At 44.7% G+C, this 51,717-nt stretch overlaps 3 protein-coding genes across 3 annotated transcripts; 2 read left to right on the forward strand and 1 right to left on the reverse strand.

Annotated features, from left to right (window-relative positions):
• Positions 1-697: 697 nt before the first annotated feature.
• On the forward strand, positions 698-16,038 carry LOC117205090 (growth/differentiation factor 8). The gene is made up of 3 exons (XM_033443172.1): positions 698-1,372; positions 12,193-12,808; positions 13,169-16,038. The coding sequence occupies exons 1-3, from the start codon at positions 1,000-1,002 to the stop codon at positions 13,386-13,388; spliced, it is 1,209 nt and encodes a 402-aa protein (XP_033299063.1). The 5' UTR covers positions 698-999; the 3' UTR covers positions 13,389-16,038.
• Positions 16,039-26,004: 9,966 nt separating this feature from the next.
• Positions 26,005-48,635, forward strand: LOC117205079 (inhibin beta chain). The gene is made up of 5 exons (XM_033443160.1): positions 26,005-28,489; positions 44,412-44,632; positions 45,196-45,430; positions 45,856-46,033; positions 47,003-48,635. The coding sequence occupies exons 1-5, from the start codon at positions 27,622-27,624 to the stop codon at positions 47,241-47,243; spliced, it is 1,743 nt and encodes a 580-aa protein (XP_033299051.1). The 5' UTR covers positions 26,005-27,621; the 3' UTR covers positions 47,244-48,635.
• A 2,240-nt stretch (positions 48,636-50,875) lies between these two features.
• Positions 50,876-51,458, reverse strand: LOC117206826 (uncharacterized protein DDB_G0271670-like). The gene is made up of 2 exons (XM_033446515.1): positions 51,157-51,458; positions 50,876-51,065 (listed from the first exon to the last, which is right to left on the reverse strand). The coding sequence occupies exons 1-2, from the start codon at positions 51,456-51,458 to the stop codon at positions 50,876-50,878; spliced, it is 492 nt and encodes a 163-aa protein (XP_033302406.1).
• Between the last annotated feature and the right edge of the window lie 259 nt (positions 51,459-51,717).

The following is a 51,717-nucleotide window of genomic DNA, read 5'->3' on the forward strand; positions in this document are numbered from 1 at the left end:
ACGAAAGAAAGTGGTATCAGGTTCCGGTGAAACTTGACTCGATTCGCACTCGCAAGTACAGAGAGAAGAAAGACGAGAGAAAGAATCGGAACCGGATAGCGTGTCTAACGATCACGATCACGATCACGATCGCGATCGCGATCGATTCCCTTCGCTTCTGCACTGTGGATGATGCATCGATCGATGAACGCGATAAAGAGCTGCGCGTTGTTTACGGAAGGAAGCTTTTGGTAAGAGTATATCTGGGATTTTACAAAATCAAAAGGATAGCATCGCCGAATAAACAACGGAAGAAGTTCTTTTCACGGAAGCGAATAGCGGAGAAGGAGGAGGAGCTGGAGCAAGAGAAAGAAGAGAAAGGGGAGGAGGAGGGGGAGGAGGAAGAGGAGGAGGAGGAGGAGGAGGAAGAAAAGGAGGGGGAGGGGAAGCGGAGAAAGAAGGCGACAGCGGAGGTGGTGGTTGTGGTAGTGGTGGTGGTGGTGGTGGTATTGGCGGTAGCGGTGGAGGAAGAGGAAGAGGAGGAAGAGGAGGAGGAGGAGAAGCAGGAGAAGCAGGAGGAGGAGGAAGAGGAGGAGGAAGAAGCAGAGAAGAAGGAGAAAGGGGAGGAGGACGACAACAACGACGACGAGAAGAAGGAGGAAGTGGAGGAGGTGGAGGTGGGGGTGGAGGAGGCGGAGGGGGAGGGGGAGGCGGGGGAGGAAGCGGCGATTGCGGCGGTGGAGGAGGAGGAAGAAGAAGAAGAGGAAGAAGAAGAAAAGAAGGTGGAAGCGGAAGAGGAAGAGGAAGAGGAAGAGGGAAAAGCAGACGAACCGTACGAATTCCTGATCCGCGCGAGATAAAAAAATCGGAACACAGGTGCAAAGGGCGCGATACCTTTGCGGAGAGAGAGGGATCGGCGATAAAATCGGTAAAGCGTAGCGATGAAGTCAAATATCTGATCGCTCGCTTTGCGGGGGAAACCGATCGTAACCGATCCGACTAAGAACGACCTTGAGCAAGATGGTCAGGGGGGCGCTGTTACTACTCTTGCTAGTCCTCTTTGGTGCCTTCGACGTTCCTGGCATCGACAGAGTTCGTATCAAATATCTAGCGAAGGCTGGTAACACCTGTAACGCTTGTAGGATGCACGAAGAGATCAGAGCCCTCAGCCTCGAAGCTATCAAGGAACAAATTTTGAACAAGCTTGGCTTGAAACAAGCTCCGAACATGACGGGCAGAGCTCTGCCAAGAATTCCGCCGATTTCGAAGTTGATGGATATGTACGGAATGCAGGCCGATCAACCTCAACCTCTCGAGCCCGGTACTCCTCATTACGAGGAGATCGACGAATATGCTGCCAAAACAGAGAGCGTCTTCGCCCTGGCACAACCTCGTAAGTTCCAAATCTTCTTTCCATCCTTTCCGATTCTCCATTCGACGTTGAAAAAAGATCATTCTGTTACACGAGAAAAGTACTGCTATTCTACTCGACAAAATTATTTTACAGCGTACAATTGCAACGATCGCGCGTCGTACGTTGCAACTGCCGTATTTTTCCTTGGCGACGTTAACCGAATTAACCTTTTCGAGCCTCAACGAGCCATTTGTTTCGTTTTTCCGCGATCCTATACGCCGCAATTTGTTACATTGTAGTTTAAATTGAAATGTACTTCGCTGTAAACGATCGCTCGATTAAACTACAACATAAATGGGTGTAACTTGCCCGTGACTTTACCCATTAACGGTAGTTGAAGAGCAAAACTGGCAACGAGATTAGCTTTCTTCGTCGGGGATAAAGTGTCACAGTCGCCTAACGAATTACACGATTCGCGTCGCGTATTTTAAATTCAGTCGATAACTTGCTCGGCTAAAGAAATATTTCAGGTTTCTTCGCTCGTTTCGCTTCTGCCGTCAGATGAAACCAGCAGCACCGGCCATCGATTTGAAATTCGATCTTGTCTTTCGGCTTCGAGGGTTGGTCGCTTCTTCCAGCAGTTTCTGAATTAGGTACGATTGCTTTACGCGTCAAACAGTCCCTGGCAGGAAAGTTTAAACACGGCTTAGATACCGCGCTTAATCACCTTCTACGATTAGTCATTCTGCCGTTTCGTAGAATTTCTTCTTGCAATTTTTTAGAGCAATAAAAGGATAAAAGGTACAGGTCGCAGTGACCCGCGAAAGTATTTCAACGCTTGAAACGAACATTTTTTGAGATTGAAAAGTTTGAAACTTTGTTAGCGCTGTAACGAGACACGACTATCGCGATCTTTTTGAGCGACGAGGACAACTTCTGCTCGTCCTAATTATTTCGGTCACCGTGTATATTCGACAACAGAGTTGCAAGAACGTGCATAAATGTGCATAGAAAAGATGGGTTAAATCCTCGAGGCAAAGATATCTCCGCTGTTTTCAACCTATACTACATAATAATTACGTTAAACCGGTGACCTGTGTTTAGGATTGCTTTATCTCTTACAGATACACGCGTCCCCTCTCTTTTTCTTTCTCGTATCTGGAAGAAATCAGGGGCTTTCTCCTTGAAACAGCAAAAGTCCGATCGAGAGCCGTGCGAAGCCGATCATTTACGAGCGATTTTACATTTAATAGCCGATTTATCTACGATCGTCGGTTGACAGGACTCGCACGAAATACGACACGCTATCTTCCGGCACGTTCTTGGGTGTCCCGTATCTTGTGATTACAGGTGCTTGCGAGAACTTTTTAGAAGCGAGTAATCGTTACATTATCGCGTAATTATAGGGCCATTGTCGGTAGACGATCGAGAGAAACGACCCGTTAGCGATACTACGTCGGCGAGATCGGCTGCTATTACACGATCAAACTCTCGTCCGAATAATAGTCAAAATAAGCAAGACACGCTTGTTAACCGCATCCTTCGACCTACCGTGACATAACGTACATATTTTTCGAGTATCGATCGGAATACATAGGTGGTTTTTTTCAAACGCGTCCGCGACCCTTACCACCTTGCCACGTAACTGTTAGTTTGCTCCGTTTGAATTTACACTTAAACATGGTAATAACACGGTTGGTGAAAGGCGTATGGCGAACGGTTATGGATAAATAGCGCTATGGCAGATTATAATATCGTGCGTGAAGATCTTGAGAGTGTAAGTTTAGTCGCGTTTGACGATTCCCTTAGTTTCGTGTAACCAGAGATGTTCGTGCAAAATTTTACACTTTTACGGACGTAAATAAAAATAGTGGTGCTAAAAATAGAGATTTGTTTCGTCCACTAAATAATAGAATGTTGCGAAATATAGCAGAGGACCGACTTACAGAGTTGCATCACTATGATTCTCGCTGATCTTGCCGATTCGAATCTATTCTTCGATTCCTCGGCTCGGTTGCGACTAAAAACGTCTCCGTTTCGAAAGTCACTACGTTATCGGAAAGATTAGCCGCTGAAACGATGTCAATAAGAATACACAACGAGTGATTGATAGATCTTTTATATCGTGGAAGACAAGTATCCGAAACACGTGGTAAATGTGTTTCGAGGCGTGTGTGACTCGGCTCGTAAAGATGGTTCTGTTCTCCAGGAGCGCGCAAAAACTAGAAAAGAAGCTAGCGACGAGAAACGTGGATAGATGGGACAAGAGAGATGGTATCGTGCCGGGATGGTGCCGATGTCGATGTCGATGTCGATGCCGATGCCGATGTCGATGCCGATGCCGATGCGATGTCGAACCAGTATCATATTCGTAGAGGGTTATCGCCTTAGGCCACCTATATCGCTCTGTTCGCGAACCGAGCGAAATTCGTCGATCGCGCCGGAGGTGGTCGCGCGATCTCCGCTATTCGTTTGTGCGAATTTTTTTTCATTCTCCCCTCGTTCCATCCTCCTCGGCTCTTCGTACCCATTCTCTCAACTTTTTCCATATTCGTGCGTGCCTCTAACATTGCCCCGGCCCCTTTCTTCCCTCTCAACCTTCTCCCTCTTTTCTCTCTCTCTCTCTCTCTCTCTCTCTCTGTCTCCTCTCTTTCTTTTCCCCTTTCGTAGACGCACACGGGCATGCGCATCCGCACCCACGTAGAATATCCCTTATTGTTTTTCGCTCTTTTTTCTTCATTTTTTCTTTTCTTTTTCGATGTGACTTTTCGTCCATGTCGGCATTCTTCTCCTATTCACCTACATCTTTGTTTTTTTCTCTCCTCGTACGATCGTCGCGACTCGTGATCTTTCCTACGCGTTCATTCTTCGTTTTCGCTTCGTCCCTTCTCCTTCGTTTTCTTCGCCGTTCTTTTTCTCTTGCTCGACAAACGGCCCTCTCTTTTCTCAAATTCTTTTCGCTCTTTTTCCGCGTCTTTGCCTTCTTTCTCGACCCACTACCTACCCATCCCGATCTCCTTTGCTGAAACGAGCGTCGATTTTTTGTTCGCCGACCTCGACTGATCGATCGATCTTTGTCACTCGATGGTCGGTCGGTCGATCGCCTCGCCTGATCGCCTCGCTCGATCGCCTCGCTCCATCGCGCACGATTCTTTACTTTTGATCCCATCCGTAAACGTTTCAAACGATTCGAATGAAATTGCAGTCAAAGCGTTGCGTTATCGCGACCGATGGTCGATCGGAATTGTATTCACGCGTAAACCACGAAACTAGATCGTGTTTGTTCGCGGTAATAATTACGTTGCGTACGGTGAATCGAGGATAACTAGACGAACAGAAATTATTCTACGAAACATATAAATTCATACGAATTTATACCATAATTAAGATACAAATTTCCAGAGTACTATCTATCTAATTTGTGTTTTTTCCTATATTTCGTAATGACGATAAAATATGAATATAAATTATATAATTAAAATACGAGCTTCGAGCAGATTAGTGTCTATCTAATTTTTTGCTTTTTTTTTGTATTTTGCGATAACGATGGAGCATACATTTATTTCAACTTATACTTTATAATTTGGAAGATAAGTTTTTACGGGAATTTATATTCCATAGGTAGAATATAAATTTCGACCGGATCAATATCCGACCCAATAACCCATCCAATTTTTCTTTTTCCCCAGTACTTTATATTTACGGCATCTCTTAATAAGAGAGAGCGTCATATGGTAACGCGTGTATCATTTGCGTCAAATAACGGACACGTAAACTTAACTAAGAGGTCGTGTAAGATAAATCGCAAGCGGAAATTCGTAGCTAAATCTACAACGTTGTTGTGTTCGCATTTGCATTCGAAAGCATTCTATTCTTGGCAGGAATCCGTTAAGCTTCGCTATCACGTTTGCTGACGAAGCTACCAAACTTGCGATTATCGTCACATTTCCACAGTTTTGGTGTATTGGTTACCGATATTCGTGCGTCATTCCCGAAAGCTTACGTTTCGTTTCGTTATACCCGCTACGAGTTACAAATTTTATCGATGTAATCGTGACAGTGTCCGATCTCGGTTACACAGCTAATGAAATTTCAAAATATTTCGCCCGACGCGCATCGCGCGTCCGCTAAAAGGTGTCCGCCGGTTATTCGAATATTCTCGATATGGGATCGATATCCCATCGATCGGACCCGGTATAATACAAAATTGGAGAACGTTTAGCGTAGAACGGGACAAGATGGTCCAGCGATCGATACGATGCACGAAACGTTCACAGCGCGAATTCCAAGTACACACGAACGACGAACCGGCCTCGATCCGCTACGAAGGTCACGGTCGCTGCACAGCCTAGGTCAGGCCCATCGCTTATTGTTGCGTTAAGGCTGTCTCTGGAGGTGACAAGCCGTTGTTAGAACTTTCGTATTTTCGGCTGTGACTTGGAACATCCATCGCCGCAACACTGCTCCCTCTGCTATTACGTACGTTCGTTAATAACCCGACGATATCGGCTTCGCGGTATACTCGTTAGACCGCGGATGTTTATACATTCGAAGACAGGAAAAAGAGCACGATAAGAGCGTTTTTGTTGATTTTTTAACTTCAATGTCACCGCGTGACTAAAACGAAATATTTCAGTGTAAAACTCTGCGATGTTTGGTACAAGTCGTAAGACAAATGGTCTTTCTATATCTTCGATGTATCAATGACGCGCACATTTTTATCTATTTTTCAACTTTAATAACCATCGGTTCTTAATATAACCATGCGCTTTTGAACTTTGGCTAACGATATTATTTTCGTACGCCGCGAATAATCTACGATAAAGATTCTATGAATATCGTTCGACTAGTAGCAAGGATCTTGATCTTGTCCGCGATACTCGAACGTTTTACGGTCTCGGTTTTGATTTAATTTCGATCGAAGAAAGGACTGTTGATCGTTTAAAATTGCCAGTAAGTCAGTCGCTCTTTCTCCTTTTCTCTCCATCACTTTTTCTACTTTATTTCTGATGCACGAACGTAATACAACGAACGATCGATCGATCTCTCCTTCGTCGAGTTTCATCGTATTTTCGATACGCTGTTAGGCGCGTTAGTCCTGGTGAAATTAATAAATCTGAAATGGATATATTAAACCGTTGGATAATGACAGTGTAGATAGTAACACTGCGGTCAGCATACTCGCAGACAGGCGCCATTCCATCAGTGATTCTCAATTCGTTACGGTCTCTTTCGTTTGATGACTGAAACGTCTCGAAACGCGGCCACAAAGTATACGCGAAAGCGATTGTTCGGCCGGTATCGATACGATTCGATCGGTTTTCTTCGTTTGTCTCTTTTCTTCTTTGATTTATCGTCGTATGGATAGCGAGAAAGACGATATAAAGTGGAGAATCTCGTAAAATACGATAGCCGAAACGAAAGTTTACGAAAGAGTCGACGAACACGCGATCGTCGAACGTTTCGCAGATGATTTAATTTGATCGTTCTATCGATAGATCCGTTCGCAGTGGTTGATTGATCGGTCGTCAGCTATAGTATCGATCTAGAAAACCAGTTTGTCGTGTTCCTCGCTCTCGCGAAGATATTAACAGCACGAATATCGGTGCTATGTTGCAACGCGAATGCATTTAAGAACTATTACAGTTACATAACAATTCGATGGGTATTATCGTCGACCGTACCTACAATATCGTAATATTAGATCAACTGCGATCGTATCGGGTTACCTACCGCGCTACCTTACGCAAATTCTCATTTCATCTTGCAACGGAGCTATGATATTTTCAAACGTTCCACGCACTGTCAGCTTTTTCGCTTTAGCTTTTCTCGATGGCTCGCGGAAACGTACAAACGCTTGGAGAAACCGTTTACGTAGGAGCGCGACGCGGAAGCTTCCCGACAAAATTCGTCCACATATTTTTATTTACGACTCGCGAGGAGAAAGTTAACCGTACGATCCGGTGGATAATTCCGGCGTTTTCCCATCTGCGCCAGTGCGCGAGAGGAAATTCGTTCGATGGAACGATTCGCGTTATCGCTGATAACTATCCGCGTGTACCCGTTTGCTTTTGCATATTCGTTGATCGAAACACGGTCGGTTGCGAGAAGAAGCGCCTTTTTCTATATGCTTTTATTTGCTTGCCTTCCTATCTTTCTCCCCTTCTTCTTCGCTCTTCTAACGTGTTTTAAAAGGGACACGTTGGGTCTCGAATGCACGCGATACACGGTGAAGCAGGTTCGTAGCTGAAGGCCCTTTCTCGCGAGAGAGAGAGAGAGAGAGAGAGAGAGAGAGAGAGAGAGAGAAAGCAAAAGAATGGGAATAAGGGTGAAAGAAAGAATAACGAAGGGTGAATTGGGGGGAAGAAAGGGAGAAAGAGGGTGGAACGCGTGACCCAAATGTGAATTTTATCGAGTTACGCCGTGTTATAGTGTCGAAGTGCAGTTGCAATTGCAGGGCGGTTTCGTCACGCGATGCAAATTACTCGAGGGCGGCAGTTTTTACGTCCGGTTTCGCGGCGAACGAGAACCCCTCCGGATCTCCGTTCCCTTTTGACGACTCGAACTTTCCACGCGGAAAGCACTCCTTCTTCGAACGAGTACCGGAAACACGATAACTGCTTCTAGATACACCGCCTTTCAGAGGTATTTCTCTGTACGCGATAAACGAGACTTATCGTTCGATCGTGCGTCCGATTCGCGATTAATTTCAGATTCTGACGTGTACGTGTTTTGGTAGATCGCACGACAAGTAATTTTAATTTGAGTCGCGTGAACGAACGTTCTCGGAATCGCGTAATATCCCCTGCTACTGTCGCTTTCTACGAATTTTGATGGGTGACGAATCGAGGGGATGAAACAACTGCTAGGGAAAAAGCCACGGCAACGAAATGGAACGAAATGGAACGAAATGGAACGAAATGGAACGAAACCAATTGAAATGGATGCGTTACCACGTTAATTTTGGGGTTCGACGACCTGTCGCGCGTAGGTGTGTAGATACATCTCTGGACTCGCGTCAAGTTTTACCCTGTTCGCGAAGTTGCAAGCGCTCGAACGAACGAATTCGATCGAGTCTCTTGGTTCGTTGTCGAATCCTTTCGTATTCACGATGTTGCTCCTCTGTGAAGGACGCAAAATGCGACGTAAAATCTTCCGTAATCTTCGATTCTTTGCAATTGCTCGCGATTGCGACGAAACATGAAAACACAACGAAATATGCATCGTACGAGGCAACGGTGCAACCGACGTTGAAACGAAATACTTGTATAAACGGTATAGAAACTCGTAAAAGCTACCCGAACGAATTCGTTAGCGAAAAGGAACAATTTTTCAAGAAACAAGTTGAAAGTCTGATTCTGGTTAAACGTTTCTCAAGCTTCGCTAGAAATTCGTGAAACGATCCGATACGAGTCGATCAAAGTATACGGTTACTTATAAACAGTGGCGTACTGTACGAGCATTGGGTCGGGTCAGATCGAATTGGAGCGATTTCGCCTGTAAATTTTGAGCATTTGGTTGACGCATGTTTAATCTTATCGTGTCGTGTGCCGTTGGTAGACGATTTGTCGCGTGATATTTTTAAACGTCGCCGCCCTTAAAGCGACAGCTGCTACGACGAAGAGTGAAAGAACTGGACGATAGCGGCGAAAAGTGCACCGAGGATGAGAACGCGGGACGAGGGGACGCGAAACCGTCTCTCGTATCAATTATTTCTTCATTTATTTATAGGCAGGGCCACGACACCGTGGTATCACCGTTGTTGTTTTCCATCATTTCCACTCGTACGAACTTCGTCTCACTTCGTTCTCCTTTTCATTTTCCCTTTCGTTGATTCGACGATCACGGTTTTGGCAACCGTGTTGTCTCTTTATTTCCAACACTTTGCTCGCTATATTTCGACATTTTGAGTACGTCCGCTCGTCTTTGACGTACATTTCGACGAAACCTCCACTCGACGCGTTATCGCTCGACTTTCGTCTCGTACGTCACACGCAATCGCCAAGGTGTACCGTTGGACGGTGCGTTACGCGTGTAACGTAAGAAACGTTAACGTTTTCTGCATAGCTTTCTCTCGAATATCGCGAATATGTAGGAACGCGTCGTGCATGAATCGAAAACACGATACCGAACAGCGTAAGAACCTTAACTAGAAAACGATTCTATAGTGCGGTCTTGCAATGCGACTGACCTCTGTTCGCTAAAACTATATTTATCTCAAGCGCCGAAGCACGGTGTGTACTTAATGTTTTAGCTTTATTGTTTCTCTGTTCTACGCTACGACCGGTTTTTTCTCTTTTCTTTTCCGCCGCATCCAGCCTCTTTCTTCCTCTGTCGCGCTCACTCTACGCATTTATTTGTGTCTGCCTGCTCTCGCCACCAAATATAAAATCCACGTACCGCGTTCCGTCGACACGTGTTTCTAATTGGCCAATTCCTTTCCGATCGCGCGACAGAGATTTTCGAAAGGAACCGCGTTCGTATCGGCCGTGGACAGGATCGTCCTATCGATTCGTCGAACGACGCCCATTAAACTTCGTTAAACGACGTACTCGGTGGATTTTCGAACGCCACGCGCTACACGATCAACGCGACGACGTTCGGTTTGCCCTTTTTCGAATTCGAACTCGGTGGTTTCCCACCCTTACCACGTTAGACGTGCTTTTAGAAGACTTCGTGCCAGACGGGCGGTAGCCGCGTCTGGACGAAAATAAAATTGCCATCTTTCTGTCTCGCCGCTCTTTCCATCCACGCCTTTCGGCGGGAGCATGACTCATTCCTGCGTCTGACCTGCAAACACAAAGAAGGGCAACTCCTAAATTAACGGAAAAGAAAAAAAAGTAGCTGACGAGCAAGTTAAAATCTTTCGAACGAAAACGGCTCGAGCGTTGAAACCTACATCGAGCCATTGTTGCTACGCTTGTCACATACGGTGGCTCGCAATACCTTGCACATACCTTTTACGAATCGCCACGTTATGCGTATCCTATGAAAGATTTTCAAATAACCTGGCTGTTATACGAAACGTCCTACGCTCGGTGTTACGATTTCAAACGTACGAACGTTTCTACGTTTCCTAGGATTTTTGGTAATTCTGTTTGGGAACGACGTTTGCCTGTGACAGGTGGGTAGAGTGGCAGAGACCAAAAGGCGGAGGAGGAGATGAACGCGAGGGAAGAACGACGGTACCGTCAGTCAGCCCGCAATTAACTGGCGTATAAATCGATTTAAAGAGGGATTCGGTACGCGGAATGCTCCGACTGCTAATTGCTCGTTTCCATGACGATGCGTCTGGCGTGGGAAAGAGAAAGCACGAATTCGCAAGCAGCGAAAGGAAGGGGGCATTCTGATAAATAATTATCTCCCAATGCCGCCGAAAATCAAACGCATACAATGCGGAATATGACAGTGACAACGATAACGATATCGAATTCGGGCGAACCATCGCCAGCCGACTCTTCGATCCTCTACGTCCGTCTAGTTCAGAATTAATCAAATTCGTCAACGTATTTGAGAAACCCGCGACTCGATTTTCTCATAGGACGAACCGTCCGAGGACGATTCTGTCGTTCTCGATATATTTGCGGTTCTTGGCGTTTCGATCGTGTTTTTGCTAGCACGTTGCGCTTTGTTCCGACGTTTCGTGAACATTCCACTTTGCTTCTTCAGGGCAGACTCTTCGGAAGACAGGAGCAGAAATAGTCTCAGGTCTGCCCTGAAGAAGCGAAACGCGATGTTCACGAAACGTCGGAACGAAGTGCAACGTACTATAAAATAAGAAGAAGAAGAAGAAGAAAAAGAGAAAAGTTGTTGAAAAAGCTAAAATCTGGTATTCTTGTTTGCCGCTGCAGAATCTTGCTCGATTCGCTCGTGTCGTAAGTGTATCGCGTACACGTATGTATAACGGCGATTCTATCTTCGCGTTGGGTTCTGTCAGCGCACGTTGAACGCAGGTTGACGTTACTTCGGACACGTTGTGCACAAGCGAATCCAATTCTAGAAGCGATCGTCGCGAGAAAACCTCTTAGCGAAGAAAAGAAGAAAAGAGCGGTAACACGTGGTGAGAGATGGTCGGTGGCTGAGAAAGGCGGTATCATTGAACATAGAGAAACGTGCTGGGATTCGCTCGAATACCGGGACGAGTTTGTTTAGATGGCGGGACAAACTCGCGACGGTATCGATACGGAAAGGAAGAAATCGTCGATTGATCGAACGAGGAAAAACGTGGTCGCGTAACGGTACGATTTGAGGTAGCTTTACCCTTGATGGAAGCGGTCTCTCACCGAGACACATACAGGTACACGCGCATCGAACGATGGCCTGAATAGAATCGAGACTAACGCGCCTCGCTACGCGTCTGTATAAGCTCGCTTCGCCTTTTTTCGTTCTCCCTTGCTTCTGTTCTTCGACGATCGACTTGCGCCGAACGTCGATCGCCGTGATGCAGGTCGCCTGAAACGCTAGCTCGAACGCTAGTCGTTGCCATCGACGTAAATATCGGACACAAGCACGCGAGCAAACCAAAGTCTTCGTACTTGTCGAATGGCAAGAAACCGTGCGGCTACATCGCCGGTTGTTCTCGATTTATCGCCAATCGCGGAGCCTAGGAACTAGCAACGTAGCAGTAACCGTCGTGCACGACCATCGTAGCACGCGGATTATATCGACCATTGATTCTTCGTCGGATCTTGCCAGATTTTTCTTCGTTACTTTCTTCCGTTCTATTTTTTCTTCGTTCTCTTTCTTTTCCTCTTCTGCGGCTCTCTGTACAACTTTGTGCTCACGGCACATACTTTGTATTCTTTCGATCGTACGTTTCTTGTTAGTTTAACCGTGCTGCTGCTATTTTTCGGTTTCAGATCAGAGGCTACGGCACTCGAAAGGCAGCTTCGACGTTCTCTATTTCAAATTCTCCGACAAGGTAATCCAGCATCGCGTGACGAGGGCGGAATTATCCCTGTGGATATGGGGAAGCAACCAAGAGTCCTCGGAACTGGACGAGCCTAGAGATTTGGAAAGCACGGAAAGTCACGAAGATGGTCCAGTGACGATCACGTTGCAAAGGATCCTTCGTGGCACGACGGAGACTGGTGGACCATCGTTGGGTCCACCTTTGACCACGAAACACCCTCGGCCGGTCGGTTGCAGAGGCAACTGGGTAACGATCGAGTTAAGAAGAATGGTCGCCGAATGGTTCAAACATCCACGGGATAATCTGGGAGTAGCGCTCAAGATCTCCAGTCCCGGAGCTAATCATCGCAGAAACGCGAAGTTGGTGGAGACTAATCCCGGAGCTGAATACGCGCCGTACCTCGAAGTACAGACGCAAGAACTCGACTCGAGAAGAGGGGCGAGGATCAAGAGAAACGTGGGACTTAATTGCGACGAAGCTAGCCAGGAGACCAGATGTTGTCGATACAAGCTCACCGTCGACTTTGAGAAGTTTGGGTGGGATTGGATAATCGCTCCCAAGAAGTAAGTACCTGTGCCGCGACATATTGAAAGCGAAGCGACCGTCTCTTTTTATTCTCGGAACGGTGGCTTTCGAACGGTCAGAGTCGAAATTCGACATCATTTACCTGATATTCGTGGAGTAGCGACCTATACGTTGCGCCAAAATATACTATCGTGTCGTTACATCCGCGTACATCCACGGAAATTCATACTTTTGCGACTATAGTTTGAAAAATGGGAAATTTCTTCGGTCTCCGGTTGCGTACGGAACGCGTGTCTATGTCGATACGTCGTCGTGGAATTATCGCGCGATCACGACCGATGTGGTTATCGCCGTGCTTCTTTTATCGATGCGATTACGATTTTGATTTTGTGCCTTAGGTACGATGCCAATTACTGCTCGGGCGACTGTCCGATGGCCTTCCTGCCAGCATATCCGAACACCCACATCGTCAGCCTGGCGGAACCGCCTAACAACTCTGGTCCATGTTGCGCCCCGAGGAAACTCTCCGAGATCACGATGCTGTACTTCGATAACGAGTATCAAATCGTGTTCTCGCGATTACCAGGCATGGTCGTCGAGAAATGTGGATGCTCATAGCTCGAGAATTATAGCTCGAGAAGAGCAACGACGGCGAGGAATATGCGAAGGCTCGTTTAATTCTTTTAGAGTCTATTACTATTAAAGATTATCGATAATTATTCTGTTTCTTCCCACCATTTCCATTTCTCCTCTTTTCTTCTCTTCTTTTCCTTTCCTTTCGTCTTCCTATTTTTAAGCTTCGCTACGTTACTCCTTTTGTCCGTTCCTCGTTCGTTTCCCATTGAAAATTCCTTCGATTTCCATCGATAGTCGGTGACCGTTGTCATCGTAGTCGTCGTCGTCGTTCCGTCTTCGACGAATTCTCATTCGATAGACTGAAAGTGCCTTGTTCGGGGTGGTTTAAGTACCGCAGATCCCTCCTTATGGAACACGAGAAACGAGATTGCTCGTATAAACTTAACGAATGCAAGCAGGACAGCGATCGGAAGAGATCGACCAATGTCCGTCTTTTTTAAACTAGTAATAACGGGCACCTTGATAGTCGTTTATGATTCATGACAAGGCGTATAGTTCCTAGAGTCACGGTATTATTATTAAGGTGTCGATGCGTTTACACCTGATCTAAGAGAACGACCGCGAAAGAATTATTTTTTATACGGGAGCTTATCGCATTTTTAATCTCTCCTCGGTAACTGGTTTTTAATGGTCCGTCTTTATCGAGCTAGGAACTTTTACGAGTCAATGTAAAACGAAAACAATCATCTTATCGCAATGTTTCCTTGCGCATCGTTGCCTTCCTAAAAAAAAAAAGAGAAAAAAAGAAAGAAAAGAAAGAAAAGCAAAGATGCGAAGATGAAACGATTCGTTTCCGGTAGTCGTCGTTGATCGGTGAAAACGTGTTGGCTGACAGATCTCTGTGTACAGTGAATCTTTCTTTTTTTTTTCCTATGTATCTATCTTCTTCCTTCTCTATTCCGTTTCTCTCTCTCTCTTTTTTTCTTTTTTTTTCAGAGAAATACACACACGCGTACGAGCTGGCGCGCGCACATACACACAGACATCTTCTTTTCAAATATACGTACATACACGCAAAATTTTCTCGCTCTCTTCTCCTCTTACTTCCTTTATTTTTGTCCGGTTTCTCTGTTTTGGTGAGCCATGTGAATGCGTGCATAGGAAAGTGTGTAGGAGTCGTGGTGTAAATATGTCGTACCTAGGTCGTACTTTGTCGCTTTTCTTCGAGTTTCCTTCAATTTCTCATCCCCACCATCGCCATGTCCCTGTTCCCCCTTCACCCCGGCAATCTACGACGAAAACATTGCTTACGTGCGTAGGCTTATACGAATGCATGTTCTTTTTCTAAAGTGATTATACGGTCCGTTTTTGGTATATGTATAAGTACGAACTGTAACACCTGACTGATCATATTCGGAATCAACAAGTACCGTTTTTATTCGATCGCGAGCCACTGTCGGACTTAACTCTTAGAAGCTATCGTTCTCAAGAATATCGCGTTAATCGTATGGGTGAATTTGTATTATTGTTATTACATCGAACGTAAGATGAGAAATAAATAAACTTATCGTTTGCCACTGTAACACGGCGGTCGTATCATTGCGATAACATCAAAACAAAAGTCACGAGAAATTTCATCCGCAATAGCCTTTGAGGGTTAACGCGACAGAGAACGTTCGTTCGCGCTATACCTAGACTGTCGATAAATCGCGTCAATGACAATTATAATTTACGTAGGTATATTTGTATATGTGTATATCGTGGCTAACTTGCAGCCTTCGACTTCGATGAAAGTGACGCAGGTTTTTAGGAAGATGAGATTCGAACAGCCGTTCGCAGCGGCTACGTTTTTTCATCATTTGATAAATTATGGTAGTATCGTTGCGATATTCTAGTTGCTTGGCTGCCAAGTACGCCGACCGAGCGAACGTCCCAGTATACGTAAGACGTTTTAAGCTCGTTTCTAAGTACGTTATCCTCAGATTCTTAGAACTTTCCGTAATCTTCGTGATCTACGACAAAGATAAAAACGAAGATAGAAACGGCACGTTCTATCGTTTTCTTTTTCTTCCTTCTCGAGCGCAATCAAGTAGTTTTAGGAATGTTTTCTCTTTTTACAAATGTTACGGCCTTCTCGAAATTACTCGTTTTACTTTCTTAACTGTATGATATCGTCACGGTCTATTAACGTTTGAAATTCTGCGCAAGTATGTGTGAAAAAATAGAAAAAGGATCTCTATAGTTCCTCTCTTATTAATTAAAGGACCCATTATCCCAAGCGTGTAACACCTTTCGCTGAGAACTTTGACAACTTGCAACTTTCTTTCACTTATTCTCCGAAATAGCTTGTCGCCACCATCCTTCTTTGTTTTTTTCCCCCCCTTCTTTCTTTTCTCTCGTCCTCCAGTCTCTTTCCCTTTGTTTCCCCTGCTTCCTCGCTCCACGCTCCTATCCCTTTACGCTCGTTGTCTGCGAACCCCGTTCCTTTTTTCGCCTGATTTTCATTTTTCGTTTGTTTGTCAATGTGTACCTAGCATTAAAAATTAATGGAATTGTGTACTCTCAGTATCCAAACAAGGGCGGCGAATACTGCATACTTATATATATATACATATATATATAATGTGTACTTCCTAGGTAGAGAGTATTCATAGAATATTTATTCGCTGAAATAAATGGTTTTTCGATGAAAGAGGTGTATCGATTTACTCTTCTTTTAAAACATTCTTTCCGTTTTCTTCTCTTTCTTTCTTTCTTTTTTTTCCTTTTTCTTCGTAAACCGTTTGGAAAACAATGTTTAAAATTGGAGAAAGCGTAAGACAGTTTAATTGTTTTTCGTTGTTTATAACGACGATTTACGCTTTATTAAACGCTTTCGTTTCTTTTCCTCCAATCAATTGCAAGATTCATGGTTAACCACGATAAACTTTCGGGCCACAAGATGATTATTATTTCGTATTTACTTTTATTTCATTTACGCTTAATACACCAAGCTTTTACGGATTCTTTGACAACGGAAAAATTACTGCTTCGATCGAAACCGTAAATACACGCGTGTCACGCGTGCTTTACGAACAGCAGACGTATTCGTCTAAGCAAAGCGTATAATTCCAAAATTGCACGGTTCAACGTACGCATACATGTGCAAGACGAATAATTTGTTTGTGTCCGCTATCTTTTTTTTTTTTCTTTTCCTTCTTGTTCCTCCTCTTTTTTTTCGAAGCAAATAAATATTCGTTGATATCAATATTTTTAATTTTTATCTCAGGTCAAAGTTAAACGAGCGAGAAGTATCTTTTGTCCGCGTGATTTTTCTTCGGTCGAACAATTTCATTCAAACAAGCCTTTTTTATTCTCACGTAGCCTATACCACACTAGACATACATCGGATGTACGATTATGTAAGTGCTAACGATCGTAAGTTACACATCTAACGTGTCGATTAGCGGAAGAAACGAGCGAAATCGCTCGTTACAGCTAGCAATCGCGTTCGATAGGAATCGTCTGTACGCTACCGCTCGAATATATCCGGACGTCCTTTCGTATTCGACGAGACGCGTCTTGATAACGAAATTACGGACGATCTTATTCTTCGTAATTGTTACAACCAACGTACGATAGAATATTACGACGCGATTAGATCGATTTCTGTATCGTACACGTATTCCACGTGTATTGCAAGCATCTGCGCGCCTTCAAATTTCCCGTAAATACCGAAAAATCTGTCGCCCACTGATCGTGATCGATCAACGAACAGAGTTGCTTGAAATTCTTGGAATTGAAGAGGTAATCGGCGTGCAGCGTATGGGCGTGCCGAGTTTGATAAATACATATGTATGTATTTCGATGCGGCCAAGTAACCGCGCGAACGTGGAGGACAAAGTGAGAAACGCATGTGGAGATCTCGTTCGCATCGAATACAATGTTGGATGCATGAGTGGACAAGTGAACTAGTGGACTTTACGACAGTCAACTGTTTCGCCAGACGTGCCAATTCTCGTTTTATTGTTTTTCTTCGACGGCGCCTCAAGCACTCGTCCTTGCCGACGGTCGGGTTAGTGCTCCCCGTTCGCTGAAAACGAAACACGAAAATTCACGCGTTCGTTATGCCGGAGTATCGAACGCGTTAAAATATCGCTTGCACGTTTATCTCGCGCGAAACTTGCTCATCTTATCGGCTACTTTTACGAAACTTGCGTCTTCCATCTGGATTTCAATTACACCGGTTCGCGAAAGTATTCGCACGCTGGTCGAAACTTTTTAGAAACGAGCGATCGTCGCGATTACATCGATAAGATTTCGGACAAATCGGCGAACGTACCTTGTAATCTACTTGCAAGATATTTCCTGCAAATATATACATTTCGCAGAGACGAGACAAATATTCAAACAGCCGATCGTTCGTTGGATCGACGAGCCTCGATATTCGGTGGGACCGGGTCACCGTCTTTCGCGTTTCTCATATCTTTAAAATGGCTATCGAAAAATAGCGCACCAATTTCTCCTTCGTGTACATTTTCAAATTGGCGTGAAATTTGAGCGATGTAATTAGGACGACAGTGCCTCGTAACGGTGTTAGCGAAACTTGCAAACGTTGGTGGTTTTCACGCGTCGCGTTACAATTGTCTCGTTTAACGATAAAGCGATATCTAAAATCAGAAGATCAACGGAACCGTGCTTTTCCGTGTTTTTCTCGTTCGATTTCACTGGAAGCGCGGCCTTTCGCGTAATTGTCATTATCACCGAGTGCCAGGGGTGGTTGTCCAGCGAACGTTTTACGATTCGTTTAACGAAGCGAATTAGAACGACCGAGCATAACCATTACTTGGATTTGCATTTTACGAGTGAGTGGTCAGAGGTGAACGATGGCTCGGAGAATCGAAGAATAGGAGTATAATCTAGCGTGTACGTAATTGTTTCTACCACGCTTAATTCTTTATCGTTTTCACTGGCCGTTCTCTTCCCTTCGCCTCTTTTCTCTTTTGCTTTGATATTCGACTCGTAAGAGGAAACGAAGAGCAAAGTTTTAGCGTGTTCGTTCCGTCCATCACGCGATCCTAAGGTTGTTTCGCAGAAGAACGCCGAACAAACTTACCTACGCGTGTATCGTTGTTACCAATGACGAAAATCAAGTTCTCCGGCTGCATTCTAAGGCTATGGCAACTGATCGAACGGTAGGATGAAATAATTTTCGGAGAATTTATCCATACGTGGAATTATCATAAATACGACTGCCGTTAGCGAAAGATCAGTTTGCAGAACAAAGATCGTTTAAACGAGATATTACGTGATACGTACGTACAGTGTGAAACAAACTGTTACGCGTCTTGCTCGTTTCTTGGGAATGGAACGTCGATCGTGTACCTTACCAACGCGTGTATCGTTGTTACCGTTGTTACGAAAACCAAGTTCCCAATGTTTGTATTCTGAGGCTTTGGCAACTGATAGAACGGTAGGATGAAATAATTTTCGAAGAATTTCTTCATACGTGAAATTGTAATAAATACGATGAATAAATTGCTCCGCGTCTCGCTCGTTTCTTGAGAATGGAACGTCGATCGCGTACCTTACCAACGCGTGTATCGTTGTTACCGTTGTTACGAAAACCAAGTTCTCAAAGTCTGTGTTCTGAGGCTGTGGCAACTGATCGAACGGTAGGATGAAATAATTTTCGAAGAATTTCTCCATACGTGGAATTGTAATAAATACGATGAATAAATTGCTCCGCGTCTCGCTCGTTTCTTGAGAATGGGACGTCGATCGTGTACTCGTGCAACGAAATTAAGAAACGTGTAAAAGAAGATTCAATCGATGGTCCGTTTGGCGTCCGAGAGACTCGGCTAATGGTAATTTTAAACGTAAAGCGAAATTCTACTTGCAACGTGCCCGCTTTTCTGTACTTTTCAATTTACGGGGCCGGTCGATGTGGCTTCTGAACAGCTCGTACGTACGTATCTCCGTGTGAAGCTAGCCTAAGGTAGCGGCAAGCGAGATTAGGTTGCTGTACGTGTTTGAAAGTTTGAACAGTTTGGAGAAACTGTCGAAGAAAATGGTATACGTATGACGTTCACCGTATAGCACTCGAGAGATCCTGGTAGGAGAGGCCTGGGGCTCGTCTGTTATTCGAGGGTTAGGTCTCGGATGAACAGCTCGGTGTACTCTACGGTGTTCTCTGGCAAGGGTATATCAACCTGGAGACATTCTGCGAAGGGTCGAAACGTTAAAGGAACGGGCGCAGCGGAAGGAGGGTTCCGGACCGCCGAGAGGGATGCAACTTCCCTCTCTTTCTCTCAGCTTCGTCCAGATATAGCGTGAATGCCGAGCAGTCGGAGACTCTTTGTCATCTCTTTTGCACATACGTTCAGTTTGAAATAGGAATTATGCGAGGAATTGGAGACACGCGAGACACGCGACCAGAACACGCGGGGAGACGAAATATTCCTAGTACAGCGTTTCACTACGCCAGATTCGCCAACGTAAGTAGAGGCTAGCGAGAGTAACTTAGGCCAGCTTCTCGAGCTTCTCGAGACACGTTTGCTTGCACTGGTTCAGCGAATATTCCGTACGGATCTTTGCGATTTCATCGAGACGGTTTCATATCGCTTGCTATTTGCTCGCGGCAGGTCAAACCGCATCCACGTTAGAGCGAAAACTACGCGTTCGCAGTAAGATGCGGCGTATATTTCTAGCGCTGTGCGCTTCCCTAACGCCAAAGTGGTCGCTTACTTTGGACTCGAAGGCTCTCTGTCACTTGGAAATTGTAATTTACTTCGTTTAAAGTGTCTTTTCGGTTACCTGATAGAATTTACCTATCGCCTTTCGTTTAGACAATCGGAGCTCGCGTTCGGACAAACAAACTCATTCTTATTGGCGGAGTCAGTAGACAATCGGAATCGCAAGGACTCGATCGAGTCGGAACTCAGGCGGACAGACGTCCGTGGAACCGGTAGGATCCTGCCGGTAGAAGAGGAAGCGGATCGACACTTTGCTCGATCGAGATAGAGCGTGAGACTCGGAGCGTCGTTGCGAACAGACAATAGGAGTATTCTCCAACTTTGCCAGCATACTCGACAAATTGTCATATATCGGTGCAAGCTACTGACGTTCCCTTTCGACGCAAGTTCTTCAACAGCCCTTTAATCTCGATATACGTACACGAACCGGGCGGGATGGCAGGGGGCAAAGAGGCAGAGAAAGAGAAAAAAGGAAAGAAAGAGGGAGAAGGTGCGATAGCTGGCTACTTTATACTCAGAGGCTAGCTACCTGCCTGAAAGGGGAGGTATTACGGGGTTACTAAAGTGTTGTATGGCCTCCCCAAGCCCCATAAGGATAGCCCTCAGGCACGCACCCCTGTTATCGTATGCGTATGCAGTTTTTTCGCTGGTGCGTGCGCGGCTCTCGCAGCCCTTATATGTGCAGTGAAGGTGAAGGGGGCATCGGGTAACACGGGCAGGCAGCCACCCAAACGACCGAAACCCGAATGCTCACCCAGGATCATCCTGGCATTTCCTCTTTCTATGCACTCTCTTCGTCTTTCTCGTACTCTTCCTCCTTCTTCTTCGTCTTCTGAATTTTCCCCTGAAACCACCAGCACTGGTATACATCGCGGCACATCCTGCTGTACATATTTACTCGTTGGATATGGCGAGGTCGTAAAGTAAAACGTTAACCCATTAACACGTTGACTGCCACGCGAATTTCATATATTTTCCCCTGGAAACCTGGCGACAGATCGAAACCTACAGCTACGTTTAAGTTTCGCACAATATTATATCGTCTTGGCGCATTTCTTTCTCTCTTAGTATCGTCCAAGTCGATCTACGTCGTTGGAAACTTGCTTTAACCGATTCCAAGGAATCGAGTAGATCGAGTAGCAGCGAACGCGTCAAATCCGCCGATTTCTATCAACGACGCGCGACGAAGGGTAAAATACGAAGATTTTAGAGGAGAAATACGACGGATACGATCTCGTTGATTCTCTGATTTTCGTATTATTCGACGATAGAGCGAGCGTGCTCTATCGTCGTATGAAGACGCGAGTTTGCGAGTCGAGTACAGCGACAGCCAAAGCGAGTATGCGTCTTACGACGACGAAGTTTCTATAATACAACTTTGGCTTACCTACGTCTTTGTTCTTTTTTTAATTGTCAATTCATGTTCCTACACACGCCTTGCGCCTTCTCCAATAATTTCCAATTTATTCGACGTGCGCGCGTAACAGTAGCGGAACAAAGTTGTTCGAGTTGCACGCTCAATTTTGACTCTCGCTGTATGCACGGTAGCGTGTAGCCGAGCGCGTTCGTAGTACCAGTCGGCCGTCGTATCGTTCTTCGACGAATGCTCCAGATTCACGAACGGAATCGACGTAGCTCGGAACGATGGCGAGATTTTTGAAGGAAAGTCAGTCGATTAATGTACGTTGTGTCGATTCGAGATAACGTAGGTTTCGCGATGCAATACGCCGGCGATTCGAGGGTCAGTGAACGGATCAAAGATCAAAGAGACGAGAAAAGGAAGTGGCGACGAGGCAGAGACGCCTCGATACCGATCAACCGTGCGCGCAATCGAAGCGGCGGCCGGTCGAAAAGTCTTTCGTGCAGCTCGGAATGTCGCTGTTCCTTCGTTCCAGAGGGGTGCATAAATCCCGCCAGTTGCCGAATATTCCTCGTTATTTCGCGTTTTCCTTAGCCGGAGCGAATTGTATTTAACTAGCCCCGTTTGACTCACCAGTCCGACCACGAGCTTCCTATTTATACTGCGAAATTCTTGGAAGGAGAAGGCAGATAGCATCGAACTCGTACGAAAGACGAGTACCTATAATTCCCCCTTGATTCGTTTCCACTTCCAGATTGCCATCGACTGCACGCATATCCGTGTTCGATCAAACCGTCTCGAACTTTGTCCTTCCCTTCTCACTGCGTCTGCTCTCCTCCCGCTTCCGTTCAAAGGGTTCGCAGCAACAACCGGCTACCTGGAATATTTAAATCGCGTTTAACGAAAGGAAAAGTAAGCTGTACGATAGCTCGCCAGAGTATTTCAACGGATACCACGAGAAAACTTACGTATTATACGACGAAACGTTTTGAAATTTTCGTTAGCGTAACGGGATGCGAATCTTACGTTCGAATTTTGAAGACAATCTGCAGCAAACGTATAATCAGTGAACGATTGGTATACAAAGCGAACAGTCGCCTTAAATAGGCGTTAAGGATGGGCCCGCTGAATATATTTGGGATTTTTAATACAACGAATAACAACGGATGATCGATCGTGTAAATACTTTGGCGAAATGTCTGCAAATCGTATCCTCGTAACAAGTATCTTGTAATTTATATCGCATAGTAAAAAAGAAACTCGTAGCGTGCCATGATCTTACAGGAATTTTCAGAAAATTATTGAATTTCGATCGGTTTTCGTTGGACGGCGCGAATCACCAGACAGCGAAGCAGCTTCCTCGTTGCAACAGCCCCTTGGTACGTGCGCAACCGTATCCGCTGTTACGCTTTCAAAAATCTCTTTAAAGTTTCAACGTATTTCGCTTCTTTTCCTTCTTCGTCACGTCTTTGTCTCTTTAGTAACGACGCTGGAAGGAGATTCATCGCGTTTATCATCCACGTTCGGCCGAACCGCATTCCCATGTAAGGGTGTGTATGGAGAAAGAAAGAGGACCACCGAGCCGTTGGGATTCGAGAGGCCAACGCACATGATCGATGGCAGTGAAAATAAAAGCAGCGATATCGCTGACATCGCGACAGTTCTAGGAAAATAATATTTGCCTCGGTTGCGATCAACGATCGTCGAGACGACGGCCAGACGAGGCAATGATAGATCAATCTAATTCGCACGGTCTGAGACGCGCGTCACGAACAAGTAGCGATGGGATCCGAAACGCTTCGAATCGCTTCGAATCTGCGTATAAAGCAAAAAACACGAGTCATTCGGCACGCGATTCGAAGCTGGAATCTCTCGAAAATCTTGAAATTCTCGAGAGTTTAAAATGGTTTCGAAGTATTTTACACGCGGTTCGATTAATTTTATCCAAGCGGTATCATCGGCGTAAAATATCGAACAAAGTGTGAAAAGATCGAGTTGTCATAATAATACGAGACTTTGGAAAGTTTCAAGCTTCGAATCGTGTCGAAAATTATTCGAATTTCTCGCCACATGTACCATACGGATACGAAGCGTTTCAGATCCCATCGCTACGAACAAACTCGAGCCTCGACAGCGAGAACACCCGATTTTTCTCTGTCTCTTACTCTACTCTCCTTACTTCGTTTAGGATTTAGTTTAGCATGTGTGTCGTGTGTGTGATACGTACGTCGATCGTAACCGATCGATCTCGATCAACCGTTAACGTCATCGTGTTTTACATCGGAGCAATTTTATTTTCGTTGCTGAGGAATATTACAATTCTGTCGGATTTCTTTAACGACTACGAGAGACTGCGATTAATGAGACTGCGATGAGCCATCCTTTCCATTCTGATATTACAATTATGATCACCGTGTCGCGATAACGTAAGTTCTACTATTTCCACGTTTGATAAAACAGAAATTGCTTTTTCGCCGTGGTTAAGGTACATTGTTACCACAGACGAGTGTGTTGTCACCACCGTACACGATCACCACGACTCGACGGTCGATAGGATAGAGACACGAGTCGACTGTTTGTCGTTTCTACGTCACGATAAAGTCGTGTCTGTAGTTTAAAAACGCCTTAACCGTCCTTACAGCGTTCCTTCTTTTAACGATGCAACGCGAATACAATTTTACTAACGTTTCTTCCTTTCCACTTACAGGAATGGAATTTATTCGAGCAATGGTAGGTAACGCGTAATTTTCCTTTGCTCTTATCGGCTTCTATCGATTCGCGCAAAGGATAGCGGTAAGAGGTAACGAGATGGAAACGCAAAGAAATAAAAAGCAGAAGAAAATGTCTCGGTTGTTGCGAGAAAATGTTACAAGGTGTCGTAAAGCCGAAGCAGAAAATCTACAGCCCCCTGTTTTCTGCCTATTGCAACAATATCAGCTTCTCTTTTCGATTTTCCTTTTGTTCAAGGTTGTCAGCGTTGATGCCATCCGGAGGAAGGGCGTCGAATCGCAAGGTTATGAGACCTATATAGAGTACAAAAGAGGAGCGAGGGAATGAGAAAATTCAAGAAAATGGGAATCCAGAAAAGAAAAAAGAGAAGAAAGATAGGGCGAGCAGTCGTTCGTACGTCGGATCGATCGGAATTAATAAAGGAAAATAAAAAGGACATGGAAGGGGAAAGAAGAAGATGAAATAAGTGGTTGTTCGAAGCGACACAGAATTTCAGACGCGGGGCGTCAGAAGATTTTGCTCGTAAGTTTGCATATTCTCGAATATCTTTCTCGATACTTACGGGACGAAAGAGATTGGAAATAATGACGGTAGGACGGGGCGGAGAGTAAGAGATGAATTTCGGGGACGATGACGGTGGAAGAAGGGGAAAGAAGGGAAGGATCGTATAGGAAAATCGTAGAGAAAGTAAGAGAGGAGAATAGAAGCCTTGGGTCATAATACGAGTCCGGCGCCTCTCGCAGCATCACCACGTGGCATGAGGCCAACTACCGTCTTCTGATCAATATGCTTACAGCTACCTTGCTTCTCTCTCTATCCCTTCTTTCTATCTTTTCTGCTGCTTTTCTACACCGACTGTCGAGAACCGCAAAAGTTACAGACGCCATCGACACGACACGGCTATTACAATCGTGTTTTCGTACATCCAACAAATTTGCCACTGTTCAACCGTTTATACCCGTCCCCTTTGGCTTCTCGTCGGTTGAAGAATCACGAGTTGTCCGAAATCGAACGATCGCCAGTTCAACGAATCGAACGCAAAGGCCAGCTTTTCCACGATAGAGACATATTAGTAGGACGACGCTCGTTTGTTCGTGCGAATTTATAGCAAATTATATTTTCGAATAGCCAGGGTGGAGCGAGAGAGAAACGAAACGGAAGCGTCGCGGTACCACGCGTGAACCACGTGGTGCCTGTTCCCAGCCCACTTTGTCTTCCCTCCCCCATCTCTCTCTCTCTCTCTCTCTCTGCTTCTTTCCTACCCTACGTCTCCAGTCGCATATCTATCTATACGTTTCTCGCTGTTACTTCGTTAGCCATTTTTTAAGGAAACGAAGAACACGCGTAACCTGTAACTCTAACGAGACGGGATACGCACGATATTTGTCTTTCCTGCTCTTCCCTCTAGAAACGCTCGAGTTTTAGGCGGTACCGTTGCACGTACGTATAATCAGGCTGGAAGAAAGAAAGGAAAAATAGATAAATGCTTGGACGTCGAGTCCAATATACAGTAAATGGTAGGTAGAAGAAAAGTAGAGGAACGGCTGCAAGCATAACGTATACGAGGGATCAGCTACGTAAAGTTATCGGGGAGTTTAGCCGATTGTTGCAGTATCTATATCGTGGTGGGTGGGTGGATAGTGTTTCACTGGTCAGTGGTGGTATTGGTGGCGGCGGTCGCGACGGTCGCGACGGTCGCTACGACGCTGCTGCTGGTGGTGGTGGTGGTGGTGGTGGTGCTACTGCTGCTGCTGCTGCTGCTGCTGCTGCTGGTGCTGCTGCTGGTGCTGCTGCTGCTGGTGGTGGTGTTGGTGGTGCTGCTGCTGGTGCTGCTGCTGCTGCTGCTGCTAGCGGTGATGGTAAGGCGGTGGTGGTATCGGTATTGGTAGTGGTGGTGGATGCCCCTCAGTGTCCGGCGCGCCTCCGACAAGCGTGCCTCGGTCGTTATAGGGATCCTTTGGCGTTTCGTCGTTATCGTGGATGATACCGGCGAGCAAAGCAAAAGAGAGGAAAGAAAGGGAACGAGAAGTAAGAGAATACGAGAAAAGTAAAGGCCGATCGCTGTAGTTTGTCGATTAGTTAAATAGAATTTTCGTTGATTCTCGCTAAAACGCGACCACCTTGTCTCGAATTTTCAATCTGATCGCATAGATCGAAAAGGATGTGCGCGAGGAATTTGACAATTCCAAAAGGACATGTCTGGAGCACGCTTCGGTCAGAATCGCAGCCGATTTTCCACGGACAATAAAGAGACATTAGGCGAGTGAAAGAGAGGAGAAGACAACGCGTAGATCGCAAGGGACTCGATCCGGAGAACCGTTCGTCGATCATCGAAAGGCTTTCTACTTAGAAATCGGCTCAAATGCCGCTCGTTGTACGTGCTGTCGTTTCAAGCCTTTAAATGGTGCATCATTCCGAGGACCTTAGCCGTAGTGAAACATTAGGTACGCATAGAAAGTGTCCGAGAAAGTCTAGAAGACCTTAGTGGGCGATTTTGAAGATCGACCTCCCGTTAGAATAATATACGATCGTACGGTCGTATCGAGGGATTCGGGTCAACGATTTCGTGTCCCATGTAAAAATCAGTCGAGTAGTCGAATAGTCGAAGTCGGTCGTTGGAGAATCGGAAGAAAGGGAAGAAGCGAAAAATTAAGATAAGGTTGTTGTAACACGCTAGTGAAGATACAGAATAACTACACGTGCAAAAGAGTAGAAAGAAGATCCAGAAGAGGCTAGAGGAAAGGTCACGAGGTAGAAGAAGAGGAAGAAGAAAAAGAAGAAGAAGAAGAAGAAGAAGAAGAGGGAAGGAGAAAAAAGGAAAAAGAGGAAAAGCAAGGGGACGAAAATAAAAAAGAAAGATATTTAATTAGAGGCGCGTACCCGTGGACGTGCAATCGGTGGAAACGAAAGCGCGAATGGCCGAAAACGCGAGCAGGGTGTACCCGGTTACGGCGGTCCATCTTGCGGGTGAGATCGATCCTGAAACAGCGGCACCGGGTAGTTGGTAATGGGGGGTTTAGGCGAGAATGCCTTTTCCCTGTCGCCGTCGTCGTCGTCGTCGTCGTCATCGCCATCGTCGTCGTCACCGTCCCACTCGAATTTTACCTTCTCAACAGGTTCCTGTCGTGGTCGTCACGCCCTCTTATCTCTGTATCGTTGCTCGGAAACGAGGATTACTCCTCCTTGTACGGACACTGAGCATCCCGTTTATTCGGATCGTAATAGTAACAGTATCGCGATCGGTTCGGCGGTCGGCACCGTTTCTCATCCGAGTCGTGCTACCGATAGGATTAGAAGCGAACGTGACCGAATCGGTGGTGGTGATCGCCGATCGAGAAAGTCGAAGGATACCTTGCTCGAACCGGAAGCGGATCGAGAAGGAGAGAGAAGGAGGATCAGAGAGAGAAGGAGGAGGTGGTGGTGGGGGTGGAGGAGGTGACTCGCCGCCGAAATGCACCAGGTGTCGTACAGATCAGGACTCAATTCGAATGCAGGTCGAAACGAGAGGTTCTGGAAGAAGATCGAGTGCCGGGATCGGCGTTGCCGTGCTCATCACGGGCAGCATGCTGCCGCTGGCAAAGCCGCTCCTACCGCCACAACGTACGATCCATCGATCGCTTCGAGTCGATCGTGCCGAGATCAACGATCTCACCTACCCCCCTCTCGCATTTTATTCAGATACAGAGGATCCTTGCCACCTTCGAACGTCTTTCTTATAGGGTTGGCGCTCTGGTGTTTAACGTTCTCGCCCGTACAACCGCGACAGAATCATCATCAAACATGTCCAGGTTGTCCGCATCAGCAGCACCAACAACACCACCAACAACACAGAGAACATCAACAGGAACAAGACCAACAACAACATATACACGAGACGCACTATAGGGGCGGTGGTTCCGAAAGGAAGGACACCGTAACGCCTACTCCGGACGACCTAAGGTTGGAGGCTATCAAACACCAGATACTCACTAAACTTGGCCTTAGGGCACGACCGGATGTGAACAGAACTTTGGCCACCGTACCGAGGCACTTGGCTCTCGAAACTCTATACAGAGCCGAGGCTCAGTCCTCTCGTTATCCATCTTCCGATAGATCGAGGAACGATCGCGAGAACGTGTACTCCGCAGAGTTCCTTTACGGTGCCGACGAATACTCCTATAGGAATCTCGATCAACGAGTCGACAGCTCTGCGAAAGACAACAACGCGAGGATCGCTTCTTCCTATCGAGGCTATGGCGAACACGAGGGCCAAGAACCGGAAGAGGAGATGGACGATTTCTACGCGAGAACCTCCGAGATCATCACGTTTGCCGAACCTGGTAAGTTTCCACCCTTCCACGAGTTTCGTCCTTCTTCGCTCGATCCTTCGTCTTCTTATTGTCAGACATTCGTCCGTCGTCCGTCGTCCGTCGTCCGTTGTTCGTCGTCCGTTCGTCGCACAAGCTCTTGAAACGCGCACGTCTTCTCCAAGCTTACGAACCACGCAGTTTTCCAAACGATAGTTGTCTTTCCTAATTTTCTGAATTACTTCGATCCAGTTAGATTTACGATATCACGCTGCGCTATTAGTATCGATTACGCTGTTCTAACGCCACACATCGATAAGAGCCAACAAATCGCTACTTGCAATTAGTTCACGCGCCTTGAATCTGTATGAACAGTTTTATTCTCTTTGCTAGAGACGGTATCGATTCGACGATCATCGGCCGATGACGAAACGGAAATCGTTGAACGGATAGAAAGGCGTGGTTGGTACATAAAAATCGCTCGAAACTCTTACGTTTGCCGGCCGATAAACGGCTAAAAATGGTCCCATTGAATATCAAGGTTTGTCGTTAAAACGAATAATCGATCGTTCGGATATTTTTGCGATCTTTGCCAAATGTACAATTGCGCTAAACGTCTCGTAGCTCGGTACGCATGCAGCTACTTACAATTTTATTCCAACTTTGTGCACACAATCGCAACAGTCGTGTTTCGTTACGGCGTGGATACAGTTTTAACGTGGTTTATATAACACGCATAATTAATCGCCATGCAAATGACCTAATAAATACAATGGCGTAGAAATACTTTTTGCAGCCGCTGTAAAAGCGTTGTGCGGTAAGTATTCGAGCATTTTCGCGAGCCGCTGTATTACCGTGGACGATTCAGTTTCCGTTCGATCGGACTTTTCGCGAACCACCACGTTGCAAATGGAATACGTGGTTCGTTCGGAGTCCACTTGGTCGATTGGCCTGTTGCCTGAATCGCGAGCAGATGAATCGCCAAAGAACAACAGGATTGCTGGGAATAATAGAAAAGAGAGAAAGAGAGTGTGAGCGGAGGGTGGGTTTAGGCGAAGAAAAGGAGAGGAAAAGAGGTACATATACGCAGAAAATGTCACGAACGACACCTTGATTCGCATGCATGCGTGGCCACACGGCTGAAGCCACGTGGCTCGTAGATATGGGTGTCGCGCCACGACAGTCTATAGTTCGTTCTGTAGTTCAGTAACTCTAAGTTTAACAATAAGGGTAATAGAGCTAGCCGGAGCTACAAGAAACACGTTGGCCAGCATTTACGACCGTGTCATTCCTATCGTATTCGTCGTGGTTAAATTAACGAATTCTTTCGCCGTATACAGTGGCACACGAATACGTGTCATAGGAAACTTTTGCATATACGTGTGTTTGTATAAAACATTTGACAATTTCATTGGCCCTGTGTAACGAGACACGGTTGTCATCGTCGTATTGGTCAAATTTGAAGCTGGTCTGAGAACGTACGTAAAAGTTACGAGACGTTCGCTGCAAACACGTATTTAGTAGAAAATTGGTAAGACATCGCTGGCTTCTATGTACGTTTACAGATTTCCTTCGAACTTCTCCGATATAATCGCGATAGTCTCGTTATACTGCTAACGAAGTTACAAGATGTTTCGTACGACGCAGACGCTATATATTGGTAAAAAGTTTCCACAGGATCTTCGATACTCTGTTACGCTGCTCTGCCTAGTAGCAGCTTCTTATTTTTCGAGATACGTTCGAGCGAACTTACGTTACACGGATAGTTAGGAGGAGTAACGATAAAGATGACAAAAGGAAAACGAGGAAAAACTTTAGCTTCCTCCACTTTCGAAATTCGTACAATTCAGTCAAACAGAAAGATAGAAATGTAATGCGAAAGATTTATAAGAAGAAAGATTTATATCAAATGTCGTTCAATTCGTATTTAATATCAGGTATCACTAGTATTTACTAGTATAAACTAGTAGTTACAGACCTATAAGAATGCCATCTCGTAAAGAAAAAGTTGGTACACGTTTCAGAGTCAATGATTCGCTGATTTAAGGGGAACGAGCGATCGGGTTGGATCCTCCGAGACCACGTTACGACAGACGATCGTATTGAGATCGGCATTCGGTTGTAGCAAGCGCGTGTCAACCTTAAGAGATCCTTTCTGTTTGCCGAAACGAGAGCAAGATGGAAGTAAAAATGTTGGAGGATCGTAGCAGGGTTAATTCGTCGTGGCGACAAACAGCGATAAGCATAAAACGAACGACTCTGGTATTCCAAGACGATCGTTCGGTTTGGTTGTTAGAGTACGGGGTGTTGGTGAATATTTCGCACGCGCGCAAATTCGTGGTCGTCGCCCTGGCGGCGCACATCGGTTGCTCGATAAGCGTGTTACAATACGACATGCGTAATACTTTAACGTTAATATTGCCGTCACTATACATAGCCGGTGAACACGTCATTCTTTTTGAAGAAACTAAAGAAACTATAAAGCACCATCGCCTCTTTCGTATCGATCTCTTCAGCAACGAGGGAGGGGGAGGGGCGCGGAGTAACTTTTCCTCCACATTTTTCCTTTTTGAGCCGCGTAACACGCCGAAATTCCTATAGTCCGTGGTATCACCTGACTCGGTGTACGAACATCGTTTACTAGCCAGATTTTCTTCAGACAAATCTCGTTCGCACACAGATAAGTGGAGCGACTTAGATGCCGGACAAATACGACCGGATGCTGGAGATCGAAGAACAGGAAACGACGAAACTCGGTCTCGATGAGGCGAAGCTTCGTGGAACGCGAAACGTGGAACGCAGGAAAAAAAATCACGTGCAAATTTCTTCCTCGTTCGTTACGAAAATAATCGAAATCGTTGGAAATAAATCGATCCGATCGAATCTTAACGCGTTGACTCGCTAGATTTTTTAGAGACGATTGAAACAAGATACTTTTTTTAGTGGACTAAACAATTGCCGATAACTAGCGACAGAGCGGGCAATTATGGTACAATATTTTGTGGAAATTGAACGTTATGGCGTAACGTTTGGGAAAGTATCGCGATCGCCAGCGCAAAAGATATAAAATACCAGTGGCGAAGAATGCGTTGGAGAAATTCGTCGAGGTGAAGAGGAACAGTTTATGGAGAGAATAGATATGAGAAAGCGTTTGAACAATGTGAAGAATCTCAAGGACTCGAACAATTTCAAGAATTTCCAGGTTTACGAGTAAACGGGAGAACTTTGCGCTTAATCTGCTACGTGGCAACCGGTTTACGTTTAAACGTTTATCTAACCAAAGAACCGAGCTTCGAATTTTACTTTATCAGATACGCCGAGTTAAATTAAAAATCGCGCGTGTATCGAATGGTTGCTCGGGAAAAGTAGCTACGTAGATAGCAACCGATGATTAATTTACTGATAACTCAAGGACGATGCTCTTTAAATAACACGGCTTACTTGTCATTTCCAAGTGAACCAAAGTATCTTCTTACTTTTTCTTCCTTCAACTAAAAATATTTAGTCGTTATTTCGTGACAGCATGGTATAATATTAATACCATTCAGAAGATAAGAAACGCGACAAGCTTCGCGTATCTGGATATATAAACAACCGGTTGTTTGCTTGTAATTACTAAGTAAAATCTTAAAATGCTTTCCTTTATTCTTGCTGCATGCGCATCTCCCATTCTTCCTCGATTATTCCAACGTATATAGTCTGGTCATTACTTATCGAACGATATAACTGGCAGTAATTTTCGAAAGAAAAGCGTCGTTCTTGACAGGGAATTGCACTGTCGTGCCTAAACGCAGTCGTCGGTTGCTCTGCTTAATTAATAATTAGTTACACTCGAATATACGTGTGTATACTCGTGCTAACGTAGACGGGAGCCAAATTTCCGACTGTTCCTTCTCCGATGATTCTTCCCTTTTCCTCCTCGTTGAATCTTTTCTTGGGATCGTATTCGTTCCGTGGAAAGTTTTCTATGTCGAGCAACTTTCTGATTATTTGAACCTCTCGGCACAAGAACACGGTCTAATTGATTTTCTGTCTAAACCGTCTGCCTTTACGTACAGATGCGAAACATAGATTTTTTTCAATCGCACAAGGCCTATACAACTGTGAAAATAATTTCTATTTATGTACGATCGTTTAACTATCCATTTAGCTACGAAAATAATTCCTATTTATGTACGATCGTTCGAATTCGTTCGATCGATCCGATTACTCTGTTTTCATCGCTTAAAATGTTCTCCGTTAACATCGAAATCCGTGTTTCTTTCTTCCTGTCCTTGTTTATTTAATGTTCGTTAGCGTATCCTTTACGTGTACGTTGGTGCAAACGAGTCGGAATATTTCGTTTTCTAACACTTTTATAGTTGTTCAGAAGCCGTAAGAATTTATTTCTTTGACATCGATCGACAGTTTTCCATACGGTACACGTATTACGCGAATATTAATACCAATACCGAATAAAGTAAAATTTATTAGAACTTTTCGATCGATGTAAGTAGATGCGCCGATAGCGTTACAGCTACAGACGACGATATATTTGTTTAAAAATCAATTATTAACTTGCATTATAGTAGTTGCGACACTTGGTGCATTTTAACAAGTTACGTATCGCATGCGAATGGTACCGCCTTTGCCAAGCTTCTACAATTTATCACTTGTTACTAGACTGCGGATATTTATGCAAGTTCATACCTTTACGACAACAACTAAACGAGCGAAATCTGCGCAGCGATTTGCTTCACCCGCTATATGTTACGACTAACATTTTACTTTGAATATCTCGCGTATCTTTCGACGTTATTCGCATTCTTGCATATTTTTTTGTTTACAAACGCATAAAAGTCCGCAATCTACTTATTGTTCATATAGAAAAATGCTACGGGTGCCTTAAAACAATTACAAAAGGCAAGACACCCTTGCTGTAACCGAGAGATCGATTTACGAGTCGGAAACTTTTCTATCCCGATATAAAATCCTCCTCAGCGATTCTAGTGCTTTTTCTCGCTTTCCATTTTCAATTTACTAACGTTATTAATTAATAAATTATCGTACAATTGGAGATTGCTAGCAAACCTCCGATTACTATCCAACCCGCTCGATTATCCGAATTGTCTCGTCCTCCGACCCGCTCGGATAAACCAATTTCCGCCGAATTTTCCTACAAACGTTAGAAAATACGTCAAGGTTCGATCATCGAATGCGTGAGTCGATTCAAGTTACTAGGATTTTCCACGTCGTAGAATCGACTGTATTAGGACGCCAGCCTCGATGACGATAATCAAGTAATTTTATTTGCGGACCGATCGAAAAATTTCGATCAAATTCTTTCGCGAATCGCGCTTATGGCGCCCGTACATTATTTTGAAAATACTCGTTCTGTCTGACTATTAATTGCTTGTAAGGTTCGTCGAGTTGCAATTGCGCTCGGATGCAATTTCCTTTCGGTATTCGTGAAATCGTGTGTTTTCAGATTCTTGGTAAAATGTTTGCGCGACAAGAGCAAGGAAGTAGAGAGAGGAGAAATGAAAAAATGTGGAGGAGCGTTCACAGTAGCAGATACGGTAGGTACGCGATGCGTACCGCCATAATATGAAAGAAATGGTCACGACGAGCGCGATATCCGTTCCGCCGTTTCTTCAAACGTTCGTCATCGCCGAAAAAGATCTTATCGTCGTAGATTTCCACTATAGGAGCGGGAGTTGGCATAATACGCGTTCGACGTTTGTTCTCTTTTAAAAGGACTTGGCGACGAGTCTGTTGAACGCGATTCTCTGTGAAAGCTCGGCCGGTCGCAGCCAGTAACTCGTGACACTAGTTCGCAACTTGTAACTCGTAACTCGTCGTAATTCGTTGTACGTACGAATCGTGACGAACGAAACGGAAATCCTTTTGCTTTTCACCTTTCCCTTCCCATTCTTTCGATGTAATACCAACGGAGATGTTAAAATTATTTTCTCTCGTCGCTTCTCGCAAACGGCGATGCTTCGGAACATTCAAATTGAAATTATAACAGGCTTTTGGACGGTAGATTCGCGTTTTTTTTTTTTTTTATAGAAAATAACGAGTCGCGTGGATCAATAATACTTTTCCTACTTTCGTAAAATATAAGCTGCCAATAGCTGGATCGACCATCGAGCCGATACCATCCTTTTAGTTTCGTAATCAATAAAATTACAATTTCATCCCCCGACGTGATACATTTCCAAGATTTGGAAAATATAATGAATTTTTTTACAATAATAAGCTGAGAACGCTGTCCTATGGAAAATAGCAGTGGACCAACTTGCACCATTACGATCCTCAACCCTCCATATAGGGGTAAAAGCATTTTCGCTCGGCTCTTCCCATTTTGTCGCTAGAAAATAAAATATTCGCCGCTCGTGGCAACGAGATCCAGCCTCTGAACGAGGCTCAAGCAGTATATTAGATCGGGAAATTACAATGCGTTTCACCGATACGCAATTTCACACGGGACGATACCGGCGACGGTTCAAAACGAATTATACACCATGCAAACTTAAAAACGTTCGAGAATTGGGTAGATCTCGTTGGAATTTTATCGAATATACCGCGTTGTAGACTCGTGTATCAAATATTTTCAAAATATCCAACTGTCTTACCGAAGCGAAGCAAAGTCGAGCGAGCGTTCCCTTCGCCACGATGATTTCAACTGTCGATTGGGCATTTCCAAAGAGAAAGCAATTTTAAAATCTACCCAAAACGTAGCTTCTTTGCTAATAGTTTACGTTCGTTGCATAGATCGCGCAACGATTACCTTCCTTATCGAATCGCCGATCGTTTGCCAGCAATGTTCGTCTAAGGTTATACCGTTGTATCTCTTTAATCGTCTGGTAGAAAGAAGAGAAAAAGCACGACAGAAAATTGTATCTGAGAAAGTGGTGCAGCGAAGTGGCGAGTTCGTTCAACCTGAGGGCAAATGCATGGACAAATTCTTCGAATAGGACACGCATAGGTTAAAAGGCACTGCGTTGCACGGGGTTCGTGCGAAAGGAGGAACAGGGAGATTTCTTCCTGGTTGCCTCCTTTTTCTTGTACGAGAAGAAAATGAGGATGAAAAGAAGAAGGAGGTAGGAAAGAGGCAGAAAAGAGGTAGGAAGGAGGTGGTGGATGCTAGTGGCGGTCGGGCGACGTTGGTGCGGGATACGGGTAGAAACGTCGGAGCAGGGAGGCTGACGGGATGTTCAAAGTGGGATGGTACGGTTCGACATGCGTTGGAGTGGGACAGGGTCGAACTCATGGACGAACGAGCCGACGGATAGGACGGCTGGCGCCTGTAGTCAGATCGATGCACGTGGCTCCAGCTGGGCGCCGCTCTTCGTACATCTCCTACTACACCCCCTTTATTCCCTCTTGACTCTCCTCATCCTACCGCACTACACTCTCCGCTCTAGGATAGAAATCAAGGGTGTGCTTCTCCGTCTTCTATCCCGTTGCTCGCGTTGCTCGTGCTGTTTCTACCGTTGCTTCCTCCGCTTTCCTCCGACTTTATATCCCAACCTTATCTTTCCTCCCCCGTCTTCTCTCCATTCGTTTCGTATTTATACTTAACGTTTCTTCTTCGCTCTTTTCTTTTTCATTTAATCGATTCTCGATTACGATCTCTGGCCTTTCCCATCGTTTTCTCTTCGACGGAATACGAAGATCGGTTAAAAGTCATCGAGCTTTCCACTTTATCCCGTGGCGATGCCCATGGGCGAACGATCGACGCGCTTTTCATTCGAATTCGCGTTTCTCGTTCCGCGAGATGGAAACATCGTTGCTCACCTTCTTGGTGCGCCGTATAATTTCGCTCACATTCGTCGATACAAAGAACGGATCGAACGGGACAGTCGAAGACTCAAAGATCGAAAGAATCTCGGTTGCGATACCGTGAAACGAGCGCGGAATTCCCTTTTCCAAAACGCGTAGACGCGACGAGAATCCTTAATCATGCCCCTTAACAAAAGGGTACGAGTCGTCTAATTGTTCGCCGGACTTGGGATACTTTGCCTTGGGAAACGCCCCGTTTTCATCCCTCCACTACCACCCTACCCCGTGCGCCACCCTCTACCCTTCTCCCGTCTCTCTCCTCCTCCTGCCTCCTTCTCCTTCAACCCCCTACCTCACAGCCCCTCTCTTCTCGTCTCGCCAACCCCTTGCCGCAATCGAATGCGTTTCATATTTTCCGCAGAGTCAATCGATCAACTTTACGACTTAAAGCGACTGGCTTTCCATTTTTGGAAATTAAACGTACAGGGCATAGAGGCGCATCCAAAGCGAGAGTCGCGATACGCGAATGCGATGTACGAATCAGAGCTGCGTGGAATTCGATCCGATCGATCGACATTCCGTGATTTTATCGATCGCGGGGACACGTCCAAGACTTTGACATTTTTCGAGGAGCAAACGTTGGAAACGCGTGGCATGCACAGCGCACGTGTCGTACGAAACGTTTAGAAATTTCGCTACTTTCTCTCGCGAGACACGGCCACGTTATACCGATAAAGTTTGAAAGAAAACTGAAAACGCGTATATAGAAGCTACACGATACTGTGTCCAAGTCGAAAATATTTAAACAGTCAATTATCCGTTATATTTTAACGAACGTTGCAAATTTCAAAAAATTTCGTACGATACGAATAACGCGTTACGTAAATGGTTTCCACGGTGTGCGGCCAGACACTTCGAAGATTCGGAATTTGGAGAACGAGTTGTATACTCGAAGAACAGAACGCTGTTTAAGAATGCAATTTATCGAATGTAATTTATGACGTGAATTCACGACGGCTATGATAACATCACCGCGACAACGGATTACCTCGCGATGCGGATGGTAGTGAAACACGCGACAAGTATGATATAGACACGTTTTCCAGGAACATAACCTTCTGGACTGTTATCGTACAAACGAGCCAGTCCATTTCCTCTACACCGTGAATCAACCGTTTGTTTGTAACATCGACCGACATGCCTAAACCTCGTTCAGATTAGTCAAATCACCTAAATTCGAGCAACTTGCAGTCACTTTACCAACGTGAATCTCTCATTTGCAGCGTTTTATTTTTGCCATTAGCGCGTACATTTTACTATCGTATTACGTATTACACAGCCTTAGACCGAAATAGGAAACGACGTTCGTTTTCTATAGATTAAAAAATCTAATCGATATCTGAATTATAAGAATGGAAGCTAAGTATTTATGCCGGCCGCTAAATTCTATACACGCAGCTATATCGTGTACATACTTTCGATTGGTAGATACAAAAATGCACGGCACGCGCGTAATATGCAAAAGTTTCGAAACTATCCAGAGCGTAGCTATCGTATTTAACGCGCGGAACAAACGTTTGATTACGTTACGTTTCTTTAGCCATTTTAGAAGCTTTCGTACACCGTGCCGATCCTCTTTATTTTCGCCCCTTACGAATTTCTCCCATTTCCAGGTTTTTACACAATTTTTACGTTCGAACACCGTGTTCGATCAAACTCGGTTACGCGTCTGGCTTACAGGAAGTCCGACGTTCGGAGTCGTTCTCACCGATGGAACCTGTCGATGAAAGAAAAACGCGGTGGACTCGAAACTCCGATGACGTTAAACGACATTCGCGCCGGTGACGGTGGAACATCGATCAGAAAAAAGCCGCAACGCTCGAAGCAAGATGAATCGGTAGCCGGTAGTCGTCACCTGCGAGCACGTGATTCGAATCGCGAGTCGCGAGGGTAGGTAGCGCGAACGAAGGAGCGAGCGAACGACCACGTGGCGACGATAGATCTGGATCAGGGTTACCAACCAGCTATATCTGACCCTCTTATTTGACCGACCGTATTACGGTCAATCGCCTCGGCCCTATATAAGATACGCGATATACCATGAGGTTGTGGACGCGATATTATTGAGCAACGCATCGGTATCGTGTCGTTCCGTAATTAGATTCGCACCGAGGTCGACGGTGTTGGACTCTCGACCGTGGACGACAGAGAACGTGGTAGCGACGAAGTTACGTTGCATGCGATGTCGTTTCTCACAGTACCGCCGCGATTCCCATCATCCGTGAGTCGCGTCGTGTCTCGTCCTGTCGCCCGGTCTCGCTCTGTCCCACCCAGTCGTCTAACAAATTTCAACATTTCGTTTTTACACACGCAACGTAATAATCTTTTAACGTTACAATCATCGATCGGTCGACTTTTTCGTTTTGTCCTGCCTCTACATCCTCGTTTCTATGTATTGGGTTGGCAACTAAGCGATTGCGGATTTTGTCATTAGGTGATATTGACAAAATCCGCAATCGCTTAGTTGCCAGCCTAACGTTTCCTCGGATTTTCTTATTTCGTTTTCTTTCGCGATTCCCGTGTTTCTCTGTCCTTGCGTCGCTTTTCTGCTGGGCCGTTGTTACGGATGCGTGTTTCCACGCATTATCTTCGGATAGATGGGACGTTCCTATATCGCCTTCTTATTTCCACAAACCTGTCCCAAGTTTTACGCGTTCGTATTTTTATCGTTCTTTCGTAAGAAAAATTTTATTTGAATTACGTCGTGTAAATGGGGAAGAAACGCTTCTCGTTTGTTCGAGGTTCGGAGAAGCGATCGAGACTCCCGTTGACGCGGATACACGACCCTGCGTGCAAATAAAACTCGTAACATTACGATTTATTTCTTCGATTCTTCTTCGTCTATTTTCCAATGAAAATTCATGCGGTGAATTCGAACATTACGTCGATTGTCTCAGACTACGCCCCGCACTCTGACAGACTCATTCAGTCAGCATTCCCCTAAATTTTCCTTGACTCGTTCAAAGTACCACGATACGCAGTTTTCTTTCGTCCTCTCTATTTCTTCTTTATTTACCCATCCACGTTTCCAGCCACGTTTATTAACATTTTGCCGATAAAAGAAATTCTTTCGATTCCCTCCTGCCCCATACACTTTCATCGTAGTTTTATCAACGCAGCTCGTATTCCTGTCCTTTCTTTTTTCCCCTGTTCCCATCTAATCCCAATGTTCGTAAGAAACCGCTCGCATTTTTATTTCTCTTACGTTAGTTTACATCGATTTAGCGATTCGACGCACCCCTACGATCCAACTACCTTTGCTCCTTATCTCTGGAAGAGTTCTAGCGAATATTCTTCTCGGAGAAGAACACTGACGTATCGAATCAACGGTTATCGGTTCATCTGGAAGAAATTCCCCTTGTTTCGACGACGAAGAGAAAACTATTTCGATGTTTCATCGGGTTGCTTTTAGCGATTGTTCGATGAAATCTCGTTACGTTTCTTCTAACATTCTTTATATCCCTCTGCTACCAGTGTACAATTTTTGTAGTTGATTTTTCATGTATTTCGATGAAATAATCCAGAAAGCCAAACGAGGCAATGGGCAGTACGTCGAAGTGGGTAAATTGGAATCGAATTAACAACTTTGTTACCCTGTTTTTGGATCGATACTGTCAAAATCATATATTTGTCTCATTTTTTCCACCCCCTTTTGCTCGTCTTGCTTTCTCTCTCTCTCTCTCTCTCTCTCTGTTCTCTTTCTTGCTACAAAGTTAACTCCTACTCTTTGCCTCTATGTCTCCTCCCGTCTTCCCTTTTCTTCGCCTCTACTCAGTGTTCATTCGTAGCGATTTTCCTCTGCGTTACTATGCTGCGCGACGTCTTAAATGGACGACTTGGCGACGAAGAGACCCCTCTTTCCTTTAGTGACATGCTCCCACACCAAATTTACGGGCACATCCTCCCTTGATCGCGCTAACCTCGTTTACGAGCAGTCGCACAGCAGCGAAAGAAAAAGAACGAGACTCGGGGAGGAAACCGCGGAATCAAAAGATATTATTCCGTCATCTTCTTGCATAAGGTGCTCCCGATGCTGCGAACGATCTTTCACGATTTATCGTTTCATCAGCCACGGACACGCGTAAATTTTTTACCGTGAAATCTTAAATCTGAAAAACGACAAGGTTCTTACAATTAGCTTCACGTACGTATGTACGGGGGATGATTCTACGCGAAAAAAGAAGTCGAAAATATAGAATAAAAATTTCTTTTTAATTTTTTTTTTAATTTTTCCATCGAGACAACGATCTACATTGAGATCCGTTATAACGAGACGCGATAAAGTGCACGCGTACCGAGCCAAAATTCAATGTCGATTTTCTCGAAAACGAAGCCTCGAACGAAAAATTTTTATTCCATATTTTCGACTTCTTTTTTCGCCTAGAATCACCCCCTTTGCGCTTGTACTACCAGTTACCAACTACCCTGTATATATTTTTCATGATTTCAAGATCTTTGTGAACATAGCGAAAGGAATGGGTTAAGACGATCGCATCTTCAATTTCTGCTCGATACATTTCAATTTTTTTCAGCAAAATGTTTATACGTAGAACTACGCACATCGCAGGGAAATTACGCCTAATTAGATGACAAAGTTACTTGGCGATTCAAATTTTCTTAGAACCAGCGTTCATCCGATAGCGAGTCAAGACGTAGACATCGTTCTTTGTAATACGGCATAGTCCTATAACGTGTTTCGCCCAGTAAATATTATAACCGTAGCTACTTTGGACATTTCGTATATTCTCGCATATTACGTACAAACTTTGTATCTTTACACACTCCGATTTTCTAGGTTTCGATACGTAACTCGAGTCTCGGTATATCGATGGATCAATATATCGTACGTACTTTTGTATCCATCTTGGAATCTTTTTATCTCTGATTTTGTACAGAGAGTCGAAAGCATTCGTCGTTATTACAGTTTAGAACGTGCGTATCGTGTTCATGCGATACCACCCAAGCGCTCTCGATCCAGCGAATGGCATCCTTAAATCTTGTCTACTCCGACGATCCACAAATCGTCCCGTGTCTACGCAAAGTAACGATTTCTTTACTCGGACCAATGGAAGTTTCCAGCGTTTAGAATTTTCTTAAACGTTCCGCTCGATCGATCGAGTAAAATCATTATAATTTGATATATTCGCATTTCTCTAATGAAAACGTACATTACGAAATACAAGCAAGCGCGCGGATATTTGCGACCGGCGATGCATATTCGCGCACGCCTAATCGTAATTCCGCTATTTCCCGATTTTTCCAACTTTTTTGCAACGCTGCGATCGAAAGATGGATACGAGTTTTCGATAACGAGGCATCGGTTTCCAGGCAAATATCAATTCGACGTTGCACCATCGACCGAGCGATATTCGTACGCAGGGTTGCCCATACGAAAAAGATGCGAGTTATCAAAGCGAGAAAATGGGAATGGAGATTCAGTGGTGTGTCGCATTGCGGCGCAGCGGCAAAAGTACCCGATGCACCGACCTCGAAAAGTGCGACACACGATGCACTCGAAACTCGAGCGAGGCCGGACGAAAGTCGTACAACGCCTCTCTCGATTCGTCAGTTCGCGCGCGCTTAACCGCCGTTACAAACGACGACGAATTCGTTACCCTCCACGTCGACGAAAAACGAAAGGTGACGGCTCGCCAACTGCCTACACGAATTAATACGTTCGATTCGATTAATCGGCAAACGACCACTTCGCTATGAATTTGTATCAAGCGATGAAACGCAAATACACGGAAATGTTACTTGTGGTTGGACATCAGAGAGAATCGAGAAGAAAACAAAGTATTCCTAATTCTATAATTACGAAGCAAGAATAAATACCTTGTTTCTCGTCGTGTTAACCGCGGCAAATAAGAATAGTATGTTCTTAGATGGCTTTGTATTATAGTTATGAGACGCGGTTGCATAAGAGGGTTATCTATTCTATTGCGTAAAGTTGCAGACTGAATCTTAAGATATGGAAACTTAGCTGTCTCAGACAACGTCTACCTTAACCCCTGGTTAATCTAATCGTAGTAACGTTAGACAATGATTTCACGGTTTACGAACCGATCCCTAGAACACGCTCGTTCCACCGGAGAATAAAGGAAAATTATTTTCACCCTTATCGCGGATCGTGTCATCCACTTAGCAAAGGAGGGGAACGAGAAGGAGCGAAAAGGAGGCCAAGATATCCTACGATATATACATACGGGACATGTAGCATCTATTTCGTCGTCTCGTTCTACGAAATCGCGATCGTGGATACGAGAACGCGTGTACGCGTTCCGTTGAGATACTAAATTACTTCTGGTCGTTTATCTCCCATTGTCAGCGACGAATATCCTTTCTTTCCTTCTCTTCTACCAAAGATGCGAGTGTAGGATTGAAAATCGGTTCTAATCCTTAACGAAATAACGACAGGAACGTCAGTTTGCAGTAGAAATCGCGGTGAAGAATTGACGCCGCCGTGCCGTCTCATCGAAATAAGAGGACGCTCGGCAAACGACAATTGCTGGAAACCTTGTGGCGAGTCTGGCGATCCACGAGCCAAAATCTCACTGGTCGTGGCACATGACGGACGATATTGATCGCGTAATAAAGATTTCCGTTTCGTTTGCTTCGAACGAACGCGATCTATCCATTAACGATAGCATCGGATGCCGGTAGCGAAAGAGACGCGCGATTTCGAACGATTTTCTAATAAAAAAACAAATACTCGACTAACTGTTAAACGGCGGACAATTATATCGCTCAATACGTACAACTAAAGACAGCGAACGAACGATCGAACGGTTCGACTTTTTCTCCCGCGTTCGCTCCTCGACTACGAAAATTTCCCTTTTCCCTGCGTCTTGAAATTTCCCACGCGTCCATGAAACTCCAGGATCCAGCAACGATCTAACTTGCAATACGAATACGAATATTCTACCTCTACGTGTGCGTGGCTGTACGCTTCTATATCTGTTGGTCCATACTTGAAGGGTTAAACGAGTAGAGCCAAAAGATCGGTAGGTTGAATATCTTCGTGGTTGGCGTCACGACGCTCTAGACTCTAGACCATAGACGTCGGGGGTAACGTTGAGGGTGTGGACGTCGTTGGCTCTAGTAGGGGAGTCTCCGATTGTGTCTATGTCGGTATCGGTGTCTACGTTGTTGTCGTGTCGTGGTGTTGGTCTGAGCGTCGGTGTCGGTGTCGGTGTCGGTGTCGGTGCCGGTGTCGGTGTCGGCGGTGTCGGTGTCGGTGTCGGCGGTGTCAGTGTCGGCGGTGCCTACAGGCTGGCTGCACAAGGGTAGGAAAGAAAAGGAAATAACGGGACAGTGAGCGGAGAGAGGAGGGTAAGGAACGAAATGAAAGGGGTGAAGTGGCGAAAGAGAGAAGAAGCGCGGGTTGCGGGGAATGGAAGGCGGAAGACAGACGGGTGGCAGACACCCCATGCTTATCCTCGTCCCTCCAACGGCACTCGGTCCGTGACTCACTAAACCGTTAAGGGATAAAGCCGCGCTGCTTTCACAGTATGCGCACACACCGACACCGATATTTGCAGATCCGCGTGTGTTAACCTGCGCCCGTGTCTACGCGTGCACTGCTCGATAGCTTCGATGTATCTCTCGTTACGCTTGTACACGAACAACCTTCTCTCGCCTCTTATATTTCATCGCACTCTCCTATGTATATGCGAATCCCTGTGTCTCCCGCCAACACACTGCTCCTGGCACACGAGCTTCGAACCGCCGAGTGCATTACACTTTCTCTCTCCTTATCCCTGCATCTCGTGTTCTTTTTCTCTATATGTATACATACATATGCATACATGTTATATATGTCCGTTTTGGTTCTTGCTATTAGACAGTTTTTGTAGTATAACGAGCGGTTATATACGAGCGAGATTACGCTCGAACGACAAAGCGATTCGCCTCTGAAAGAAAAATTCATCTTGCTTGTAATCCTCGTTACGTCTGTCGGATTTCGTCGCGAGTCCTTCTTAGTCGACTACCGATATTCTCTCGTTTCAATATCACACCATCGCGTCGCGTTGTTGGAATGAAAAATTCAAATAGACGTAAAAATTGGCGTGATCTTTTATCCTGCTTGATGCCTCTTTTTAACGAAACGAATGCTTCTTGTTCTCAGGACGTACGCTGAACGGACAGCCGTTATTGGAATTTCCAATGTCCAGTGGAGAACCCGCGTTGGAGCCACTGAGGATCAAAAGAGCAACCCTTTGGACCAGAGTGGAATTCAGGCACGCCCACCATTATCAACATCATCGTCAGGGTCAAACGAACCAAAGAAATATTACTCTCTGGGTATTTAGAGTACGCTGCGGCAACACGACGCACTTGCGTGGAAAGGTAATCTCGACCGGTCGATTATTTAGATTCGCTTGGATGTTCTTATCGCATATATGTAACGCGTCGAGTAATTAACTTTCGTAATTTCCCCTTTATAATCGCGTGTTTCTCGCTACTGAATATTCCGAATGCGCACGCTTATACAGAAAGCCTTTCAGAAAGCTTTTTTCCTTACTTGTCTCGACGAGTGCCACATGTTCCCGAAGACGGGGCGTAAATTTTCCAAATAACCCGATCAAGTTCGTAGACACGCGCGAATTACGCGTCGGTTGCTCTTCGTCGCATCTAGGATCTTCGTGCGATAATTATACGTACGATAGCGACAAGAAAAAGGACGCTCGACCACTTTCGTTCGACTTATATAAATGTAATCGCGTTAAAACGTACTGCGATCTTAAGTCGTCTTAGCAATCGTTCGTCCAATATTAGCGACTACGGTTGACGGGTTTCAGCCGATCGGGAAGCTTCGAGTAATGCCGAGTAGGGTGAAAAATAAAATAATTCGCGGTCGTTCTCCTTCCCTGGCGAAAAACGGATAAATGGATATACACGTGGTTTCGTAGGAGCTAGGTCAATACTTGGAGATGGTCACGTCGCTGGGAGTAAACGTTGGACAACTGGGTTGGCTCAAGTTCGACGTCACCAAGGTTGTGAACAGTTGGTACACGACGAGTCGGGATACCGCCAGAGATAAATTAACGTTGCTCGTCGACTGTACCGGATGTGGCTCGCACGTCTACGTATCCACCTTTGACGGACATTCCCCGCACGTGATCGAGTCATCTTTAAACGCAAAAGGTATCCAACTATCCTGACTTTTTCTTTTCCCGAGAAATTTGTTTGAACGCGTAGAAATATCGTCGACGCTGTGATCGATCGATCATCGATATTCGTTTCGTAAGATTTGAAAACACCGCGAAACTATGGAACACGTTCGAACGTGTAAAAGTTGCAGGTTACTAGCGACACTTTTAGCAGAAAATGTACAGTGTCTTAAACACACGTGCGATTAAACGTATCGATATTAAACATAGGTTCCGCTCGATATCACGGCTAACATAACGAATAATTAATTGTTCGCTTGCGAGAAATACCTTGTAATTCGAATACGTGTATTTTTATTTTTATATTCGTTTCAAATTTGTCTATCGCAAACGTGATAATCGTGTCTCGTGGCGGTATTAGCGAATAATCACAAAGTCACGAAAAACCACGTTTCGCAGGTACTCAAGATCCGGATAGGCCTTTCCTAGTCGTCCGCACGGATCCCGCGGCTGTGAAACGGGTTAGAAGGCGAGCGATCGAGTGCAGCGGTGCTATAAAGGGTCAATGCTGCAAGCAAAGGTTCTACGTAAATTTTTCTCAGCTCGGCTGGGACGACTGGATAATCGCTCCTCAAGGGTAAGGACGATAACGAAATCGTATCGTAAGAATCTGAAGCGCGATCCTCTTGCGACGTAAGGTGAGCTGAAGTTATTCGAGTCGTCGACTTAAAATGCGATCTTCGACTTTGCGACATCGATAGAGCGGTCGAAATCGTCGTAGGCTGCGAAGCGGACTTTTACGCGCTTATTTAACAGCGCGATAATACGCAGAGTGTACGTGATATGCAAAAATACGGACGATATCTGTTTGTCAAATCAGGTTGAGAAAAGTACGAGTTCGCGTAAAAAGGCGCCGTCTAGTTGCGACCGATGATGCAGTGCTGTGTATAGTTTCACACAGTCGAAGGAACAAACGAGGTGTTGCATTATTGACACAACGTTGTCGGGGTGGATGGTTGTTTTGCCGATCGGATTGTTATCGAGTTAGCGTACGCAGACACGAGTGGAGCGGGGTATACGCGTTGTACGATGGCACGAGACGATACAGCCGTCGATCAGTAACTGCAAGTCATTCGTAGGGTATCCCGTGAAATCAGAGTGTCGCTTACAAGTGCAACGGCCCTAAACCCTTAACTTACCGGCAATTATTGCAAACAGAATTGTCTGCAGCTTAACGAAGTTTGCCGTTCTGCGGGAACACGCACGCACGAGAAACAGAAATTCGATATCTGCTTCAAATTTTCCCCAATTAAATACAATTTCTATTTTACCGTGTAATACAATTCTATCTTACCGTAAATATAAATATCCTTGAACTTCGTACATCGACGAAAACTCTGCTAGACTAACCCTTCGCGTAAATATTCGTCAACCCTAACTTGCTTCGACCAAGCTGGTAACAATGCCGATCGCAGACAGAGAATTTCTCTAGTTGCACGAACTGACGGACGTTCGTCCAAGTTGGTATCGTCGCTTTGAAAAACTTGCTTGTGAAAATTATGGAAACTACGTGGAGTAACGTAAACGGGTTGTTCGATCTGCGTAGGTACTACGCGAATTACTGCAGGGGAGACTGCGCGGCCGGACACAGAACACCGGACACCTTCCTCAATTACTACACCCACGTGATCGAGGAATACCGAAAGATGGATCGACTGGCTGGCATGCAGCCCTGCTGCGCTCCCCTCAAGTTCTCGCCGATGTCGTTGATCTACTACGGTCCTGACTCCAACATCATCAAGAGAGATCTACCAAAGATGGTAGTGGACGAATGCGGCTGCCCTTAAACGTTCGTCTTCTACTCCGTACATAGCTCCTTCTATGCTCTCCCTTCGCGCTCCCTTTACGCTCCCTTTACGCTCCCTTTACAATCCCTCCGTGTATGCTGTTCGTACGCAGCCTGTACGCGGACTCGAAGTCGATTCGAAGAGGCTAGTGCGTCCACTGAAACGGCCTTTTCGAGATTTACAGCGAGGTACGGTATACATATTTATACGCGTCGGATCTTCGTCCGGCGTTCCTTCGATATTGTCAAATTTCATAACGCTTTGCCCGCAGAATTCGTGGCTGTTGATCGCGATGAGGCCGTTTAGTAGGTCGTGGTCGTCACCAGCGCGTTACTTCGATTTTCCATTCGCTCTGTATATACGTAGTTCGTGGCGGAATGTAACGAAGTTGTTCGTTGGAAAGCAAACTAGACGCGTTTCGACTTTGCTCGCGATCCGACAGGCTTCTCACTTCTTAGATAGACTGGCTCCGATTCGGATGGTAAATCGACGATCGGATCGCGCGTTCTCGCTCGTTGGTGGTTCGGTCGCGACACCCAACGAATCGCCGGATTCGCAATCGCGATCTGAAAGCGTTCAGGGAAGAACGGGGCAAAGAAGAAACGCGGATTCAGCCGTTAATGCGAAGGTTTTCTAATAAGACTTGTAGCTAAATTACTTGCTCGTTTATTAATAAGAGCTGGCTGAGAGTAAATAGAAACGGACATGAAGCGAGTGTGTGCGTGTGAGAGGAAGACCGAGAGCCAGAGCGCGTGAGGAAACGTGTGAAAAGAAGGAAACGTGAAAGTAACGCGGACAACTGGATGAAAAAAAAAGAGTGGAAATAGGAGCACGAAGAGAAACGAATAAAGAAAAGAACCGTTCAACGAGAATTACGTTCGTTTCGTTTCCACGCCACGTTATTAATGATTGCTCGTGGCAAAGAGCACGGGATTCAAAGGGAGTTTGGAGAGGAAAGAGGCTACGCGAAACGAACTTCTTGCTAAGAGCTTAGTCTTTTCGTACTAGTTGCGCGATTAAGAGGAAAACGAAGGGAAAGGAACTAATGAAAGTAAAAATGAGTGATTCCAATTTTAGGGTTTATGTATTACGTATGTATATTATATATACATGCAAACACTCGAGGTGATTTAACCGAGTATAAATATTTAAATACGAGCGTAAAGTTTAAGTGTAAACTATAAAAAGAAAAAAGAAACTCAATCTGATTGCCTTGTTTTTTATGCGAAACATTTGAAAGTATCGAAGAAAACGACTTAAATTGAAAAAAAAAGCAAAAAATATTATAAAATGCATGCGTACATGATAGATTTATACGTATATGTATCTACATGTGCATATATGTATAAATGAGATATAGATACATACACACGAGGGACGATAATAGGAAAACGAAAAAAAAAAAAACGCAAAATATTCGATGTAGCAGGGATGGGAGGGTGGGAATTTTTGGGAAGGGTGCGGGTGGGGCGGGGTGGGTGGTCTTAAGTGCAAAACAGATTAACGAAAGTCACGATATAATTCTTATTTATTAACTAACTTAATCAACAATATTTCCATAATAACAGCCGATAGGATGAATCGTTGAAAACGTCAGAACGGTGTTGTAAGATAAACATTTTTCTTAACTCAAAGTTATAAAACAACTTTATAAAAGTTCCAGTCTCTTATAAATACAACCTGCCAATTTCACAAGGGTATTAGAAAAGAAAGACTCGCACGCGAATTTCGCGCGTGCACACTGTGTACGTTCGTAACGCACATGTTCTAGGCGGTAACTATACCTAACAAAGTACACGTAACAATTATTCGGTTCATCAAAAGACAAAGTCTCTCCTAAAGGGTTTTCTCCGGATTTTTTACATGCGTACTATCTGTGTTCTTATCGGCGAGAAGAGTCGCAAAATTGCATTAGATCATCGTCAATCGGATAAACGTTCGATCGAGCGACGTGAAAGGGAGAAGAAAAAAGAAAAAAAGAAGAAAATACGGATAAAGAATTACACGTACGAATAATTGTACATACGTATGTAGCGATCGCATTGCCAGTTACAGGAGAAGGCGCGAGACTCTTTCGAAGGATAATTAGTCGAAGGAGATGGACTCGATAGGACGATAGATACGCAATGACAAGTTGAAGAGGCGTGTAAATTACAAATAATAACGAACAATACAAAATGACAATAATTAATCGATGGTCTCGAAGAAGATCACGAACAATGGAACAACGGTTTTTCCTTTTCGTTGTTAGACAAACTAGTAAACGTTCGTCTGTAATCTTAGTTTCCTTAGATTTTTCATAAAACTCGTGTCGAACGATACACGGTACTGATATCGTTATAGAAAACGGCGCGTCGTGTGTAAAGAAAGATTGAACGACACGCGCCGCGCGATGTCCAAACGATATAGAAAAAGGTTAAAAATTAATTAACGAGCATACGGTAACTTTTAACACGAAAGATGTACGTATATTGAATTATTCGTGGGACAGTTGGTTGACCCACGCAGCCTTACTGGGCCTTATTAAAATATGTATCTTTGCATCATTACTAAAAGTCTATGTACTAATTTAACGATAAAGCATAAATATTTAAACGAACAAAACGATTACAAGATTGAGAGCGAGAGCGAGAGCGAGAGAGAGAGAGAGTGTGTGTGTGTGTGAGAGAGAGAGAGAGAGAGCAAGTGACGAAGAAGAACGCGACGATACGAGGATGGAAGAAGTATAATAGCGATGGGAGATAGGAGAGAGAAAAGGAAAATGTAGCAATTGAGAGGGAATAGAGAGATATACACGCATACGCAAATCCACGTGAAAGTCATATAATTATTCGTGTTGATTAGTTTGATTGGACTATACTAGCAATAACGAGGAGAGAAGAGAAAGAAAGACAATGTAAAATGTCATTTGATAGGAAAAGGTAAAGGATTAGGAAGAAACGAAGATAGTAGTACGTACAAAGCTTTCGAATGGCAAGTAAATAATTAATTAATTTAAACGAATCGATGTAAAAGATTGCCTGTTTATCCGATACGATTTCAGTCGCGTTTGTTTCTTTCGGGAATCAAACCGATGATTCGGTAATAACGAGAAAGGATATTTTTGAGGAAAAAGTGTAGACGAAATACAAATACTACAATGAGGGTAGTTTATTTAAGAGTTATTAATAGTTTGTTATTTATTTTTTATTAAAGAATGAGAGCGAGAGCGAGAGCGAGTACGAGAGAGAAGAAGAAGAAAATACGTGTGCGTGTATCGGTGAAAGCGAATGAGGGAACGAAAGAAGAACAAAGTATTTCGCCATTTCGTCGTTTGCCTAACTACAAAAGCGAGAAAAAGAAAATAAAAAAAAACTGATTGCGTCCAAAGTAAGATTTAAAGCAACTTTAGACAAACACATTTCCAGTATCGATAACGAATATTTCGTTAACTGCCCCTGTTTTCTCTTCAACTACGATTATTATTACCATTACCATTATTTCCTTAACTCTTCCTTTTTCTCCTTTTTCTCCTTTCCAATTACTTCAGCCTCTACTGTTATCGTTATCGCCAACTCTGTCATCAATGCCACTGTCACCGCTGTTTGCTGCTGCTACTGCTTTCGCAACTATCGCCACCGCTATTGTTATTACTAATAACTATTACTAGTACCAGCGTTATTGCTAATGTCAATTCCCTTATCATTATCAGTACTATTACCAGTCCATTGGTCACTTTTGTTCATTATCGCTATCGTTGCTACCACTATCGCTACCACCATCGCCGCCATCGTTCTCCTACTATTATCACTAGCATTACTAAACACCATCATCTCAACCACACTACAATTATTCTAATTCTGCTGTCAATAGTATTATGAAATAATACTTGTACCAATATAGTCAGTACCATCGTCGATTCTATCATCATTACCCCTGACAAAAAAGATTGTTATTATTAGTCCTATCAATGCTACTAGTAAATCCATTATTAGTAGTATCGCTGGCCTTAATGCTGTTGCTGTTGCTGTTGCTGCTGGTGCTGCTGCTGCTGCTGGTGCTGGTGCTGCTGCTGCTGCTGCTGTTACCACCGTTGCTGCTGCTACTGCTACTGCTGCTACTGCCGCTACTACTGCCACTGCTACTACTATCACTACCGCTATTACTACCGCTACTACTACCGCTACTGCTACTGCTACCACTATCGCCATTCCCATTACATTGGAACGCTGACATTTGATACGTCTATTATCACCTTTATTACCATTTGATCTTTCTTTCATTTTTCGAAAAGAATATTTTCTTCGGTGGAAATGTTAGGAGCACGTAAGGGTCTCCGCAAAGCCTTTAACAAGCTCAAGGACTGCGTTTATTAACTACTTTATTATAAAAAAGAGTAACAATAATAATGCCGATGATAATAACAAGAATGATAACGATAGTACTACCGGTATTAATATTAATATCAATATTAACAATAATAACAATACTAATG

The sequence above is a fragment of the Bombus bifarius genome, unplaced genomic scaffold (genome assembly GCF_011952205.1).
Source record: "Bombus bifarius isolate JDL3187 unplaced genomic scaffold, Bbif_JDL3187 scf7180000007966, whole genome shotgun sequence".
Taxonomy (NCBI): Eukaryota; Metazoa; Arthropoda; class Insecta; order Hymenoptera; family Apidae; genus Bombus; species Bombus bifarius.

Excerpts from the sequence above, each read along its gene's own strand:
- LOC117205079 (XM_033443160.1), top strand. The coding sequence starts at position 27,622 with ATGCACCAGGTGTCGTACAGATCAGGACTCAATTCGAATGCAGGTCGA. Across the intron at positions 28,490-44,411 it reads CATCACGTTTGCCGAACCTG|GACGTACGCTGAACGGACAG; the intron begins GTAAGTTTCCAC and ends TCTTGTTCTCAG. Across the intron at positions 46,034-47,002 it reads TGGATAATCGCTCCTCAAGG|GTACTACGCGAATTACTGCA; the intron begins GTAAGGACGATA and ends CGATCTGCGTAG.
- LOC117205090 (XM_033443172.1), top strand. The coding sequence starts at position 1,000 with ATGGTCAGGGGGGCGCTGTTACTACTCTTGCTAGTCCTCTTTGGTGCC. Across the intron at positions 1,373-12,192 it reads CTTCGCCCTGGCACAACCTC|ATCAGAGGCTACGGCACTCG; the intron begins GTAAGTTCCAAA and ends TTTCGGTTTCAG. Across the intron at positions 12,809-13,168 it reads TGGATAATCGCTCCCAAGAA|GTACGATGCCAATTACTGCT; the intron begins GTAAGTACCTGT and ends TTTGTGCCTTAG.
- LOC117206826 (XM_033446515.1), bottom strand. The coding sequence starts at position 51,458 with ATGTCAGCGTTCCAATGTAATGGGAATGGCGATAGTGGTAGCAGTAGC. Across the intron at positions 51,066-51,156 it reads AACAATCTTTTTTGTCAGGG|TGTGGTTGAGATGATGGTGT; the intron begins GTAATGATGATA and ends GAATAATTGTAG.